Source organism: Ornithodoros turicata, chromosome 3 (genome assembly GCF_037126465.1).
Source record: "Ornithodoros turicata isolate Travis chromosome 3, ASM3712646v1, whole genome shotgun sequence".
Lineage (NCBI taxonomy): Eukaryota > Metazoa > Arthropoda > Arachnida > Ixodida > Argasidae > Ornithodoros > Ornithodoros turicata.
The window spans coordinates 52,624,008-52,689,681 of record NC_088203.1 but is presented as its reverse complement, the minus strand read 5'-3'; the positions used below and the strand labels follow the sequence as shown (position 1 = coordinate 52,689,681).

At 46.2% G+C, this 65,674-nt stretch overlaps 1 protein-coding gene across 1 annotated transcript; it reads right to left on the bottom strand.

The window, feature by feature from the left end:
• Positions 1-13,465: 13,465 nt before the first annotated feature.
• Positions 13,466-23,228, bottom strand: LOC135387674 (BEN domain-containing protein 5-like). Its single transcript, XM_064616778.1, has 8 exons — positions 22,935-23,228; positions 22,500-22,585; positions 21,661-21,871; positions 20,706-21,058; positions 18,672-18,894; positions 14,539-14,735; positions 14,352-14,474; positions 13,466-14,074 (listed from the first exon to the last, which is right to left on the bottom strand). Exons 1-8 carry the CDS (start codon positions 23,116-23,118, stop codon positions 13,466-13,468), a joined length of 1,986 nt encoding a protein of 661 aa, XP_064472848.1. The 5' UTR covers positions 23,119-23,228.
• Positions 23,229-65,674: the final 42,446 nt, after the last annotated feature.

Genomic DNA, 65,674 nt, shown 5'->3' with positions numbered 1-65,674 from the left:
TGCGGTTCCCACGCTTCGCTTCTGTAGTGTCCTTCCAAATCTCACAAGGTCAGTTTTGTTACTGTACCTCGGTTGTTTCCGCCGCAGAGGGACGCGGTGGGGCCACACTAATGAAAACGACCTTCCACAAGAGTGTCGTCCACACTGCAGTCCGTCTCTGGTTGCGAATACACGTTTCCCTTTTTTTTTTAACGCCGCATACATAGCACCATCAGAATTCCCCGTTCGTCAGTGGTATTCAGAATCACAAACTGTTCTGCCGATTGACATCACCGAAACACGGAACACAGGAGGACGGACGGACGCCGTGCCGACCGATGCGAGCTATTTCGAAACTATGCTGAAACTGCTGAAACGGCCGCCGGGACGCTGCACACACATGCGCGCGTACAAAATGCGATTTCAAATCGTTGTCGACCAATCGGAGCGCGCACGCAGCCTGGGCCAATGAGCTTGCAACGTTGTAGATTGGCGCAGTGGTACATACTCTACAGCCGCATCCTCGGTTACCTGAGGAGGACTGGTGTAACTGTACGGACCGCACTTCGGTTCCCCGTTACGTCACCGGTGTTGCACAATGGCAAGTAATGCCGCGAGCTCGCGCTGTGGCTGCCGCCACTGCCGAAATCTGCCGATCACGCGAAAGCTGCTGTCGTGGAGATTTCCACTCCCGATGAACGCATACGCGGGATCCTACGGCGCATGCTCCTGGCGGGATTCCTCGGCTCGGCGACACGTCACGATGACGTGTTGCTGAGCCGGCCGTGGTCGCGTCAAGTTGCCCGTTGTGTCTCCGCTCGGCAGCTCGCCACGGCGCGGCGCTAGCTGTCCTCCCTTCGCCGCTCCGTTTAAATTCGCTCCCGAGAAATCCGCTCGCGCGACGAAAGTAAAATTTCGGTTGTAGACTCAGAAAAATGTCTTCTTTCGAACGAAACGAAGAAAAAAATCGTTTCATAGTCCCTTTAATGTCTAGGGGAGTTCCTCTATCCTTCCTCCAGCATAGCTAAGGCTACACCACCTAGATGTCTCACCTTAGACATCCAACGTCTTACCCTAGCCCAACTTTAGACCTTTTATATACCAGACTGAGGGGGCCTCCTGCCATGTACTAGCTCTTAGTTAGCCACAATGTCTAGGATGATACCTTCGTTAGCCTTTACTTAGTCCACACCTAAAAGCTTCTCTGTATGTGTGTACTGTTTCAGGAATGTGTGCTGTGCATGTGAAAGTGACATGCAGTAGCTCACACATGGAGCACATTTTGACAAAACTTTATTTTAATGGCAATAAAAAAATGGCTAGGAAGCAAGCGAGCTGGTGAAGATGATGCATAATGTAAAACCCCGAGACTAGGGAACACGAAGGGACAGGGGAAGTCTGTCCCTTCGTGTTCCCTAGTCTCGGGGTTTTACACCATGCGTTTATTTTAAGTAAAGCTATTAAAACACTTCAGAAGTGACCAGCGTATGCACTTACGTTCGCGCAGCATTGCGACAAGACAATAATGGCACAGGCGCTTATCAAGGGCTAGACAATGACGAAGATAGTAATGTCCATAACATCACAACACGCATTGCTAAACATCTAGAAATAATATGAAATATTAAACTTCAGTTACTCATGTTGCCTGATGAGGCTGACTGTAAGTCCTCAAACACAAAATATCAAGTTGAAATAACTTAGGAACAAATTTCAATAGATACTGAGCGCCCCAAAAAAAAAAAAGCTGTCGAATGTACTACCCTTTGGTAGAATGCCTGCATGTAATGTTTTCCAGGTGACATACAGAAAGCAATTAACTAGATAGTAATGCTATGATGTTCATAACACCACAGTCCAATATTTGTCAGTTGAATCTTGTTATGCTCAGCTGACAAATGTGGCTAATGTAAATTAACCCTATGAAAAAACCGACACCAAGCAATCCTTATGGGTTATCCATTCACCTGCTCGCATACCTTCCAACCTGACGAAAGGCAGACACTTGAGGCGCTATCGTTGTTCGGTCAACCGGAAGACGCATCGTTTTCTTTATAAAGAACTGAGGGGGGCGTAGGACCTTTGGTTCATTTGGCGTAAAATGACCCTGATCTAAACATCAGTGTGCAATTTGCTACCTAAATGCGCTGTGACGTTGGAACAGCAATGTCCAAATTCGTTCCTTTTCACTGCGCATCTTGCGCATTCTTCAACTTGGTAGCAGTATCAAAACAGCCTCAAATCACAACTGTTATTTACATGGCTTTCAGAAGCGTGAGCATTCATCATCGAGATGGGGAACGCTTACAAGGAACCACACGACACAGTAACCAGTAACAACACACACTTGATTCAGCACTTACATGTCTTTGAAAGCGTATCGTTGATCATCAACAGACACGCCGTAATCAACAATGCTTAAACTCGTGGTGCATGTATCCGCAATGTCCGACCAACGAATAACGACGACTAAACATTTTACTTCAAGCAGTCATCTCTTCGGCGATGGTGTTCTTATGTCTTTTCGTAGATTTGGGGACTCGTGATTTCCCGTCCAGTTTGCCCTTTTGAAACAACGTCGGGGAGAACGAGTTTCATTACCAGCTCGCGTCGACTCCATCCATTGCCTGCCGCTTCGTACGGACCTAACCTGCGTTGCAAGAAAGACAATTTCAAAATATATTGCTAGAACTGCATGGCAGGGTGAGGGAGTCATCAAAATATGTAACATGCCGTTTGCAGAGGGAGCGGTTAGTAGCAGTCTCACCGCATTGCATCTTGAGATCTCCGTATCAGCGCTCACAATGCTTGCAAGAAGAGATCAAAGCAGAAAAAAGAACGGGAATGCCTGTCACTCACAAAAGTATATACGATACGTCGTCTACATACCTGAAAAACGGCTCAAATCCTGTAGACGAATCCGGGAATAGCGTCTCATTCCGAACTAGCATCCAACACAACCGCAAACTTCGACGTTCCACAACCGACAGATTAAACCGCCGGCGACTGGCCTGAAACGCTTACTCGTACATGCAGTACAGTGTTGCACAGAATGCAAAAACAATAGCTAGAAGTAAGAGCTGCAGTATGGAGTTACAACAGCCCCTGTACCACGAAGGAATTGCTCACAAACATTTGAAATCACGCGAACTTTTTTCAACGTGGACGAGGTGGCTCTCAGCGCGAAAACCGCGACTACCGACTTGCAAATTCAAAAGCAGAGGGTCACGTGGTGCAGAAGTCACGTGGCGCTGGCGCTGGTCGAAAGAGAAGAGGAGAGGGTAAACCTGAGAGGAGAGGCACGTAGTCAGAGAGTTTGCTGGTTGTGTGCGGCTAATTTGAAAGGCATCCTTGACTTGATGTTTGTAATTTCATCTGCAGTGCAGCTACACTATTATTTCATTGACCAACTTCAGATGCTACTAGTGCATCGAAAGATGTGGATGTGCTCGTGTAACACGCAGCAAATGTTTGTGTGTTTTCTCTTCTTTCAATTACCTCCTCCTCCTTCAGATAACTGGATGGTTTCTGGAGCTATGTGGTCTCCATGGTGGACACCTGCAGCTCCATTTCTTTTAAACATCTGTGTGATTGCGAAGACATGGCTTGGACGTGCGACGCTCTGACATGAGCGTTACGGTTTCCTTTGGTCTCTCATGTGTGCTTTGGGCTCACTGTTTATATTCAAAAGAACGGGAGAGCACAAGAACGGCTCACAAGCTAATTATGTTACGTATTGCTACAAATAATCTCTTTCGTCTCCACTTCTGCTGCAGATACTTCGCTTTGTGTGAAAATATTTTTTTGCACATGCTTATGCAATGCTACCTGAACCACGTGCTTTCTTTAAAAAAGGTAATGTTTCTTCTACAATTATGTGTCGCATGTCTGAGCTCCATGATGGAGCTGGTTTTCCTGAGATCCCATGCGCGGGGGGCAGAGGGCTGCAAAAATCGAGCTCATACACAGCTCTGGTCGAGCTTGTCTGCTAACTCCATCATCCGTGGGATATCAGTGCAGTAGCTAGAAGACAGAAGTAGCCAGACAGAGTAGAACAAGTTCAACGTTAATTCCAAATATGAAATAGTGCCCGCATACGAAAGTATCTGAAAGTTCTTCTAAGGCTCTGGAACAATTCACCATCCTAACGCTTTGCAGCAGACGCCCTGCAACGATTTCTGACAGACACAGGCTGGTTTCTAGGCTTTGACTGCGTCTCGGCGTTGACCGTCTCTCTTTGACTGTGACTACTCCAGTGACCACGTATTTCAGTGTGCACTGCCTGCATCCAGAGACGGCGAGCAAAATTACGGGCCCCGGGGATGGGTCACGCACGGGACCCCCTCCTCACGATACCGTCGTGATAACACAGTTCAGTACGTCTGTGTATGATTACAACAGGCCTTTGTGTGCGGGACCAGTGATTTTCCCAGCACTCTCCACACACCCCTAATACCCCCCCCCCAGGAATTGCTCATGAGACACCCCCCCAGGGGAGTGTCATTCTGCCTGCCCTGTCGAGTATTCAAATCAAGCCTCGATATTTGCGATGCCTACTGGTTTTGAACGCTGTGCGTAAAGCATAAAATAAGTACTAGCGGTTTAACGTGGTTACACCGGATCATCGTGCTAGAGTACGGTGCACTCGGTGGATAACGTTGCTAAATGTGTGGTAACTGTACTTGTGAACGAGATATACATGAACGAGACCGAGTGTTTTGCTCTCGCACTATAATATTGATTTCATGAATGGTTCTATGAATCGAATACTCTGCTGAGAACGTTCGGAATTGCTTCCTCCGCATGTTGACGCTCTGATGAAGATATCCATCGAAGAACCACAGATTCCGCGACAGCAGGTGACGCCTGATGGCAGCACCGACAAGTACCACAAGTTAATAGATAAAGCTTTTGAAAAATGGGTCCGGAAACCAAGGAGGCTATGAAGGGGAAACTTACCGCTTCATATGATGAGAACTGCTCTGCGTCATGTGTGCGTGTGTTTTTTGCGTTTCTCGTGACCTGTCCTCGTTTTCTGTTTTTAATGTCGCACGACATTTTTACCAGAAATGAAGATGCTCACAACCCTGAACTACCTAGGTGGTATTTTGAGAGCAGCAAAAAAATGATCAGCGTGTCGTGAGATGCATGGTATGCGGGGGTGCATTGTCTTGTAGGAGGAGGACTCCTTTGGTGATGAGGCCCGGCCGTTTTTGCTTCAGTACCTTATGCACATCCCTGAGAACCTGTCAGTAATATGGACTATTGATGGTTGTGTAGAGGAGGTGTTGTTCCTCTAGATGTGTCCCGACCGGCGATGATGGTATACCAAGGAGAGACGATGACGGTGGCCTATCTCCATGGCCGCGCCGGTGGAACTGAGAAGCGGGTCCTCCAGGCGCGTGTCCATCCTCGTCGTTGTCCACCGGCCACTACATCCCTCCCCCCTCAGACGCGGAGCTGTGATAAAGCAGATGATGTCCACGACTTCTCTGTAGGAGGGCAGCGTGGGCGACCGTGGTTAGCATGCACGGTTGAACAGAATGACGGCACGGCACACAGCGGCGAAGCATCACAGCTGATGAGGCAGGCATCACGATCCGTTAGTTCGAGAGGAGCGGGGAAGAGAGTGAGGCGCTGGGAGGCGTTGCTGCTGGGGTGCCGCTACCGGCACGGGAGCCAAAGCTCAGAGTCCCAGGAGAGGGTGAGGCTGTGCGAGCCGTTGAGAGATGTCGAGACGCCGGCTAAAGCATGCCGTGGCGTCGGCTGCCGCGACCGGCAGGTGAGCGCGAAGCTCCGGTGTCGCGGCCGGCAGTGAAGGAACGCCGGGGTGCGGTGAACCTGCTGAAGCGATGGTTAATGAAGCTGTGATGCGCGTGTGTACCGGTTGGTAGTGCTTTGTAGGAGAGGTCGCTATACAGCAGTCCGCTTGTCGAGCTCAGGAAGCCATTCGGGAATGAACAGATGATGCTGAATGCAAGGCACGGAGGAGAGTCGTGGCAGCGGGTCTGGACAGTTGAGGTTGAGGGTACGTGGATAGCATCAGGCTCAATCGGTTGCCGTGTCAGAGCTACCGTAGCGGTCGGATAGGTTGTAGTAGAGGGCCTTCCAGGCTGCGCGGCAGCGTGCAATCGGTGCTGGACTTACGGGAAGGTTGCCAAATTTGGGATGGTAAAGGGGCCTAATTGCGCCGAACATGGTGTTCATTGTTCGGGTCACCAAATGTAGAGGAGGTGTTGTTGTTCTATATGAGTCCCGACCGGCGATGATGGTATACCACGGAGAGGCGATGACGGTGGCCATCTGCATGGCCGCGGCGGTGGAACTGAGAAGCGGGTGCTACAGGCGCGTGTCCATCCTCGTCGTTGTCCACCGGCCGCTACAGTTGTACCACTGGGCAGAAAATCAACATGGACAACGCCAGCCTTGTCCCAGAAAACCGTGGCCATGACCTATACCCGCAGACGGGGTGCTTCGGAATTTCTTGGGAGCTGGCGAGCCCGGATGCTTACACTATTTTGATGCGCGTTTAGACTCAAGAGTGAAATGGTGCACCCACGTTTCATCGCACGTGATGATCAAGATCACGGAACGACCGTCCTTCAGTGTCGAAACGGTACCTTAGCTCTTGGGATATTTCCAGTCTTCTCTGTCGGTAAGACACGGAGAGCTGCCTCGTGACCCAACGGGCACTAACTTTCCGAAACTGGAGGTGTTCGTGAATGATAGTGTTCAACGTTCCCACAGAAAGGTCCGTCTTTCGAGCCAATTCGAGACATGTTATCCGTCGGTCCTTGAGGATTCTGCACTCCACTGGATGCACTCCAGTTGGATGTTCTCAGGAACCCTGTCACTGGGCTCTGTGCCGCCCGGCCGAGATCGTCCTGCACTGATGTACGGCCGTCTCGGAACCGTTTCCACCACTCAAACGCTTTGCTGCCGCTAAGTGTATCGTGGCCATACTGAGCCTGAAGTCTTCTGTGAGTTTCAGATGACTTTACGCCTTCATTCACGAGAAACTTCATGACAATTCGCTGTTCGATGTGCGCGCTCACCTCGTTGTCGGCCATCTTTCTAGCATGTGGGTCATTCTACGCCAAATGATCCAAAGGTCCTGCTCGACTCCCCGCACTCCTGAACCAAAAAATTATCGTGGATAATCTATGGTATCTATAGACATTTCCCAAAGTTTTATTGGGAAATATAGCCCCTGTCATTTTACGCGGGGTCAAAGTTTTCGGTAAGCACGAAAACCATAGTTCGTTTGAAATAATCGGGCGGACGCATCGCTCACGTTACACGCATAATTATGGTTATGAAAGCGACTACTGGGTTCGGAAAATGTGCTGAAGAAGCAATTTTTGGGGAGCTTTCAACTTGTAGTGCCCTATAACGCCCCGGCTATCGGCGCTTTTTCTTGCGACTTTGCGATTTTTTAAATATACTTTACGCAATAGCTGGAATTCTTGAAAAGTTTGTGGTCGTCCCAGAGGACCCATTTCACAAGCCAACTGGTTTTCGAAGCCTTCAATGCAGTAGTTTTTGCCATAGTACACCTTAAACCTGCCGATTTCGCAAAGTTTGACGTTTTTACGGCCAATTTTGAAAAGGAACCGGTCGTCATAGTGACGACCGTGATCAACTGTATATATTGTGCCCTATATCCCCACTCTCCATGAGTTGTTGTAGCAGCACCATTTAACTACTGGAATTTTGCTGGTCACATAATTTGCTTTCTGTTCTAATCCTGACTATATTCACGCCTTGGAAGAATGAAGTAGCCTACGTGAATATATTTAATATATCAAATTGTGGGTAACAATGTCTAAACGGAAATACCCTAGCTCAATTGTTTTGTGTTTTCCTGCACTTGGCTTATTGTGGCATACCAGCCGTTAATGCGTCGCACATTTGAGCACTCTAAACGTGTGGTGCTACAAGATGCTCACGGAGGCTCTCAGCCTTCAACCCTACACGACCTCGCGTCTTTGAATGTTCACGGTTTGGTGGCGGGTATCTGTCCAGTTCTATGATGATTGTGGAGCATGATACAGGAGGTCCCTGTCTTCCCATTTCCTTCTTCTGTTGGCCGAACATCCTTTTGTGGGAGATGAGCGTACAAGGATAACAGCACTCTGCAGTATGCTCCTCTGCCGCATGCTGACATGGTCTCTTGTTGATGGTAAGAGGGACATCAAAGTTTCTTCATCAGTGCAGCAGTAAACGAGGTTCTTCAGTTTGTCAAGTTCTGCTACAACTTTGCTTTTCGGGTGACCAATACCACCAGTTTGCTTGCGTGGCAGCTCGGCAGGTACAGTGTTATCTAGGATGTCGTCATAATCATCAGCAGGCGCACTTTGCTCCCTCATTACTTGCAAGTCAGATGTAGTTTCTTGGCAGGCTCATAACGACATCAACACACTGTTACGGTAGCTCGGTAGCTCTGAGCGAGGGCACCAAAGCTGCAATCATCAACCTTTAAGAAAGAGCACAGATGTGTTTGCAAGGCATGTGGTGTCTCATAAAGTCTGCAAACGTGGGATACAAAAGTTGACTCTGTACAATTTCTCTGCATCCTCTAGTGACTTGACATTGAAAAGTCCATTCCCAATGTCTCGAATGTCCTCACCAGCAAAGCATTCAGCTACTCGTACGAGTCGCTGCATTATGTGCTTTGTGGTGCTCTGTGGCCCGTTGTGCAAAAATTTTGGTACATACGTACGTGTGGTAAACCCTATAATCTTCAGACACACTGAGCAGCTTCCTCATACAGTCTGTCTTTCTCTCCAAGAAAAACTGCAGTAGAAGTACGTGCAGTAGTCCCTCCAAGCGTCTCTCCTACAGTGTTTGTTGAGGTAGTGCTCCTTCAGTTGTCTATTCTGCATCTCTGTTCCGCTATTTGTTGTAGTTGAGAGGTTCATACGGGGCAGGACACCCATTTTTCTTTCTCAGGGAGCCACGTTTGAGTGATCTACTGTTGCAGTTTTGGATTTTTGATCCTGTGTGGTGAAGATTCCAGTCCTAGGGGCCTTTCTGTGTCCTGCTGCCCTGTCTGCGCTAGTGCAACTTGGCGATGTATGCCTAGGACAACATTCTTGTGTGTGACTCCGTTCTCCTACCTTCTTGCACATCGTTCCCAGGCATCCTTGCGGTGGAAATCAGAGAGGGTGAGTAGTCTACCATCCATATTGGGGTCGAAGGCCGGGCAGCACTTCTTGGACAGATTAAGGGCCTCTGCAATGCGCTCTTCACTTTCAAACTGTACAGCAAACGTGCCACTAATGACATATCCTGTTGGTGTCTTTGCCATGAGAAAAAAAAAGTGGCAGTGCATAGTCTGATGTTTTGTTTGTGGCGTCCATGCACACCACCATGTCAGTAAATTGGTCCATTATTGTTTTCATGAATGAGGATTGATAACAGAACAAGGGAGGTTCTTCACATTCTGTCATTACTTCCAAAGTTTGGTCATCGGGCGTGTCATGGTGAGCAGAGCCTCTGTCTGAGTTTGTTCTTGGGGCTTAGACATAAGTCGCGCAAGTGTCGTTCTTTGAACTTTATGAGAATCGGCGGCGCAGTGTCGTTATCTCTGTCTGGGAGCCTATGCGCTGCAGTGTAATCTGATTTGGTTATTGATGGCACTTGTGATTTGGACGCGAGTTCGTTCAGTACAAGCACAAGGTCCTCCGCTGAAACAGCTGGGACACCACGAATATCGACGCTATCCATGCGACTATACTACTCTAGCGCATTTACTTGAAGGGAGAGCGCTTTCTTTGTGAGACGAAAGGAGACAAATCATGCGCAATATATATTGATGACCCTACCCCAACATGCCATTACATATGAATTATTCAAATTTGACGAATTTGAAAGCAGCGGATGCAAAGAAGACAGCAGCAAGTGATGTGAAACACCTTTTTTTATATCTATATTGGTGTACCATTTCATACATTTAGTTCTGGATTATAAAACCAAGACAACAAAATAAACATATGCAAGGAGTACAGAAAGAAAACTAAGGAAAGGAGCAATGGTGAGGTCATTATTTTTTGTTATGGAATGTCGAGAAGCACGTGGCACAAAGTGGCACTTGGCACACCTTACAAATGTAGGGTGTTCTGACTTTTGTTTTCGTTGAACACCACCTACACCGTCGCTTCCCAGATGCTTTCACAGGGTGATGCTCATTGCCGAGGTGCCTTACTTCCTCAGGGACTCCCACCATCTTCTGCCCAGACTGGTGTCCTTGTTTTTTGTGCAGAAACGTGGGAGTGTCCCGCTTTGCTTTGTAGCCACCGTCTCCAATCAGCTCTCGCCCCAGTAGCAACCGAGACCACATGTGCAGATTTGGTGTGTAGTGGCTGTACCGGATGAATGCATTTACAAGTGCAGCGCCCAGGAGATAATAAAATAGTCTGTGCCACCACTTTTTTCATCTGCGGTCTGACATGTATGAGTATCGTTTTTGGTCAAAGCGATCCACACACCCCATGTACTTGTTGTAGTCGCAGACCACACTTGGGCATGTGACTCCCACCTTTGTACCACTGCTGAGCGTGCGCGTCACTTCGACAACATCTGATGGGTCATGAAAATTGGACATCATTGTGACGGTTCGATTGTCTCGCCACTGGTACACTGATAATTGTCTCCTCTCTTGAGCTTCTGGTCCTGTTTGACATCAGTGGGGATGTCCTTTCGATTTGTTCTGAGCGTGCCCGCTGGAAGAATGAACCTAATTGACAATTCCTTTATCACTTTGTTGTTGTAAAGAAATTGTCAAAATACACATCAGTACCCTTTTGTAGTTTTTCACATAGTGAGAGTGCCACATGCTCTCCAAGGGTACGGCCAGGTTCCCTTCGGATGATTTGCCTTCGTACACCTGAAACTGGCAAATATATCCTGTCGCAGAGTCTGCCCTGCACCACACGTTGAATCCTCCCTTTATTGGCTTCAAGGTGGAGCTTCCTTTGAAGCGAACCGTACTTTCGGCTATTGCTTGGTGGTTGGAGGGGTTGTAGTGCTCTTGAAATTTATTATTGAGAGCATTTAACTGAGACCTCACTTTTGCGAGCTTTCTACGCTCCAGCTTTTCATTGTCACGAAGATGAAGATAGTTTACTATGGCCTGAAATCTCTTGTAAGTGATGACATTGAATATTTCCTGAACATTGAAAAAATTGCCACTGCTTCAGTAAAGATACAGGTGGTGTTGCGGTTTTATGCGGAAGTATGCCTAAGTAGGCTTTCAGTTCGTCTGTTGTAGTATCACGCCAGTTCTTTCGGACAGTCTGTTTTGCATAGCTGTTGGCTTCAACGGCGATCATTTCAAATACTTCATAGTGGAAGTGTAATTCAAATGCTCTAGAGGGTTTAGAGGAGGGACCAACTTCACAGAGAACTCTTGATCGCGACGAACACGGTTTACAGGAAGCGGAGGAGTAGTCGTCCTTATGTCCTTATGATGGGCGCCCATCAGTACCCCCGTCGTCAATGATGACCCTATTAGAAAAAAATCATAAGATGTTTGACCGTACAGAGGGGGTTTGGGCTCTGGATGTTTGACCGTACCGTGGCCATACACTGTACGGAGTCCGTAGACCACAGATAATCCGTAGGAATACCTGTGATCTGCGGACTCCGTATGTTGTATGGCATCCGCAGACCATAGGTGATGCGGACTCCACTTGCTGTGCGGAGTCGCTATGCCATGGCGTATGGGGGAAGCGGCGAACCAGCAGAGAGCTGGGGCAGTGTCCCGGACGGGAAGTTTACGTATGTCCTAGAAGTAGTAAATTCCAATCATCCGGGGTCTTGGAGAGTGCATGGATTGAAAGTAGCGAAAGGTCCGCACTACGTCCTGCTGTAACACGGACCAGAAGTGTGCAAAGCTTGTAGGTCAAGGAGGTCAGAGACAAGGAAGCATTGGGTCCCAGGGTGCCTAAGTACGCGGTCCAGGCTCACGTCCCACAACGGGGTTGATCGCGATTTTGGAGGTGAAGAATTGGAAATCCCTTGAAGGAGGTGACAAGTAAGTGGATGTTCCCCCAAGTTTGAGTTCTGGAGAGGTGGAACAGACAGAGATGGCCGATCGATAGCACCCGATAGTCCGATAGGAAAGCCCGTGTAGGTGAAGCCAACCTATGAAGTTAAGAAAGTCTGCCAAAGCGGAGTGAAGTGTTTGAAATTGCTGTTCAAGGCACCAGAGAGACCATTTGCGCCAGCACGAACTATAAACCGCTCTTCTTCCTTGATCGCCATGCTGCCTTGATGAGATTGGCAGAGTGAGATGAAATTGACTGCGAAGCTTCTGGTCGCTGGACACTTTCCAGGCTGCTAGATGGAGTCCACCGCTCAAAATTAAGGAGTGACCAAGCTGGGCATTGTTGAGTAGAAGATATGAACGGTGAGGGATCAGCCTGGGCAAGTATACGAGGGCATACAGTAGAACTGGGTACCAGGTTTGGGCTGGTCATACTGGTGCAATCAAAACTAGGGACGAGATGGTTTGTTGGAGTTTCTGGAGGCATTTCTCTACCAGGCAAAAGGGAGGAAATGCGTAGTTGATGCCTGCACTCCAGTCCTTCGTGAAAGCCCACCCATGGGAAAGTGGATCTGGTCTCTAACTCAAGAAATGTGGAATCTGGAAGTTGGAAGTTCGTAAAGGCTGCAAAGTGGTCTGTCTGGAAGGAACTCGACAGATAATCAAACCTTTTGAACTGACTGGGGTCTAGTTTCCAACAGCTGCTGCCGAGATCTACTCTTGATGCCCAATCTGCATGCATGTTCGATTTCCCTGCGATGTGGTCTGTCTTCACTGTCAACCCCCTTTGGAATCACAAAGACAACAGCTGGCGAGCTAGAGTTGAAAGAGTAATCGAGCGATCACTGCCCGATTTGTTGATTGCCACTACAGCCGCCATGTTGTCCAGCTGAAGCAGTACACTGCTCTTGAACTCCAGTGGCTCCTGGAGTTCAAGAGACTATTACCAGCATGCAACGCTACTCTGTGCAGTTGCTGCAGAGCTCTGTAATGTAGTGGAGCTGGGAAAATTGCCAAAACAGTGGAGCTGAGCTTGTCGAGAATTTGAGGTAGTTCCTATAACTGTATCCATGGTCTGCTGAGAAGGGATCGGATATGGCCCAGAATTTGCATTCTTTTCTCTGGGGGTAGCTGAAGATGCATGGTCCGGGTGTTGATTATAAAGCCCAGAAACTTCAAGGATTGGCAGGGAACAGTCTGAGACTTCTGTGTAGCTATGTGAAAACCCAGGGTCTCCAACATGTGAGTCACTTGCCCAGTTTGTAGAGATAGCATTTGCACATCCTAATGCATTAGAAGTATATCGTCTGGGTATATCACCAAACGGAAGCCCTGGGAACGAAAAGAGGCCACAATGGTCTTGATGAGTTTGGTGAAGACCCGTGGCGCTGATGCAAGACCACAGGGAAGGACCTACCATCGAAATCGCTGGTCTGGTCATTCGAAGCAGAGAAAATCCCTGTGCTCTGGATGAATGGGAACCGAGAGACATGCCTCCTGTAGGTCTATGCGTGTCAGAAATTCCTTGTCGAGAATCAAGGATCGCACTGTGTGCCACCCTTCCATTTTGAAGTGTTCGGAACGGAGGAACACATTTAGGGGCCGAAGGTTGAGGACGGGCCTGAAACCTCCGTCCTTTTTGGGTACTAGGAACAGGGAGGAGATGAATTGTGACATGGACGGTTTGGTACGAGTGATGGCTCCCTTGGCGAGCAAGGAACTGATTTCCAGGTTGACAAGGGCTCTCTGAGCTGTTGAAAGTGTAGGGGGGCGAGGTTGACTGGATTGAAAAGGAGTCTTCAGAAGATCGAGGATATAACCCCGATCCAGGGGTCCGGTCCGATGATCCAGGGGTCGCCGTTGAGGCTTGCCTCTGTCTCCTGCCGTACTGTGAGGCCTCTTGGTGGGTGCTGTTGCGTTGGCCCCTTGTGCCGGGCGTTTGGAGGCCTCAATGGCAGTTGTCGAGTGACCTTCAAACTTGTGTTTTGGCCTGGAGCCTGGAGGTGAAGGCACCCCCGAAGAGCTTTCCAGCCTCTTCACCCGACTCTGGCAGGTTGTCCACCAGGGCTTTCAAAGTCGGCGGGAAGCTATCCAAGGCTGCCTCCCGCCGTCGGTCAAGGCTTGTGCGTTTGTCTGGGCCAGCAGAGAAAATGACGCTCCAGGAGCCTGGCTACGTCTGCCTTGGAAGGTGCTGCCTGGATGGATTCTGCCAGCAGTGCAGCCAGAGGTCGCACTACTGACAGAATTCCCCCTATCAGAAATTCACCTTTCAGGCTTGAGGTGTTATTTGACCCCTCAGGCTGAAAGGACCTCTCAGCCTTACAGGACCTCTCAGGCTGACAGGACCTCTCAGGCTAACAGGACCTCTCAGGCTAACAGGACCCTTCAGGCTGAGGGGTGCTTGAAACCCCTCAGGGTGAGGGGAGTTCTCTGTGGTACTGGTCTGCTGTAACGGCACGAGTTGGAGCCAGCAAAATGTGTTGTGTAAGATTTGTGCTGTGCTGACATACGCTACCACCACCAAAATGGCCTTGACTGTTCCCTAAGAGGAATGCTACCACATGTAATACGAACCACATTGAAATATATTTTTTCCTTAAATCTGTGCACTTTTCACTTAGATATTTTCTAATTGATTGTGCCCTCTTGATGGCTTCATCTTCTGGGACAGGGCTCTCTCCTTCCCTGAGGCGCAGAATGAAGAAATCTGAAAAATGAAAAAAATGAAATTACCAATCATTAGTATCAAAGGAACAATAGCTCTGGTTACAGGGGATTATAACTAGTGTTTCCAGTTTTCGGCACTTATAATAAAGAAACTCTGGGGGTGTTTATCGGCATTTATGATGTTTGGAGAAATTCAAATCAAAGACATAGACTAGAAAGTAAATGCCTGAATTGGGCATTTATAATAATTTCCCGGTTCATATGTAGTTTTCACCCACTTGGGTAATTCCATTTTAAATCGACCAATGTCCGCCGATGACATTTTTAGATTTCAGTGAAAAAAATATTTGTTGGAAACGACCTTAAGCGAAGACGAAAGCAGGTTCCCGGAGCTTCCTATAATCAACCAGTCCAGAGATGGAGAGGGTGTAAGGTGGCGCCGTCTTCGCGACGTGATTTTTTCTCGCGACTTTGCAGCCTTACTGATGCTATTTCATTCGTGTCACAGCCCTCATCGAGAGCACACGTAATGTCTGGGCACTCTAGTATACTTGTACGGAGTGAAAACAGTGTCACTTTAAAGGGTTGCTGAAGAAAAAATGGCAAAGTCAGAAGATGTGACAAAAATTGCACATCTTTTAACGCTCATAGATCCTGGACGGCAGGTCAGTTATCCGTAAATGAAATACGCTTTTCATATGCAATCTTTCCCCTATCGTTCAGTATATGGAAAACCATTCTAACCCGTTTCGTTGCTGACGAAAGAGATGTCAGTGAAGTTAGGCGAGAGCTGAAAATTGACGATGTTTGGTATGGCATACCCCATCCGTTGCAATACTTATTCCAATAATTTTGCGGTCACTGAAAGGCCAACGTCAAAAAGCCAGCTGCAAAAATATATTGCACTATTTTAGTAGGGTGTACACAGCGAATTTGTTTCTGTGTCCATATCTCGCCGTTGCAGCCTTGCACTCACAGGGCCATTTCACAGGGCCTTCGGTCTCGCTAATGTTGCACTGATTCCCGCCGCTGGCACTTTTTGTGGACATGTCCACGTCTGCATTCATATTTACTTGCAAACGTTTCAGATGCCGTTGCGAGGCGCACAGATGACATCTGTCTATTATGCCGCTGCGACTGAGAGTGGAGTACTGACTGACAATTTGTAGCTGAGTATAGGCAACAACTGAGTATAAGAAACAGTTTTGTTAATACTGCACAGGGTGTGTGCTAAAAAAAATGTTGTACTTGGAAGTGCTACCAAGTGGCTCATTGCTGGAGGTGCCATCTTTATTGCAGCCGCATGAAGTAGTAACAAAAAACTGTCATTAGCTTAACTTACATTACATTAACTTACATAAAGCATTAACCTACATTACATTATCATATGCAGCCCCTGAGCCCTTATATTATTTGGTGAATTAGACAGGATTTGGTCAATAGGAGGAAGGTTGCACCAAGCCAGACCAGGCGAACACTTGTCGGTAGAATGCACCCCTCATTATTTTTTTAATTAATATATGTCACAAATAGATGTCATGATAATTTCCATCGCAGAAAGGCATGGTACCTATGCAATGTAGGGTGACAGTTTTTGTTACTTCTTTTTGCGGCTGTAATGAAGACCACACCTCCAGCAATCAGCTACTGGTAGCACTTCCCAGAACAGAATTTAATAAAAAAAATTAACACCTTGTGCGGTATTGACAAAAGTTGTTGCCATACTCGGCTACTCCTGTCAGTACTCCACTCTCAGTTTTTGCGGAATAATAAGCAGACGCCACCTGTTGGTCTCGCAACGGCATATAAAATGGTTGCTCGTAATTAAAAATGCCGACGTGGACATGTCCACCAACAAGTGCCTGCAGCGGGAATCAATGCAACATCAGGTAGACCGAAGGCAAGTGCAATTCAAAACGCGAGATGGCGTGTCACTCGAAAGTGGAGTCTGAGTGCAAGGCCACAACGGCGAAACCTGGGCACAGAGAAAAATTCTCTGTGTTCAGCCTACTAAAATAATGCAACATATTTTTGCAGCTGGATTTAGGGGATACGTTGGCCTTTATGTAACCGCAAAATTATTGGAATAAGTATTGCAGCAGCTGAGGTATGCCATACCAAACAAGGCAATTTTCTGCTCTCACCTAACTTTACTAACATCTCTTTCGGCAACGAAACAAGTTAGAATGATCCATGACGAAAACCCGAGACTGGGAAAAAGACGAAAAACAGACGACACAACACAAAGTCTCAAACACAGCTAAAGTTTAATGGACAACCGCACACTTTTAACACATCAGGTGGGGGAGGAGGGACAGTGCAAAAGGCTCGCCAAAGCAGGGCCGAAGGTCACAGACGCTTTGCTGACACAGTTCCCAGCCCCCAAAATTGACAACGTTTCTCTCAAAAGCCTCCGACTGAGGTCGGACTCCCTGGCCTTGACAAAGGTCTCTTCCCATGTGTAAAAAATGAGGACCAGTCGTCGGAATTGGCAAAGCATCTCAAAGTTTGCTTTAATTGTTCTCCCACATGGGAAGAGACCTTTGTCAAGGCCAGGGAGTCCGACCTCAGTCGGAGGCTTTTGAGAGAAACGTTGTCAATTTTGGGGGCTGGGAACTGTGTCAGCAAAGCGTCTGTGACCTTCGGCCCTGCTTTGGCGAGCCTTTTGCACTGTCCCTCCTCCCCCACCTGATGTGTTAAAAGTGTGCGGTTGTCCATTAAACTTTAGCTGTGTTTGAGACTTTGTGTTGTGTCGTCTGTTTTTCGTCTTTTTCCCAGTCTCGGGTTTTCGTCATGGATCTTAGCCACCAGCTCGCTTGCTTTTTAACCATTTTATAAGTTAGAATGGTTTCCTATATACTGAACGATAGAGGAAAGATTGCACATCAAAAGCATACTTCATTTACGGACATATGACCTGCCGACGACGAGCTATGAGCTCTAAAAATTGTACAATTTTTGTCACATTTGCAAAAGTGACACTATTTTCACTCCGTACAGGTATACTAGAGTGCCCAGACTTTACATGTGTTACCTATGAGGGCTGTGACGCGAATGGAATGGCATCAGTAAGGCTGCAAAGTTGCGAGAAAATATCACGTTGCGAAGAAGGCGCCACCTTACCCCCTCTCCATCTGTGGACTGGTTGATCGTAGGAAGCTCAGGGTACCTGCTTTCGTCTTCATTTAAGGTCGTTTACAACATATATTTTTTTCACTGAAATCAAAAAAATGTCATCGGCGGACCTTGGTCGATTTAAAATGAAATTATCCCCCACTTCAGACATCAAATTTCACTAACTTTGACGTGAAATACATCGCCAGGGCACAGAAATACAACACCCTGGAGTGCTCAAGGGCCAGAATTACGAAACTTCAGTGTGGAGTGCATCATGGGCTATTGTTACAAGACGAGACGGAGACATGCTTGAAAGGGAAAGTGGGCATTCCTACAGCAAACTTCAAGGGTGGTGCACAGACGTGCTATGTACAACCGAGATTATGCTGCATGTGCGTAATGGTATACTGTTGCTTTCTCAACCTACTAAGCTCAGAAACAGAACCATAGCTGGCAGCAGATACAGTAAAACATCATTAAAGCATACGTCGTGGGGACCTAAAAAGCAATGCACTAAGCCGCAGTGCACCTTAACAGGGCCAACCAATACGCATGGGAGGTATATTGCGAAATCATCATTACTGCGTTTAAAGCAGAACTACTGTTTAAGAAGGTACGGTTTGACAAGGTTTCACTGTATAGTGCTCCTTTAACACCATGGCACACCATTAAGAAAAATGCTGTGCAACATCAATCAAAGTAACCAGCAAGTCAAACTTGCTTTAAAGAGTAGGAAGAGAGTTGCCTCAGGACAGGCAGCTTCTGTCCTGAGGCAACTCTCTTCCTACATCTCTACCGGTTCGCTGGATTTCTACCCATCTACGATTGCTTTAAAGAGTGTACCATGTCCACAACTCACCTCGTAATGCACAGACTTTTTCTGGGCTTAAGCCAGGGTATGCAGCTGTTTCGCCAAGCTTTTTGGCCTTGTTGGACAGGGTGCCTGTCACGCTTCTCGTCTTCAGGACGTCCACACCCCACACAATGGTAGCTGCTTCTTTCACAAAACGGCTGTCAACCTTCTGGTTGTACAGCCGCTCGTACTTTGCCTTGGGGATTCTCACCCTCCTTCCAATGTCAACCTGCAGAATAGAAGTCACTGTAACTGCCTTTACACAAAACAATAATGCAGCATGAATGAATTACAGGATGCCCACCTAACTGAGACAAACTCAAGAAACATTATATATATATTATATTATTATTATATTATATTATATATATTATTATATATTACATAGATTATACAGTTGCCGACCAGTAATTCGGACTTTCAGGAGCAGCAAAATTGGCAAAATTTTCTTGCAGTCCATATCATTAATCAAGGGTCAAAATTTGCTTGGAAAGCATTTGTTAATGTTTGTTGTTGGGAATAATTTAAGGGGAGCAAAAAAATCTTTTGTTTGAAGTCCGAAAACAAGAACAAATGTTGCAATGAACTCCTGCCAGTAGTGCGCTACCCGAGTACGCACTTCAGTATCAGCTGACTTGCAGCATGCGTTTGGAATCATGTGCTGTCACGTTTACAGCAGCGACCAGGTGAGGATGGCCAGAACTTCCCTTTCAGTGGAAGTTCCAGTCACGTGGGTTCTCCCGCATCTGATCCCTTCTAAATCTTCCGATAATAACCCAATCGAATGCGAACTGTTGATTTGTTGCCTTCTGCACATGACACGCTCCACGTTTGACAATTTCCTGGCCAGGGAACGGAAAATTGCAAAATAGATAAATAAATAAACAGCTCGGACTAAAATTGGTAAAGTATTGGAGCGCTTACGTGCTCAGCTTGTGCTTGTATTTTTTGCATGAAAATACAACAAACAACTTTACTGAGCACCCATGTCTCTGCCAATACATCGTGGGCTACCGCGGTACGGCACAAGTCACTAACACTATCCACAAATGGCACTATTGTTGTTCGTTTAAATTCCATGAATTAAGTTCCATGCGTATGTGCTGCACTGCTTGTCACTTCACCATTTTACATTCGCACGTCAACACACAACACCAGTGCCGTACACCAACAAGGCTGGTAAGTCGATACGGTATTTCCCGTAGCACAACTGTTGGTCTTGCAGGCGGAGATATAAGTCTAATCTGCTCATCAGAGGTGCGGTTGCAGATGAAGTAACTTTTAGCAAGTTGAGAACACGCCTCGGTGTTCCAAAAGAGTGCGTTCGCAGCATCAAAGCATCCAAATGTCCATATCCTAACAGACACAGCATAAACAGTCATGAAGGATGGTTTGTGTGAGCAGTGACTTGAGCCACGTCTTAAAGGGGCACCAGTATTGAGCGTGTTTGGTGCAACGCAGTAAAACCGGAACCAAACTCACGGGAGCGTGTAATGGGTTCAGTGTTGAGCGTCGTCAGTGCAACCGGGGATAAATGAAACATCTGGCTGTATATTACGTTACAATAAAATGCCATCTCGTTTCGAGGAGAAATCTCGTTTCGCGGGACCTGATTCATGAGTTCTCACGTGGAATCGCGTTTAATCTTAGAAGGTGACACCCTAAATATATCCACATGGGTGACAACCGCATATGTTTTTTTCCCCATGGGAACCTGTGATCATTGAGCAACACTACAGTGAGAGTTGAGCTGGTATGACCCAATTTGCAAAAATAAATGGAAAAGCATTTCTACACACACACAAGGCCAATGTAGGTGCTAACATCAAGATGGGCACTTATAGGCACTAACAAATTAGATACTACATCTACTTCTTAACCTCTAATTCGTGCTCATGTACCCATTAGGCACTAGGTGTGCACAGGTTCCAATATAACATGCACCACAACTGAACATAAGTTTCATTATAAAACAAGTGATGCATCACTTGCAGCCAAAAGGAAGAATGGTAGCCAAACTCAGAAGGCCAGGTACCTTACCATTTCACCTTCCTCTGGCCGGTCATGATTAGGACTGGGCAAAGTCTGATCTTCTGCCTGCAATGACACTGCAGGTTCCTGCATCTCGCTGCATGGCTGTGGACACACGCCAAGTCCAGGAGTCGACATGTCTCCAAGTGCCTCGTCCACACCTCTGGGCTCCGGCTGCTGCTGCCCCAAAGGTGTGGGTGGCTGACTGATAGGCACGCAGTCCAAAAGGTCCAATTGCTGCCACTGGGTCGCAGGCACAGCCTGAAAAGTTGTACAGGAAGGGACGGTAGCATCCCCACCACCAACAGAAAAAACTGTTTGCAGCTGATGCTGGACTGGGGCTGAGCTCTTGCAGTGGCAATCTAGAGAGAGAAAAAAAAAGGAAACACATAAGGCACAACATGTTTTATACTTTGTGTATTCACAAAGTAGTGAAAACTGATTTTTCTAGCCTGCATCATACTTCATACGCCTTGTGAGAACGTACATATCAGCCCTATCTCTCTTCACTCCTTCCATCAATCTCAAGTAATCGACTGTACTTTCTACTTTACACCACCCACCTTTACCAGCCACCAGCAAAATATAGTGTGCAATAGATGCTAATAATAAGCACTTGCTACAACGACTTGAGGTTCACTGTGATGGATAATATAAAGACAGCTAAAAATCCCAAGCTTTCCTACAGATTTGTATGTACTATAGTGCTCTGGAGAGCTATTCCGATAGTCAAGTGAATCGTAGATATGCCTGAATTTCCCCGATCTTCATTCTTATTGTGCCAAGTTACAATGAATATAGCCCAAATACACACCGTGATAACAAAAACAGTTGAAATAAAATGGCAAAAATGACTGTGTTGCCATGTATCAAACGTGAAATAATGTGCTTGTGCAATAAATTGGAGGCGGCAGCAGAACCCATCACACAGGAATGTCAATATGGGCACTAAAAACAGTTTCACCTGCTTTCAGAACTTTCACGAGAAGAGCTTGCTGGTACTGATCATTCAGCTCACGGCATTTCTGCAGTTCCTCTTTTGTGCGTTTCAGCTCATCGCAGACATTTCCATACAACTGGTGGGGCACCATCCGCTCAGATTCTTCCACGTCTGCAATCATATCAATTTGCCTCTGGCGCTTGGCCTCCTGGAGAATAGCTTTCTCCCTGTTCTTCTAAAAAGACGAAAAAGAAGACACCTCTTCATTATAACAATTTCAGTTGCCATAAAGCAATTGGAAGGGACATAGGGTTTGTCTGCGCACAGAGTCATCTCAGAAAAAATCCAAAAGGAATATGCCACGAGTGTCAAAGTATGTTGCGTGAACGACCACAGATCATTGCGTCGGTGCTAACCGTGCATTATAGCACGCGGCGGCTTGCTCATCTTCATCGGTCCATTGTGCAACTACGGGAAAAGCGCGTTCAACACCGTGTCTTGCAAATTGGGACACCCCAGCAAGCAAAAATTACTGATCTTCCCTTCGCCATTTTGCTGATAATTCCCAGATTTTTCCAGTCCTGTTAAAATTTCTTGTTTTCCACGTTAGTAGACACCCTGGATCACACATTTGCATTAAAGTCTGGGATGTTTTGCACGTTAGCATAGCTGCCGCATTTGCTTAATCTAATCTGCAGCTTGTTCTAGCATGGCAGAAAAACACAATAAAAATACTGTCAATTATTTTGTCCGCTTGTTTGCCTACCCGCTGTGTCTCGACAGTACTGGAATGGTACAGGCACCAGTGAAGTTCTAACTAATTCATAAATACGTTAAAAAGCAACAAAATGAATATGTCTTACCTTAGCCTTGCAATGACTTGAGGGATGGGTGGCAGTTTTGCTCCCGGTGGGCCTTTGCCGTTTTCTGCTGTTACCAGTGAGACCCTCTACAGTGGTTGGGCAAACAAAGTATACTTAAGGATAAGTGAGAAAACTGCAAATAAGAATCCACATCTACTCCCTGATGAAATTAAGCAAACCTTTGGGCTGCTTGCAAACTTTGAGAACGTTCTCATTCTAAATACCTTTTAGAGTTTTTCGCACGTGCGACGAGCGTGCGCAATGCCTCGTCAAAGCTATTGAGCATGAGACCGTGCTCAAAGTTTCTCCTTTTTCTTTTTTTTCTGCAAACGGCCCACACAGTCGCGCAATGCAGCGTGCAAACCAGCAAGTAGCATTACCGCTCTACGCAGTTTTTGTATGTTATTACTTTTCATATCAAAACTCACTACTTACCACTGAGCTTGATAATCTGAGCTTCATAAAAGCCACCTTCCGTGCTTTCGTCACCGGTCCAAAACACATCATATGATATATCCGAGTTGAAGTCCTGGTCATCAATGGGCTCGAAGTTTTCTATGTGTGACGCAGGTACAACCGATTTCGTATTGTCTATGCGGTACTTAATGAGGGCGTACATCCTACGCGATCTAACATGCACCACAGGGAAGCGTGTCCAGGACGACTACACCAGTTCAGAAGCACTCTAACACACGCAAACACTCAATATGGTGCCCTGCAAACACGAGATTTCACCGTGGATGGATGGATGGATGTTTGGGGGCACCCCTGGTGGGCCTCTTTGGAACGAGGGTCCAGCGTCAACGCGCGGACATGCCTATACTAATAAGCTGTATACACTCCAGTCACTCTTCCGTAAGCACTCCTAGTTCACTGCTCCTCCAAAAGTCACTGTCTGAGTCAGAGTTTAATTTCTGGTTCAGTCCGATCCGAAATGCCGGCGAAGGCGGCGCCACCGACCGCACCGCTCCCGCACAGCGCGTCATCGACGGCATCACCTCCGTCCGCTGCCGCGTTTCGCGTTTCCTCCTGGGTGCTCGATGGTTTCTCGCGGGTAGTTTGTGATCCATGCTCCGTGCGATTGTCATTCCCCGATACTGCCTGGGGCCCTCGTCTGTGGTATAGATCTCTCGTTCTGACGCTCCAGATCCGCAGACGTCGCTTTGCTGCTTGCACCTCCGTTCCTACATTTTTGTCCGTAAAGCTTCTAAGAGGGTGCATGTTCTTGGTGCGCCCAAGGCTGCACATTCCAACACAACATGGGCTATTGTCTCCGTTTCTCCATTCCCGCAGATGGCACATTCCTGGCTGCACCCCTCATACTTGCTCCTAAGCTGGCCCGTGCGGAGTACGCCACTTCGAGCATCAAACAGTAGCCCGCTCTCCCGTGAGTTGTCGTAAAGGTCCACAGCGCTTTCAATTTCCATCTTCCCCTCCCTATATGCTTCCAGTGCAGGCTTCTGGGCCATTCTCTTCCTCCATTCTTCGTTTTCAATAAAGTTGATGTGTTGTCGAATTTCCATTTTGCTCTGCCTAGTTGAGTTGGGGTCCAAGAGTATTACAGGTGTCCTAAATTTTTCCGATAATTTTTTGGTCCTGTATTTCCATTTGGTAGGGAGACTCATCAAGTGTGTGCATTTGTAGAGCAGTTTTGGCCATCGGTGATCTTCCATTTCAACCAATCTGCACTCGTACGATATTTTGCTTACTGCCTCCCTTGCTTCGAATGATGATAATCCAAGGTCTCCCAGTACTGCCTCATTCGGAGTTGTTTTGTGGCCCCTGAGTGCCATCCGTCCTACTTGTCGTTGCTTCCTTTCCAGGTATTCCCTTGTTGCTGCTGAGAGGCATATCACTCCATTTGCGTAGGTCAGCCCAGGGACTACCACCATTTTCCATAATTCGCGCACCACAAGAGTGTAATTAAAGCTCCATTGTGCCACTTGGTTTAAATATCCAATAGCTTTCTGGCCTTTGGTTCTTAGGCGCTTTTCGTATTTCCCAAACCCAGGCTGTGAGGCCTCAATATCTACGCCGAAGTATACGTAGGAGTCTTCACTCGGTATGGCTGATCCTTGGATGTAGAAACTTGAGTCAGGTCCTTTTTTGTTAAGGCTCAAGATTGCAGACTTGCCAGTATTGAACTGCAGCCCTCTCTCTGTTGCAAAATCACCACAGAGGTTCAGCATTTTCTGTAGGTCATCAGCATGCTCCGAGATCAGCAGGATGTCATCTGCGTAGAATAGGCCTGGAATCCTTAGGTCGTGTTGTGTTCTATTGTCCCAGTATTTTAAGCAAAGTCCAAGTTGAGTATTTGTTAGTCTATCAGCTAGTTCAGCGATGTAAGTGTTGAAGAGTATGGGGGACATCGGGCATCCTTGCCGCACCCCTTTTCTTATTTGGACTGGTGCCGTTGTCTTCCCTTTCCATTTTCCAATTGATGTGGCCCCCTCATATAGTGCTTGGATTATTCCTAGGATATTGTTTTTGACGTTGTACCTTCGAAGAACCTCCCAGAGCTTGTCATGCCGCACTGAGTCGTATGCTTTTCGGATATCCAAAAACCCCAGGTGTAACTGTTCTTTTTCCTTTTGCTTGATGTCCAAAATTTGTGTCAGTATGTACAGGTTGTCCTCAATTCTGCGCTCCCTCCTGAACCCATTTTGCACTTCTCCAAAGATACTGTGTTCTTCCAATTGTTCTTCAAGTCTGTTACCTAGGATTCTTGCAAAAGTTCTGTAAACTGCCGAGGTTACGGATATTGGGCGGTAGTTACCAAAGTCCCTTTCATCTCCCTTTTCTTTGTAGATGGTAATCCGCGATTCCTTCCAATGTTGTGGTACGTTTTTCGTGTTTAATACAGTGTTGAACAGTCTTCTTAAGCAGTCTCTACCTTTAGGACCCAAGGCTTTCAGTACTCGTGGGGTTATGCCATCTGGGCCTGCACTGCTGGATGCGTCAGGTTGCTGGATTGCCTTGTTCAATTTGTAGCGGGCCGTGGACAACGACGAAGATGGCCACGCGCCTGGAGCACCCGCCTCAGTTCCACCGGCGCGGCCATGGAGATAGGCCACCGTCATCGCCTCTCCGTGGCATACCATCATCGCCGGTAGGGGCTCATGTAGAGGAATACCATCGTCCTCTACATTTGGTGACCCGAACGATGAACATCAAGTTCGGAGCAATTCGGCCCTTCTCCATCCCAAATTTTTGACAAAATCGACTAGCACAACCAAGGCAAGCTATCCCTGGAAGCCACCACCATTACCCGACCACACGCCGACCGCATCCGTCCCGCTTCTGTCCATGCTACCGATCCGACCGACCACGCAACGTCCAGACTCATCATCCCATGCGCCCACCGACCCGCTCCACGGCTTCCAGGGACCGACCTGCGCTGTCCACGGCCCCCGGCACACTCACCACCCTCTTCAGTTCTACATCTCAACTCGCACCCACTGCCGGCCGCGACACCTGAGCAACATGCTCGCCTGCCGGTTTCGGCAGTCGCGGCAGCCGACGCCACGGCACGCATCAGCCGGCGTCTCGGCAGTCCTCACGGCTACGCAGCCTCACCTGGCGTCACTTCCTGGGACCCTACGAGCTCTCGCTCCCGTGCCGGTTGCGGCACCCCAGGCCAGGACTCCAACGCCAGATCACGACTTCGACGTCGTCAACGTTCATCTCTGGCAAGCCTCATCTCGGCCCCCACTCATCAACCTCTGCCTGCAACGTGTGCTATGCCGCCCGTGGACATGTCCAGCAGTGCGCGTCATCCACGGTCACTCTTGCTCTCTGCCTCCGGTATAGACGTGATTCTTGGATCTTTCTTATCGCCGCTCCGCGTCTGAGGGGGAGCACTGTAGCGGGCCGTGGACAACGACGAAGATGGCCACGCGCCTGGAGCACCCGCCTTAGTTCCACCGGCGCGGCCATGGAGATAGGCCACCGTCATCGCCTCTCCGTGGCATACCATCATCGCCGGTCGGGGCTCATGTAGAGGAATACCATCGTCCTCTACAAATTCATGTTCCGTAATTTCTTCCTCCTCTAGATTGGTGGAGACAGGTGCTGGGGATGGTGCATCATCACCCGATGGTACATCTGCCATTTGCTGGATCATCCATTCCTGAAGGAGCTCAACTTCCTTTTGGGGACCTATGCTTTCTTGTGGCTGGCTGCTTGGTCTGGCTTTCTTCGTTAGTGATTTGATGTATTTCGAGAACTTGGTGGGTGCTTTTCTACCAGCCGTCTTCAAGGAGTTGATAAGGAGGGAATTCACCTGTTTAATTTTCGTTTGCACCATTTCTGCTGCCTCTTGTTTGCAGCTACGGTATCTTTGCCACGTTTGTTCAATAAGATCCTTTGCCGCTCTACTTGCCACAGTACTCCTATGTTCAGCAAGGGCCTTCTTCCTTTTTTGTATACTGGACTTCACCTCTGCATCCCACCAGCTCTTCAGTTTCTTGGCTCCCGTAGGGACTATGTTGATTTGTGCTTGTGTTTCTCTTGTGAGGAGGGCTTCCCATTCTTCGTAGGTTACTGTTCCTAACTGCTCCTGTTCCATTTGTATTGTAATTGGCTCTTCCTGTTCTGGTTTTAGCTCACTTGGTTGTTTTGGCTGTTGTCTGGGTGTTCCTTTCCTTCTGAAAGTTATTGCAACTCTGTTGTGGTCGCTCCCTATGCTCCATAGGCCTGCTTCATCTACGTGAATGTCCTTTATCTTTGCTGCTAGCTTGGGTGTGAATAGGCAGTAGTCAATGCAGGACCTGCTTCCCCTGGCACTACATGTGTACTTGCCCCTGCAGTCACTGGTTAGATTACCAATGACAAGGTTGTTGGTTTCTGCGACGCTCCTCAGTCCTGTTCCTTCGTAGCTGTCGTACCCGTCTAATTCTTCTATATGCGCATTGAAATCACCAATTATCATAACTTCCCCTTTTTCTGTCATGTTTGCCACATCTTGATATAGGCATTCGAAGGTCTCGTTGTTTTGGGCTTGGGAGTCTTTGCCAGTCCAAAGGTAGACTAACGCCAGGCTCACTGTGGTTTTTCCAATTAGCCCTTGTATCCACAGGTGCTCCTTACCTTTCGAATGCACATTCGAATTCGTATGAGGATGCCACCCATGGTTGCCACGTTTGAAGCAAGGGATGCCACTAATGCACCCTTTATAGCAGCGATGCGGCGTACTTGCAGGGAAGTACAATAAAAGAGCAAAGAAAAGCCATTGCGTGCATAAAAATATATAGTCATCATACGGTAACCGTAACTTTACGAATTATCGATGCCCATCATGTCACTCTTTTTGCTGGAGCATAATTATTTTCATTTGGCAACGTTACACTTTATTTCAGTGTAATGAGTGCATCAGCGCATCTTGGTCATACCAGTCATACCGAGGCGTCAAATACAAACACCAGCTGCTACAAGAACCAAAATTAGTCAAAATGTCGAGGGACAGTAGAGCAGACAGTACTACATTTCCTGGTCCTGCATCACCGATATCGACATCATTCTTGTTGTATTTTGTTTTGTTTGTTTGTTTGCTTTACGTGCAGTGGGTGTGTGTATCTTCCTTGATGCGATGATACAAAACGTTTTGTAACGTTTGTACCCTTTGTTTGTTGGCTATGATGTCATCGGAACACCGAAGAAGAAGAAAACGATACCTTGAACCAGGCGCAGAGTACAAAATCCCGAAGCAAACAATCTCGTGGCAGAAAAAAAAATGCCAGGCGTAGCGCTGCAGCGGTCGGTGATCAACCTTTGGGCGAAAACAGTAACCACAGTAACCGTGAAAGTGGGAATGCTGCATCCATAGAAACTGTTGGTGACACGGACACTGACCGTCTACTGCTAAGCGATGAAGTCATCACTGGTGCCTTCGAAGCATTAACACAAACTGTTGGTGAGTCTACTAATGATCATTTACTGCTAAGCGACGAGGACATCACTGATGCCGACGAACCAGTAGAGATAACAGAAACCGTTGGTGACTCGGACAGCGACCGTTCACCGTTGAGCGACGAAGGCATCACTGATGCGAGCGAAATATTGGAAGGATCGCCATCCGAAGACGTTGAAAGTTCGTATGCCTCGGATTGCCAGCAGCCAGACATTGGAGAAAGCATTGATGATGACCTGGCACAACTTCAGGAGGATTACGGTACAAGCACTTTGCCGGGACAGCAGACAACACGGGCCCAAGCGCTTTTGCTGATCCTAGCCTACGTCGTCTCTGCCGGCCTTTCTTGGGAACAAGTGGACGGGCTTCTGAAGCTGATAAATACCCTGTTCGGTGACGTAGTTATGCCGCCGTCAAAGTACTTGTTCCGAAAAATTTGGAAGCGTGCCCACTATGCTGCTGTTAATTTCCACTTCTTTTGTCACAAGTGCCATGAATGAGCGGAGTTTACCATTGCTATGAAATTCTAGCCCGCCATACCATTGCTGAGTGGCGAAAAGCAAAAAGACCACGCGGAACCCGCTTCCTCGTCGTTTTCCTTTTCATTGGCGACCGGATCGTGAACTGCGCGTGTGGCAGCAGCGAACTGTCTTCGTTCCTAACCGCGGTTAATTCTTGTAACCGCGGTTAGGCATAATCTCGGTTAAGGCTGCCCGTGTGACAAGGACCGCGCTATACGCGCTGTCAGGCCTGAAAGGCCATGCCAATACCTGTCACGGCAGCCTAAGAGGTCACCTCAAACCTCTTATGGGACCTTGAAGGGTTCTCTCAGACCTCTCACGACAGCCTAAGAGGCGACTTTGGACCTCTCACGGAGTCCTGAAGGGTCCTCTAGAGACCTCTCAGGGAAGATTGAAAGGTCTCTCAGACCTCTTACAGCTGCGTAAGAGGTCCCCTCAGACCTCTCACGGAAGCCTGAAAGGTCCGTCAGGCCTCTCAGAAAATCCTGAAAGGCCTTTCAGAGAGATTTTTACTAGGGGGCCCACCTGAAGAAATTGGAAATTGCGGTTCCTAGCCATGTTGATTCGTAGGGACCGGCGCACGCCAAAATCCTTGATCTCCGTGTCAAATGTGGGAGCCTGAAGGGAGGCGATCTCCAGCTCTGGAAATGCGTCCTTGGCCGCCTTAGATCGTTCAAGACGACCGTCCTCCCTCCAGAGCTCTTCCACAAAGTTGATGACGGCTGGTGGATATCTCCGCACTGGAGGTCGCGTGAGAGCCTGTAGGAACGCGAACCCAGGTTCATCTGTGGACCCCTTGGCAGGGTTTGCTGCATCCTCGTCCAAGGAGTAGGAATGCAGAAATGTTGGAAATGTCCACATGCATGGACTTGACAGTCCCATCTATGGTCTTCACGGTCCCCTCAAGGGCAGTCAGCCGGGAAGGGATAGGCTCTGCCATGCGACTTCGACTATCACAGGCGACGACCCCGTGCGGGACTGCCTTGGTCATTACCACCTGGCCCACGGGGTCCCTCGCTCCATAATGTGTGGGGGATCAGCCTGCACGCTCTCTCACATAATTGATGACTCGGGCGGGCAAGAACACTCCACCTGACACTGCAGTGACCCTTCCACTGCTCCAGCATGATCGTACCGCTCCAACCTGCGCAAATATCACCTCATGACCCAAGAGCATCGGTGTCGTCGTCTTTGACTTGTCAAGGCATGACAAATATTTCGTTGTAGCCATAAATTCCAAGAGAGAAAATTTCCCTGGACAGTATCAAGCCCGCCTTTAGAGAAGGAGAACTCTCATGTACATCACGGCCTCGTCCTTCAGACACACAATCGATCCCGATCCCCGAGTGCACTGGACAACATAAGCATTTACCTTCTTTTTGATTACCTTGCAGTCTAATGACCCATGTTCTAAATAGGTTAACTTTAGTTTTTACGACGGCATTTCAGTGTAGCCACAGCAACACATTATAGACGTTCTATTAACTCTACCTTATACCTACGGGAAACTTTAGAAGCGCGAACTTCTTCCCCTTCTGCCCTAACCAGCTCGGATGCGACGTTGTCGGCGAGTGGCTACTCAAGAATCTTTCGTGTCGCAGCTCGCACATCTGTTTCTCCGAACTGAGCTTACCCTTTGGCATGAAAGCAGAAGGTCACGTTAGCGAGGTCAAAGACTCATAATAACATACCACAACATTATCTAATCAAAGTTCAATGAGGAGCTGCATCAGGATGAAAGCCGCCAAATTTTGGACAGATATGGCTTCTGGAAAAGGCTGTCGTATTGAAGACTCTCGCCCTTAGGTAGTTAACATCTCACGACCCGTTCGCTATTTCCCAACGTTCAGTTTGACTTCTGCACACATGATAATCAGCCAGCTGGCAAGATTTCAAGCTCTGACTCTCCTCTTCAAGTGGCAGGAGATTTTTTAGTTCCGTGTTAGCACCTCAAAGCAATAGTGGCTGTAAGGCAACGGTAAAATAGTGGACGTATGTAAGAAGACAGGAGGAAGGAAGGGACAGTATGCGTTCTGGACCGACATCGGGGGAACTGTGCCGATAACTCAGACCGCACAGCCGGTGCCGGGATTCGAACCCGTGTCACCTCTCAGTTTTGGTGTCGTATGTGATTATCCTAACTTTGATGCTACGCGCGCTGGTAGTGCCAGGAGAATGCTCCTTCTAGTTTTGATTGATAGACGAAGTTCACCTATACCAGCATGCTTCCAAATCTTCACTTAGTGAGGAGTGAAACTCTTTCAAGGCATCAGACGTGGTGTATGGACTCGACACCACATGAGGTAGTGTTGATTAGCCGCTCTTTTGAAAGGTGTTGAAGAGCTCACTTTGGTTCCTGCTGTGTGAGACATATTATGTGCAGGAGCCGCAAGACTTGCCAATGAAAATCTGTTGGTATGTGGAGCATTCAGTCACAGCGAAGCACCCTAATCGATCCAATGGCTATAGCACGTAAATTACTTACTTTATACAGGCACATTAAAATGACAAATTCATGAAGTGTACCTCAAAAAAAAAAAAAAAAAGAAATGCATGTACTAAAAGTGTCCGCAGAGAAACGGCCTTTCTGGGGCTGCACGAAACTCTTCACGTTTTGAAAATACGTGCACACAGACCCAGACACATGTGTTTGCGCCATAGGTTCACTCACTGGCCCCATCCGGCACATGTTACATTCCTGTCCCTCACAGGCTGCTAAATGAAAACCAAATGCATCGCAATACTTAAGGTTTTTCCGTTCATTTTAATTCATTGCTGACTCAGTTTAATCCAAACGCTACCCAGTTTAATCCAGTGGTCAACCAAATTATTCCAATTACCAACCAATTTAATCTAAGCAGCAATATTCATGAGGCAGTGTGTCAAACTGAAATTTGCATTAATGTTTGTGACATTCTTATTATGACTACAAATTCGATTACTATTGCTACATGCAATATTCTACACAATATTCAACAGTGTTCATGACCACTGCTTGGCTGTACGACACTGGATACTCAGCATTGGGCGATTACAGCTGATTTGAACAGTGCCAAGCGATGATTCTTCACTACTGCTTGTCATTATGACATTTCATGACTCTTGCATAATGAGTTGCAAGTCGACTTTGCCCGACTACAGTTGGTTCAAAGTGTTTTGTGATGAGCCATGCCCACTGCGCGTGATTATGACATTTCAGTGATTTCCATCGCGTGGCGCCGAGGACACGCCACGCTCTCACCGGCTTCACACCTAGGACTGTCACACCGCCGAACGCCCCCTGGTCTCTGCCTGTGCCACCCACCTTCACACGTCTTCCTGACCTCCAGGTCCGCAGAGCTCAGGTTCCCCCTCAAGTCCTTCGAGCCCGTTTATATGCTCTCGTATAGACGCGGTGTTTTCCACCTCCGCCGCTTACACCGATGGCGCATCTCGAAATGGCAAGTCCGCGTCAACATTTGTCATCCCCGACGAAGGCGTAGTTCAAGGACGTCACCTTTGGCATTGTACATCATCCACAGCTACGGAACTCTCCGCCATACTTTTCTTTTTGCAGCACATCGTTCCATCCCCCCCCCCCCCGGAATTGGGTGGTCTTTACTGACTCTGCATCTGCGCTGCAAGCAATTGAAAATTTTGGCATCCGAGACTCATCCGCACCGTTGGTTATGGATGTGTTAGCCGCTTACAAACTTGTCTACGAAGCAGGACATAGGCTCACCCTCCAATGGGTTCCCGACCATTGCGGTGTCGAAGGCAATGAACTGGCGAACAGCGCCGCCGAAGCAGCTCTCTCGTCTCGGACACGGACGCGTATTACACTGCTGAGAGGCGATCGGCGGTCCATACTTCGAAGCGTTATGACTCCTATGGCTACCCGACAACGGACCGCCGACATACTATCCCCCGCCATGCTGAGCAGAGTTGACCCAGCGCTCGCTTTCCGCATGCCAGCACATATCTCTCGTCAAGACGCCGCTTAGTTCATCGAATGCGCCTCGACGTGGTCTTCGCCGCACAGTGGCGCTACCGCTTGAGAAAAGTTAACTCTCCCCACTGCTGTCACTGCGGTGCTGTTGAAGATCTCAAGCACATTCTTCTCCATTGCCCACACTACCACCCTTCCCGCTCCGTACTCTCCGCCTCCCTCAACGAGCTAGACTCCCGTCCCCTCTCCCTCACAAAATTGCTTGGCGCCTGGCCGCATCCAGCTCACCAACGCTCTCTCCTCAAGGCTCTCTTCGCCTTTTTGGACGCCACAGGACTTCGATCCTCATTGTAACGGGACCCATTCCTTCATTCTCTGCTTCACCTCCAGCAATGGAGCAGAGTATCGCTCCCGGCGATGAAACTCCCCACCGATCATCCTGAAATAAAGTTGTTGTTGTTATAACATTTCACGACGGTTTTGCATACACGGGTCATAACTCGACCTTGCGGGACTACAGCTGGTTCAAACAGTGTGTTCTGATGATTCGCGACTACTGGGCGTCATTATGACGTTTCATGACTATTTTTGCTTTACGGCTCATAACTCGACTATGCGCGGCTACAGCTGGTTCAAAGTGTCTTGCGACGATTCATGCCCACCGCGCGTCATTATAGCATTTCGTGACTATTTCCCATTACGGGTCATAACTCGACTTTGCGGGACTACAGCTGGTTCAAACAGTGTTTTGCGATGATCCATGACTATTGCTTGCCATTACATTTTCGATATACTGGTAATAGTAACTCAACATTGCGCGATTACAGCTGGCTTGAACAGTGTCAGACGATGATTAGTGACTATATATACTCCTTGTCATTTGACATTTCATGACTCTTTTGCATAACGGGTTGCAACTCGTCTTTGCGCGACTACAGCTGGTTCAAGGTGTTTTGTGATGATTCATGCCCACTGCGCGTCATTATGACATTTGACGACTATCTTGCATACACGGGTCATAGCTCGACTTTCCGGGACTACAGCTGGTTCAAACAGTGTCTTGCGAGGATTCATGACCACTGCGCGTCATTATGATGTTTCATGACTATTTGTGCTTTACGGCTAATAACTCGACTATGCACGACTACAGCCGTCTCAAGCAGTATCTTGCGATGATTCATGACTACTACGGGTCATAACTCGACTTGGAGCTCCTACAACTACTTCAAACGGTGTCTAGCAATGATTTATGACCACTGCTTGTTATTATGATATTTCATGAGTATTTTGCATATACGGGTCATAACTGGACTTTGCGCGACTACAGCTGGTGCAGACGGCGTCATGCAACGATTTATATTTTTTGGCTTCTCCTCCAACCTCCCTCTATTCATGACAGGTGACTAGGTTACCTAGGCACATGTTTGTAACTCCGTACGGTCCCATTCGCTGCTAGCGTGTTACTCCGAGAAAGGAATGCGCCGGATCGTGTTCTGTAAACATTTGTCCAGCACTGACCGTGTGTTATACTGTAATCAAGTTGATACGAAATTGACTCTAAGTGCAGCCACGTCATTGTCAACTTAATTAAATCAGATACAAATAATGGAAACTACAGAAAATATGACAATACCGCTAATTATTGTTGAAGTGACGTTATAGGAATGAGCACAACAAAAGCGGCCGCGTTAGACTTTTGCTAGACTCAGTTCCTACATGTCACCACCTTGGAGAGCTTGCTCAATATGGCGGAAGTGATTTCTGTCTTATGACGAACGACCCTCGCAGTGGATCCACTCCATGTCGTGCTGCGCTGCGTCGAGCAAAATAGCGCTGCGGTGCTCATGGATCGTTATGCCATTCGAGTGTCCTAATATTTCGTCTCCTTTCTCCGTCTGAAAGGCACGAACTTCACACTTAAATTTGGAGGGCATCTCGATAGGATAGAAAAAAACGGGGAAGGGGCTATACGGTGGCGCAGATTTAATCGTGTGTCCCTCATAGAGCGTTGCTTGAACTGCTCGCTTGTGCGCTGGGGCATTATCCATTCTCAGTGGTCCTCTTTGGCCTGCTCTGAGATCGCAGGGGAGAGCAACACCCCCTCAAGAAATTCATTACAGGTGAGGTATGTTTCCCTTTCCAATGTACTCCAGTACTGGAGGCCATTTCCCGACATGCATACCACTACGTTGATGTTGGGGCCTCTGGTACTTGAGGTCTTCCTAAAGGCTTCAGTGCCCTTTTTTTCTGTGGCTGTTCCAGATATTGAAATTGGTTTCATATACGTAATAATATGCATAATACGCAATGTTTGTGGTCCTGCCGACTGCAGCCACAGTGCATAATTCCTTCGCACTGGCTCGATGTCTTCCTTGTTGCAGTCAGCACGCTGTAAAGTCAGCTGCTTCAAACTGTAGCAGTTCCCATCTAGCAAGCGGTCCATCGTCGACAAGCTAATTTGGATATTTGCACACGCTCGGTGAGCGTGCACTTCAGTTGAGTTAGGGTATAGCCGGGATGAGCGTCAACCAACGAGGTTACTATTTGGACAATGTCCGTGCTAATCTTTTTGAAGACCCTCCTCTTTGCTTGGGTACGTCTCTGTTGGTACGCACAATAGGGCGTGCAGTTTTGATGTTTACCCCCGAGGTGGCGGACAGTGAAACGAGATCGCCACCGCGCCTGTGGCAATCCAGCAAGCGATCTCTATCTTGTTGCGATAATCTTGCATACCGTCACGGAGGTTCGCCGGGTTCTTTTAATGGACGCCCTCCCTGGTCGCTACCGCTCGCGTTCCACTTGATTTTCTCTCCTTAAACCGTCTGAGCTTTCCGCGAGTTCCATTTTAGAAGATTTGCGAAGAAAATACTTAGTTGCAGCCGGGTTTCTTTCATGCCGTGTCGTCTGCTACACCGTTGTCTGCTGAGTTCAGTGGCGTTTTGACGCTACGTCCAAAGCCGACAAAAGAGCAGCAGACGACACAGCGTGAAAGAGACATGGCTGCGACGGACGCACACATTCGATAAAATGGAGGGCTCACCTAGTGCAATACCTAGTATACGGTCTCTTGGCCGTACTGATAATGAATAATGCTCCTCTGCACGAGCAAGCGCATCAGGCTGTGACGGACACTGGGTGAAATTTCTCCCACTGTATAGCACCTTTTTCAATCATATAGAAGAAATGTTATCCAAAATTTAAGCTTGCTTTCCTGAGGGAAAAAGGGGACCGAGGTGTCAGGATGCCCAAGCAGCCTAACGACACGGAAGCACCACCGTGCTATTTTGCTCGACGGAGCGCAGCACACATTGGAGCGCGTCAACCCCATGGATTGTGCGTCGTATGAGAGAAATCACTTCAGCTATATTGACCAAGCTCTCCAAGGCACTGCCGTGCGGGAATTAAGCAAAAGTGTAGGGAGTCTGCTGCTTTTGTTCTCTTCGTTTCTAAAACATCACCTCAACAAAATTTAGCGCTGTTGTCATATTTTCTGTAGTTTCAGCTGTTGGTACCTCATTTAGGAAAGTTGGCAATGACTTGGCTGCACTCACAGACTGAGTTGTCACTGCGCCACAAAGCTCCGAATCATCATCATCATCAACTTACAGACTGAACGCTTTATCAACTTGAGTATGTACACTAAAGGTATAATGGCCAACTGAAATTTAGTGAGAAACATATAGACCTACTGAAATTTAGTGAGATGAATAAAGACAGGTAGAAAGGGAAGTCATACTTATAAGTCGTTGCATTACGCTGTTTGAACCAGCTGTAGTCGTGCAAAGTCGAGTTATGACCAGTATATGCAAAATAGTTATGAAATGTCATAATGACAAGGAGTAGTCAAGAATCATCGTCTGACAGAGTTTGAACCAGGTGTAGTCGCCAGTAACTCGGAAATTTTCAAGAAATGTCATAATGACAAACAAGCACTAGCCATGAATACTTTGTGTAATGGATATTGCAATACCAATAGCAGAAGGGATGTCATAATGTCCGTGGGTGGTCATAAAATACCACATGGTGTTGTTTGAAGCAATCATAGTCAGATAACATCGATTCACCGCAATATCATGAAAATTGCCCTGGAATATCATAATGACCGTCGACGGTCATGAAACACTGTATGACACTATTTGAAGCAGCGGTAGTCCCATAAAGTCGATTCATATCACATGTCATGAAAATAGTAATTAAAAGTCATAACGACCATAGGTAGTCATAGAACACTGTCACTGTTTGAAGCAGCATTAGTCCCTTAAAATCAATTCGTGGCACATAATATAAAAATATAATGGAATGTCATAATGACCATCCGTAGTCATTAAACACTGTATGACACTGTTTGAAGCAGCAGTAGTCCCATAATATGAATTCATGGCGCATATAATGAATAGCCATGGAATTGACACTATTTGAGGCAGCGGTAGTCCCATAAAGTCGATTCATATCACATGTCATGAAAATAGTAATTAAAAGTCATAACGACCATAGGTAGTCATAGAACACTGTCACTGTTTGAAGCAGCGTTAGTCCCTTAAAATCAATTCATGGCACATAATATAAAAATATAATGGAATGTCATAATGACCATCCGTAGTCATTAAACACTGTATGACACTGTTTGAAGCAGCAGTAGTCCCATAATATGAATTCATGGCGCATATAATGGATAGCCATGGAATGAATCAGCGTTAAGAAAACCGCACGACACTGCAAAAACCAAGGGTTGTTGGATCAGCAGTCATGGACTCACGATACATTGATGTGTTCATGTAAGTCTCAGACATGATAATTTCGTTGACGAAAGACATTTGGAATACATTTACACGTGTTGCCTGGGTTAAATTGGCTACTGCTTGGATTAATTTGGTTTACAACGGGATTAACTTCAGTGACAAATTAATTTAAATGAGCAGGAAACCTGTAGATAAGGGAAGAGTGGATGCACATGTCGCTTGATTCTTCACGCGATTTCCCGAAGGTGAGATCAAGGGCCCTCTGCCAAAACATCTGAAAGTAAATGCACGTTCCAACTTAGTGTATTGGCATCAAAATGGAAGACTGACCACAGGGGCCGTCTCCCTGTAGTATCTCGAACAGACTTCAAACACATTCTGAATACCAAGTCTGGCCAGGGTTCGCCGAATGGACCCAGTTTAAAAAAACCCACCCGGTTTTTTTTGGGTCCACCCGGGCTGAAAAACCCAATAAAGCCCACACGCGGGTGAAATACAGAAACGAAGGGGAAAAAAAAAGACAAGAAGGAAAACGTTTCATCTCCCTTCGCGTATCGAGAAATATGAGGGAAAGGAAAACTCTAAGTATTATTTATTTGCATAGAATGAAAGCTCTGAAGAGCTGACGCAGCAGATACCCCTACTTTGTGGTACAAGCATAAAACCGATACACGTGGGAGCGGCCTGCTTCTCTGCCACAGTTACTCTCTCTGAGTTACAAAAGACGATATCAAAATGTCAAACACAACACAAACGCCACATGGTTCGCGGTACTTTAGGTAGATTTCAGGTACCGATGCACCTGAACGAGTTTCTTGACTTTTTCAGTGCCAAGGCGATTTCTGAGCTTAGACCACACAAGTCCAAATGATGAGAATATTCTTTCCAGTGGCGCTGTACTCGCTGGCGCGCTATGAAGCTACTCGAAAAAGCTACACAAGCCCTCCGGAAGATTCCCACACTTATCCGTCTTCTGTGCCATGATATGCCACCACTTGGACGCAGTGAAGCTATTCACCACTGACTCGTGGAACATCACTTTCGGGTACATGTCTTCGTCCTTAATCTTCAGAGCCATTATGGCAGGGAGATACTGAGGATAATTTTCAAGGATCCAGGCTTCTGCAGCATCCTCTTGACTTTCATCAAGTCGGCGGCCTTGTAACTTTGGGTCGGTCATATTGGCAAGGAAGTGGAAAGGTTCCATGGCCTGGTGGAACCTTTTTTGAAAAGCACCCCTGTACTCTTCTAGCTCTTTTGCTTCAGTCACGTCGTACCAAGCTTCAACAGCTTCACCAACCCTGTTGGAAATTCCTACTTGACTCCATATGGCATTATGACACCAGGTCCTACATGATGAAGGAACCTACATACAAATAGGATCCTGTTTAATTGTGGGTCCTACATGCAAATGCGATCCTACATATAAACAGGATCCTATTTGGTTGTGGGACCTACATGCAAATGCGATCCTACATATAAACAGGATCCTATTTGATTGCGGGACCTACGTTGGGTCCTACATGCAAATAGGTTCCTACATATACGCTAAAATGGCGGAATACCAAGTCCCTCGTGGTGATCCCGTATAATTTGTGCACCCTATTGTGCTGTGTATATCAGGAAATAACAAATCATGCAGCTTCTTTCTTTTTTTATTGATATCGTTCATCATCCCTCTGACATGTCTGTTGAACAATCACACTCTTGCCTGATGTACAGCGTCTTCAACACCTTTACAGATCATGCTAGATGATAGCTCTAAGATATATTTCTTGGAGGCACCTGAAACAATAAAGCGAATTAGGAAGCTAGATTTAACAAGGGATAATACATTATATGTCACATAAAATGTGCCAAAACCCGTGCATAGGTTAACCAGACTTCCCACATATGCTGTTACTTGAGGTCCAAAGACAATTGTTTTGTTTGTTAGCAGCAAGATCAATTAACTATGACAACTGGGGCTACAGCAAGGGTGTCAGTAAGGCATTACCTGAACAGGGTGAAAACAATGCACGTTGAGTTATAATATCCGCGATTATTTACATTCTGTGCATATTTCTTCCACACTCGGGGAAAATATGCATGACCCAAGCTGAGTTATTATGAATTAATAACCAAAAAAAGAAGATCTGTATCTTTAGAGCACCGGTACCCTGTAGCAGGGCCGCTGAAGCATCACACATGATATCAACCTGATGTTAAGTGATGAGTGATAAGTAAGAACACACGATAACAGATGGAGGATAAGGCAATAGATAACAATAGGGTAATAATCGCACTGAGCGGATAAAGTTATAGGAACCCACACGCTAGGAAGAATACAAAGCAAAAGGTGCACGAAACATGGCATCACATGCACACAACTAACCTTCAATTCACGAAATCCAACAGCTTTCGGTCTTCTAAGGTACACACACACACAAACAGGTCCAGATACCACTAGTAAGGCATGAGATACAGTCACAGCACTGCGGGGCACCAAAACCATCAAAACTACAACGAAAGACGCTTCCCGAACGAGAGCTCTCTGGACATGCGTCCGAACGCTTCTAAGATTTCCCTTCCAAATGAGCTGGAGGAATTCCAAGGTCCAAGGGCGCCGCCTGGCTGTAACGGCTCTCCTCCATGCTCTCCTCGCGCTACCGCGCTACATCCACAAAGCAGAAAGTCGCGCGTACGGGCGACCAGTGCCATTGGAAAGAGGACGTTTTTCCTGTCAAAATAAGTCTTCAATCACATTTCTACGCCAACAAACAACCGACATCGAAAAAAATGCCCCAGCCCCATGTATAACGAGCCGCTGTTGCCATGTTGTCCTCACTCCAGAATGGAGAGAGATAGAAAGATCCCGCAAGTTTCTAGCCGTTCGGTGTTCGGAGTGCACGAATCCGTTAATAGGTGATTCAGATCTCCCACAGGGTTCAAACCTAAAAACAGGGACAAAGGTTGCAGAAGGAGAGTCAGCCTAAGGAATTTCGGGAATAACGCCATAACCTGTAGTAAATAGACGGGAGGTGCGAATTGAAAAGTTGTAGAGCAAAGAACGAAGAACACGCATCCAAAATTTCCAGTAAATTGGACGTTAGGTAAGCGAGATTACGGCACTAAAGGAACGGCACCCACGGAAGCGTCTCCGAGTGGCGTCAGCCAGACTTGCTGGCGCCAGCGCCATGACCCTGCAACTCCAAAGCCCATATCTGGGGAACGGAGAGTCGCGCGCTTACGGGATTAAAGCGGTTGGAAAGAGAACGCCAAGAGCTTCAAAACTATGTCAAACACGACTCTGTAGGTGCAAACGGTGGAAACGGTTTTAGGAAAAAAACAGCCGGCAGTCCCATGTATTGGGAGGAGTGTAAACACGGAAACCGGTAGCTCGAGAACCAGAAGACTTTGACAGCTGTAGTAAATTTTGCCACGTTCACCGAGTTGAGGCGAGTACACTCCAGAAAGATGAAAACTGTCCGACGCGGGCTTCCTTCCGAAAAGGGGCCTCAAAGTTTAGAAAAACAGAGTTACGAACGCGTCTCTGCCCATAACCCCCGAACCGCTAAAGACCGACCCATGGTTCCATTTGGCCGATCGTAGAGCGACTCAAGTCCTACTAGGACGGAAATTCTGGCGTCGACCTAACTAGCGGGGCGGATGTCACGGAGCTCCGAATGTATCGGAAGTGCAGACGGAGGCCTGGAATTTCCAAGTATCTCGACTACTTTTAGGATTTCCTGCGAGCTGTGAGCGTGCACGTGAAGGCGAAGGATTGGGGAATCTGTCACAACAAACCGCGTCCTGATAGAACCGGTTTAGTCCTAGATATTAGACCGAGAACCCCACCGACACCGCAATGTCGCTCGATGGGGTTCAACCGCCACCTCGACCGGCTGCGCACTGCTGTCGAAGTTTGTGCTTAAATAGCACTCAAAGGAATGCACGCATCATTGTATGCTTGATGTTTCGTCGACTAGTAATGGGCATACTCTATGCATGTTCCATAAATGAATGCAACCTGTCCATTCAGTTGTTTTCAACCTAAAAATATATATTCATTTGCAGTGGTTCTAATAGAATTCGCATTTGATAACCTGCCGTATATGTGCGCATTGGCAAACATGATTGAATATGACTAGTTCGTTCTGGGCCCCAGTTTTGAAATAATGTTTGTTGCTGTGTTAATATATCACTTCCATATCTCAAAATAATTCCCCACGTCCTCCCCACATGAAATCAAACAGGTCACGTACGATCTCCCATAGCTCCTTTTTGATGCCTTGTAGGATCCTACAAGTCTGCTACGTAGCCGGATATAGGCAATGTAGTGTCCTACAACTCTCCTATATTGCCGAATATGGGACAAGTAGGACACCACAACTCTCCTACATAGCCTAATACGAGACATGTAGGATCCTATGACGCACCTATATGTGAATGAATATAGGACATATAGGATCCCACAATTTTCTCACATGATACAAAATAGGACATAAAGGATCCTACATCAATTTGTATAGCATAAATAGGATCGCATACAACCTATTTGGCTTTTTTTCAACAGGGAAGAGTGGTGGTCTCCTTCTGCAGCTTATCGAGAGCTGCTTTGACTTGTGTTAGCTGCTTTAATAACATTGTCGCTTCTCTATACGTCACTTTGTCAAGAATGTTCGCAACGGTTTTGTCGATGTCCTCTTCCGAACGTACTGCAATGTATATGTGGTAGTTTGACACAAAGGTACGAACGCACTCAGCGTGAGAACCCCATCGCGTATCGTTCGGAAGCAGAGTGACTAGTCCGTTTCTCTCTTTCAGCCAACCATGAGCCTGATGAACGTTGCGAAAGTACTTGTGAACAGCAACAATGTCTGCAAGCGAGTTTTTCGGGCTCACCTCTTTCTCAACCAGGCTCATGTAATGCGCAGAACATCCATACGTCAGAAACATCCATACGTCAGAAGGTACGGGTGTCGCGTTTTGAGAATCTCCTTCATCTTCTTCATCTTATTTTCATTGTCAGTCACTAAAGCAAATACGTCAGAGTTCAGTTTCTCTTTACAGAAGGCAAGGGCATCTTCAGCGATCCTTACGCAAAATTCTGCTGTCTTCTTTTCGGATCCGGCCTCCTTGGCATCAAGCAGGAAAGACCTCGAGCCGGTGTGCACACACGTTGCAATGACAGCATCGTTCCGCACACTTGACCACCCATCGAGCATTATTGTCAAAGTTCCACTGCCCACTTGTGACCTAAGTTCTTGCTGAGCTTCCTCAGACGCACGATCCAGTAGATGACTGCCAATGGCTTTAGAATTTGGCCCTGTATACTCTGGGCGAAGCGCCGTCTACATTTCACGATACTGTATGCTTTCTGCAGCATTAAAAGCAATGTTATTCGCGAAGAAAAACTTAGCGATCTTCGCATCCAGGGCATCCACCTGAGACGCAGTAGTTTTTACCGCGAAATCGGCGATAGAAGATTGTCGTTTTCGTTTCTGGCCTTTCACAGTCGAAGGTTGCTTGTCCTCGGCCACGAGTTGTTGGACAACATCGACGTTGCTCGTAGATGGCACCACCAAACTGCTATCAGTCACACCAGCTTGTTGCGCCAGTTTGTCCTCATCAGTAGCACTGCGCGCAGCACGAGCCCGCGATGCACATTTGTCGAGGTGGACTCTGATTCGCTCTATTTTAGCACTTACTTCACAGTTGCAGTATATGCACACAACCCTTGACCCACGATCACCGCAGCGCTTCACTTCTGCCCACTCAGCAGCTGCCTTTCGCCCAGTATCATTCGGCATGTTGCACAACAATCGCGAGATGTCATACGACTGCACAGAACGCGCAGCAACCCGACGCAACGTGGTCAGTGAGAGGTGACCGTCCAATGTTTTCCGACGCTATGGTGAAACTCGCTGTCTCCGGGATTTGCCTCTTCGTTGCTATGCAAGCGTGCGCTTTATAGCGTGCAGTCGTTCCATAACCTACATTGATGGTATTTTTTTTTCTAATCGTTGTCGAGGGGACGACTGCTTCGGAGGTTACTTTACCGTAAATTCTATTTCAAACAAACAATTATTTCTTCCAGAAACATGAAAAATAGGTGGAGAACGGCTGTTGCGTGTCATATGCAGCTGTTCGAAAAAATAAAATAAAATCCCAGCACCCGAAAAACCCACCCGAAAAAACCCACTGGGGCGGGCTTTTTTTAAAAAAAACGGGTTTTTCCGAACCCTGACTCTGGCCCAGCGACTAAGGCTGTTCAGAGGCACAAAATTACGTCACAAAAACACACATCACCTTAGAAAGTCCACGTTAGAAAGTCTTCTAACGTCGCCAACTTCAAGTTTCTGAGCATGACGTGTGACAATACTGTGAAGGCACTGGCTGCATCACCTTGTTCCTAAAGAAAAAGCAACGCTTTATCAAGGTTGCCTCGCGTGGACGTTTTGGATATCATCTCGGGCGTCTCATCTGTACCATCCATATCACCATCCTCCTCGGCATCGTTCCATTGCACCTGGGCTATAATCAGGGTTGTTTGGATTTAATCCACATGGATTTTATCCGGTGGATTTTTTTAAATTTTATCCACAGAATTTAATCCGGATTTTTTAGAGATTTTGTCCAGATGCAACGTGAAAGACAATCTTAATGCAACGTCACACGGAAAACTCCCGCTTTATTGTTTCAAACTTTATTGTAGTGTTGGCTGTTAACAAAAGCCCAGGTTAATTACATTAACTAACAAGTTTTTAACTTGACTTTTTGAGCTTTTCAGATTTAACTTTTTTCCGTTTCCTTTTACTTCTGCCCATTCAGGAAGAGGCTTTCTTCTGCTTCCTGAAGGCATGTTAACTGAAGTACTACGGCTAATCCAGGCATGTAGCGTCTCCCTCTATACCCATTCACCCACGCGTGCATGGGACCTCTACCTTTCGGAAAACAATGAAAACTCATTCAATGTTACTGGGACAGGCAGTTTCATAAACCAAAACTATGAGAGGTCACCCGAAATCAGGAAGAACAGCAAAACACATTTGTTTTTACTCTGTGTCACATTTCTAGGCTGGTCTATATTCTCCAAAAATATCCAAAAACATCAGGGTTTTATCCAAAAAAGCCCACTGGAGAGGATCTTTTTAAGAATATCCGGATTTTTTTCAGCCCTGGCTATAATGGAGTTAACTTCCAGTGGAGCATGGGTTGGGGCTTCTTCATCTTCCGCAACGAAGCCTTCAGCTGCGTTGTTTGGTGTCTCTGGATGTAGAGTGCAGATGGCTCTTTGAAGCTGTGCTAGCGTGACATTTTCTGCTGGCTCGTCTTCCACTTCAGGTCGGGGCAAGCACACAAGTCCTGAACGCCGCCAGCACTTCTCAGTGCTGTTTATTTATTTATTTATCGTTGACTTGTTTCCAGGAAGATGCAATGGATCTTAACCTCCACCGCATTTTGAGGCTTTCTTTCCTCAGCGCACTGTATGTGATCCCGCACAAGCTCTCTTCGGTAATGCGCTTTGAAAGCTGGAATTATCCCCCCATCAAGTGGTGCAGGTGGAATGTTGTGTTAGGTGGAAGGTATATAGAGCTGTGTGTAGAGCAGGTTTTGTGGCAGGTTGGTGTTCTTGAACTCAAGACCATCAAGTTTGTGGCACCCAGCATTATCCAACACAATCACTACACTTCTCTGCTGCTGTCTGAAGAAGTTGTCTAGTTTTCGCATAACATAAGTGAAGATAGAAGATGTCATCCATGCTGTTTTGTTGTCGACTGATCAGACATGGAGAAACATAGAAACAGTCGGCTATGTGCACGCTGAGTAGTGCGCCACGTGTACTGGTGAACTCCAGGTTTTATGTGCGAAAAAGCATGTAGAAGCCATAGTCCGCGAAGAAAATTCCAGCCCATGGTTTACGGGCCTGTCTCAGCTCCCTTGTCGATCAATAGCGCGGTTAAAGTACCCTGCAACCACAAGGTTTGGATTACCCACCATGAAATTATCGAGTCCCCTAAAAAAGTCCTTACGTTCACTGCGGCGGACCAGAGCGCAGACATGTAGAAGATACTCGAAAAACGTATTTGAAATAGGATGCTAAATACTGCGATCGTAAAGTAATTAAAATACAGTTTAAATACTCTGAAATTTATGTACTTAGACCAGAGTAGTAAATACTTCAAAAAGTTTTTAAGATACATTCAAAATACTAGACTCAGAATTCAACGCAAATATTTAGGTTGTAAAATTAGGCGTAGGCTTTATTCGCTCTTAATAACGACTGCATTTCGAAGTTGCCGTCGGTCATGCTTCCTCGTTTCCTCTGAAAAACGTTTCCTGCAACGCTGAACAGGCGTTCCACTGATGCACATGGTGCTACGGCCGCATTGTACTTTAGGAAAAGTTCACACAGGCAGTTCACACATATTCCCCGAAAGGATAAAAGTAATAGGAGTATTGAGTAGCAAATACAAAAAAAGGTATTTTAAATAGAGTACAAAATACCTTTCTGTAATAGTACTGAGTAAGATGCTTAAATTCCAACATAAGTATTTAAGATACAGTATTTGGAGTACGATACTCCTAATACCTCCATGTCCTGCAGGGCGTACACGTTCACTATGGATTGTACCCGCTAGGCCCAACTCAACTGAAATAACGCGACCATCACAATCGCTACCAAACCACTTAACCACGCCGTGACAAGATAAAAAAAATTACAATGCCAGCCCCTGACAAACGAGGTGAGCCATGTGTAAAAAGTCTCTAACCTGATGGTTCGTCTCTCAATTCCTGACAGCTTTTGCTGAAAGAATGAGTTTCTTGCAACAAAAGAATATCGGATTACTGATATTGCGGATTAAAAGATAGCGGATTACTGAAATTGCAGCGGTGCGTCGGCCAAGCGCGCGCTGCCGACACACGATCTGAAATGGTCAGTAAAGGCGCAGATATATAGTCCAACGTTTTTGGCGTCGCAGTCAGCGACAGCCGAAGTCAGACACGCCAAGCAAAGCGATCCAAGAAATATGCGCGATACAAAATATCTTAATGAGTTTCTAAAGAAAAGTCAATGAGTTTTGACATCACACTCATCAGAATTTCTGATGACTTTTTTTAACGAGATTCTGATGTATTTCTGTTTAAAATTGGCCACCGCGTTTCTGATTAGTATCTGATGAGTACATTTCTGTTGAGTTTCTGACGTGTTTCTTGACAGTTTCTGTTGAATTGATGATGTGTTTCTGTTGAAAATTGAGCACCGAATTTCTGGTAGGTATCTGATGTGCAAGTAGAGATTTTGACGTGTTTATGCAGTATTATATACACTACGCAATCACAAAAATATACCACCACAGAACATTTATTTGAGCTCTCTTGACACCATCGAGGACAAACTGTTCTTCAGCTGAATAACGCTGGTGTCGAACTTGCTACACAGTCTGTAAAACGACAAAAAATTTAAAATTCATCAGTACCATAGTACAAAAACTTACTGCAACACATCACAGGCAAGGACTCTAATATAATAGACCAAGGGTATCACAAACACATGACACGCATGTGGCCCACCGTGACCTATATTTTGGCCACCAAATATAATGAAGCCACTTTCTCAAAAGAAATTAAGAAACTGACAATCAATAATGTCAGCTAGCTGTTTCCCTGATATTCCTATTTCTCCATGACTTGCAAACCCGAGACAAGGTAGAGGACAACAAACACAAACACGGTTTGTGTTTGTTTGTTATCGTCCTCTACCTTGTCTCGGGTTTTCGAGGATCGTCACCACCAGCTCGCTTGCTACCTAACTTGCCTTTCGTTATCATTTTCGTTCCTATTTCTATTTTGAAGTTGAAACTGTGAGCAAAGGCAACAATACAGTGCGTAAATTGGTGACAATATCAGTGCTCTTGAACACTGCCATAATTGCTTGTAAAGCACTACATATTTTTCTCAAATCATTTTTCAGTACCTGGTCTGAAAAGGTAGCATGCAGAACCATCAGTAAAATCACGATTTCAGCATACACAGCACGTGTGAACAACAATATTGGAAATGGCCAGCTGCCCTTGCAATCTTGCAGCAGGTGGAAATTTTACACACTCTTGTTCACAACGAGTTATGATTTCAGACAAATGTGTTGCGTGGAATACCCCAATCCACCATTAACACCTACCTGTTAGTGCACTGACCCCTGCTGGATTCATAGCTTCTTTCACATAACTTTCATGACTTTCAGAGCAATTTATTCACATTTGAACAATTACGTAAGTTCTTAAACGCAGAACAGTTTCTGTAACCTTTGCAGTACAATCTGCCTAAAATTCCTTTTTCGACAAGAGCACCTACACCGATGTTCACCACTACAGCGAATAAATAAGTAAAAAAAAGGATCAGCATACACATTTGCATTACAACTTCAGGTTATTCCCATTTAGTCGCGACACTAACTTCTCCACATTTACTCTGCCCGTAAAGATTCGAAATTTTGAAATTTTGAACCACAAATATGATCTATGTTACTGAAATAACTTATGCACTTCAACATAAAATCTGTTCGAATACTCATTCCACACTGGCAAGGATGAGCAGACATCAAGTCGATGGCCGTCGAACATAATCGAACTAAGGGAGTTATGTGGTGCTGCACAAACACTGTCTATGGTTGCTTCAACTTTAGTCAAACATGAAGTGAAAAATGCTCCATATATTAGATCCCCTATACTCTGATTTACATTTTTAAAAAAACCTACAGCAGTAAAATTGCAATATCTGTAAAGGGGTCGGACGTGTAGACGCCGGTGGAGCTATATTTCGTGTGGAAACTGTTGACAACACATCTTGAAGTGTGTGCTTTATTGACGATAACGCCATTACCCGAAGTTTCTCAACTGTCTCGCAGAGCCGAAACATGGAAATGCTCCTTATCACAAAATAAAAGCTCAAGCAACATTACGTTAGTGTATAGCTAATAATTTCTAGACTAATATGATCACAGTACCCACAGAGCTGCTGCAGCTTCTTTCAGCTGCTTCCTTGAACAGATGCCATTTGTAAAGCGCAGTATGGCAGCATGAAATTGGCCAGCGATAAAGACAATGTGTTTGATGACGTTGAGATCCCCATGTGATAGTGGTACAGCCTTACTTTCTCAAAGCATGCATTGTTGATGAACAGTGTCAGTAAAGCAGAGTCTAACCAAACCCAAGTATATATCATTACTGCTATTTCCAAAATGAGACACATTACCTTTTAAGCCTCGGCTGTTGCCACCCCCTTAGACGACTTGAGGCTCTTCGTAATTTTCGTGGCTTCCGCAACATACCAATGCAAAACGTACAAGTGGTGCAAAACGTACCTTTCGTCTTTTCCAAAGCTGCTCAGCGGGCTTTTCGTGGCTTTCGTTTCTTTTAACGCTTCCTCCGTGTCGCCTCGTGCACCCTGTTTAGCGTATCTCGCATGACTTCGTTCCGTAACTTTTTCCTCACGTGTGGTACGTTACACACAAAACGGGAAGTTATGGCTCAATTCAGGTACACAAACTTGCTTCCAGCAGTATGAACACTTACCATAGTCGAGCAGTTCGATTATAGCCAGCGGTTCCTTCCTTCCAAATGACACAAGTAACCTGCGCAGGACGCGTAAAACCCAGTGATTTCCCCAGAAATTCTCTGCTGGGGGGGTGCCGAGCTTTCAAGGGGGGAGGGGGTTATGCTTGGTGAAGATTCCACTTACGGAATTTTTCTTAGACACTGAAAGAATCGTGGCACAATGGTGACATATCTCCACAGCTTACCCGTTTTCTTTGTACATGTTTTTACGTTAGACACAATACAGTAGAATACAGATTCATTATGAACGGCATTTCAACATTAAGATCCATAATCACACGACCGACAAAGAAAAAAGACTAGCACCTTGTCTCACGAAGCTCAATGAATACCTAGCAACCAACTGTGAAACCTTAGACTAAAAAAGCAGAATACCTTGCTTGATTGAGTTAGGCGCAAATGGTTCTTGATTATCCACACAGAGTTTGCGTGCCCGCACGCATTTTTGCTCGTATATGCGCGCTCGTATATATATATATATATATATATATATATATATACGAAATATATATATATATATATATATATATATATATATATTGCTCGTATATGCATTTAACAGTCACTTTCAAATGATTCTTTACAAATGCATGGTATGATCATCTGCATGACTGTAGTCCTATAAAGCCCAAGTCTGACAGTACAGGATGTAATTCGCTGCGCAACACTCACTACCAGAACGTGTTGAGCTGGGTTGGGTCACCTTAGAAATTTCAGGGGGGGTGTTGCAAAAATGCAGGGAGGGTGTATACTCCCCCCCCTGGGGAGGTGTAGAGAAATCCCTGGTAAAATCAATAAATTATAGCAAAAAAACGAAGCGTAGAAACACACGTGCAACGACGGCAGACCTACTAGACGGGAACACAGGCCGAGGATACAGTGGCATTTTCCGACATAGCGAGGGGGCGCTACAAGACATCTTTTATAATCCATATAATATAAGCATCTTATTGTTGCCATTAATGTAATAATAATTATTATTATTATTATAATTAAACATGTCGTAGCCAAAAAAAATGTATAAATGATTATGCACTTTAATTATCAGTAAATACGTTGGATGTCTAAATGTGCGTAAGACGAAGAGAACTAACTATCCGTGCTGTGCGAATTTCGTGATCTTTTACCCGACTACTTTCCCTCTCAGCATTTTTACCTATTTTTCATACACCGAAATATCCTTCAAAGCTTTAAAATAAAAAGTGTATGCTTGGACATCTGAAGCCCGCTAATTAATAGCAAAGTCGCTATTGTGTGTTGTTTCTTCTAATGTGTTCTGCATGTTGCTGGTAAAATGCCAAAAATGAGAAGATACAAGCAGTGTCATTATAATGGTGTTTGTACTGTACAGATTCGAACAAAACACAGACTACAAGCTCGAGTAACAACTAAAGATTTGTTGTGAACACTGACACACAAGCCGTGCGAGAGTGGCAGAAGTGTTAGCGAATCCGACAAAGATGAGGATATTTTCGAACTTCCATGTTCGACGGAGGAGCGAAGACTTACTTTCCCGCGATTTTTCTACTCCTCACGAGACTTGTGACTTAGTCGGCTGTAGTATATTGTCGGATTACTCGAGGGGTCAGTGCCAGCCGGAGCACTGTGGAGGCCTTTTTTTCTTTTTTGACAGCAGGCAGTGAATTCTGCATCAAACAAGGGTTGCTATCTGCTAGATCCAAATGCGTATGGCGCGCGCAGCTCGTGTACTCAGCTAAGCACGGAAGACAAAGACGTCTTGCAGCTATACCCCGTACGTGAGCGCAGCTTCTTTCTTATAGACTGTTCTTGTAAGTTTTAGTAGCACAGTAGCACTAGCCAAGGTCAGACCAGGAGACTGGCTTTATCTCCTTCTCTCTTATTTATTTATTACTATTATTATTTATTTTATTTTATTTATTTATTTTATTTGTTATTTTTGAAGGGGGATGAGGGGCGGTTTCTTTGTCAGAGTAGTGGGAGAGGGGACAGAGGAAAATCCCATGTATAAAACTACGTTATCGCCCCTCCCCCTCCTGGTATCTGCGGCTGGTTTGAGACATGGTAAATGTCACCGCACTGCACCGTTATTAGCATAAAAACATATCAGCGGTCAGTTCTAGCATATATGTCTTGAACAGCACGGGTGGTATGTCCTGATGATTTCATACATTAAAAACTCTGCAGAAAAAATATGGAAATTTTTCATGAGAAAAATTAATGTCAAAACTCAATGGAGTTCCTGATAGGAACGTAATGTGGAATCACATTACACGTTGAGTTTCTGATGCGTTTCTGTTGACTCATTACAAACTCGTCAAGATCATACAAGAAACTCAATATGGTCATATCGTTGTTTGAGCTTCTGTCGCTCCGCTTGAACGTCCTCTTTTGACGCCCAAATGACATGCACTGATTCCATGTTGTGATGGACCCATGCGAAGAGGTCCTACTGCGTTAAAATCTGCTGATCACATGGTCGTTGAGGGCTGGCCTTTGATGCAAGCCTTTTGACCGTCCCTCCTACGCAGTCACAAGGCCCCTTTCCGTGAGAAGTTGCGAAAAAATTCCACGCAGCGTTTATGCCGAAATCCACAGCTGCGAAGTTTTTCTTGTTTTTGTATTGGGACGCTGACGCATCACTGAAATAGCTGAAATAGTTTATTTTCCTAATTTCTGGAAGATGCTTCTTGATGTATGATGCGACGTGCCCCTGGAAGCAGTGAACTGCGGCGTTATCGCGCACTGGGCAATCAGATATCACCACAAATGCCTTATGGTTGAGCTGAACGGTTGAATCCGCGCTGTTGTAGTAAAGAACCATTGGATGCACAGCTTCAGAAGCACTCGCTCCGTCCATCGTGCACAGACTGATCTACGAACGCGGCGCTGAATATTTGTACTCGACGCGTCGCGTCCAGCCTTAGCGAAGCCTAGTCGAGCCTAGTCAAATATCCCTCCTGATCTGCGCACTGTGGGGTACGCGTGTTGATTTTCGCCCTGGAACAAGAAAACCAGACAGTTTGTGCGACTTGGTAATAGCATGCATCTTCACAAAGTACTCGGACCCGGGCTGGGCCCAAAATTCGAACTGTGCAGTGCTCCAATCTGTATCGTGAGGCAACAGAGCATTTTATTGCTGATGATCCGCTGTGTGGTGGTGAGAAGCGTATTGAAAGAACACGAAGGCTAACTGCCAAGTATTTGAAAATAAAAAAAAGCGTTAAAGGGGCCAGGAGCCCAATATCCTCCAGTGCTCCTATTTCCAGGAAGGGTGTCTCCTGACTTTCATAGTTGGTCCGTAATAGTGGAACTTTGTTTGGTATGGCGCTAAAATATCCTGAATTTGCAAGGTGATTTTGTGTAAGTGCCTTAAGTGTAAGTAAGTAAGTGTTTGCAAGTGAACACTTTGAAAGCCACTTTCAACTTTGACAATGCCACTACACTGGCACATGAACACAGATGGGGAGTAAGAATATTTCTTGTGTCATGGCACATACATCGTGAAGAGAATTCCTGGAACAACCACAAGGGATCACAGTCAGATTACCCTAAGGACACGCACGCAGTGTTCTCTTTTGCTAATGATGACGTCCGTATTGACATCGAAACATTCAAAACCTTTGTTACTCTTTGTTATGTAAGCCAGTATTCTCCTTCTATTAAACATGGCTCCTGGCTTCTGGTCTATTTTCATGTCTAAATAGCAAATACAGCTCACACAAATTTATGATCTGGTTACATAGTGTTTCTCTTGGAAAGGAACCGTTTCTGACCAGCACGTTAAGAACCTTGTGGTCTGCAATCAACGTCACCAAATGATAAAACCACATTTGGCTATAAATGATACCTGAGCTGTACTTTTCAAAGCTGTACAACAGGGCCACATGAACAGAAAGTTCTAATGGAAATTTGTACGGGCTTACATCTACAATATACAGTACATATATTACAAACAAATGGCCTCACCTAGTACTCACGACATTAAAGGGGTTGTGACACTTGGTCGCGAGTTACCCTGCAATTTTTTTTTCAAGCAATTACCTGTAGAATAGTATTTTCATTTCAGTACTCTAATGTACAATGTGTGCATGAGGTAATGAACCATATCTACCATATCTATCACAGTGCCACAACTCGTTGTGCAAATAAACTTACAAATGAAAGCAACTTGAATGATGACAGTCTCACATACATTTCACCTAGTCACACAATTATTTGTTCCTGTTCACTGTGGAGCTATAAAATGTTAACAGTGCTGGAAGCATTGTTACTTTCCATAGGTGGTCATTAAATTCAATTCTTTGTACAAAGGGGCTGAAACTCCCACTGTCTACCACAATGTCGCACCACAGAAGTCCAGTCAAAGCCAGCTGGCCTTGTATCTGGTAGTATTATTTATGTTTACTTCAATTTTTCGTCATTTAGAAAGGGCGCATTATTGGAAGCAAGGGCATCTGCGGTTTGCATATCATTATCTTTAGCTTTTGCCAGTGTTTTGACCTCTAGAAGCTCACAGCCATTAAAATCTGTGTCATAAACGAGACCATCAGGGGAGGCACCTATGTCTGGCACTCCAGGATTCACACACAGTCCTACTGGGAAAATTTTGACATTTCTTTCTGTCTTGTATCTCAGTATGGCTGGTTTTTCATTCTCTTCTCCAATCCTCATAAATCTTGTGCTGTGGGACTGCTTGCAAAATATTCTGTCGATGAACTTCTAGCCTGAATGCTTTCCTTCTGATGACATCACCAAAGTTAGAAGCTGTCAACCTGGTAGACCTTTCTTTCATCCAGAGTTCCACATAGCCTTGGCCACGTGTAAGTCTCTCAAGCTCCTGTGCGTCCCTTAGGTCAATGCTGTGAACTGGCATATATGCGACTCTGCACACTGTTTCCACAGCTCTTGTGTGGGCAAGCTGATGGGGTTTTGTTCCATGGGTTGTGAAGTGTTTGATGTGATATTGCATTTTTCTCACAGGTTGATAGTTGGCCTCTTGCAATATTCGGGCGTGCATCTGGGATTCTGTACTGCTTGCAGCTATATTATTTACGAGCATCCTAACTAGCCGCCTCCAATTTTGCCATTTCCATGAACACAAAGTGAAACAACATAATCCTTTCGCAGTGTGAACGACGCTTCCACGGCGGCCTTCTGTGGGGTGGTGCTGTAGCACATTTCGAACTTTTTCAGCCTTGAACATTGCATATCCTTGCATGTAATGTTTTGTCGCACCCACGGAGTTCTGGTAGTCCACGATGGACTTTTCGTAAAACTCCTGTGGCAGAACCTTCCTTCTTCCGAACTTGCTTCTTCCGAACTTCTTCCAACATCCGTTTATTATAGGCAGTTGCTCCGAGCCATCCTACTCGTTCCACAACGTTCAGAACAAAAAAAAAAAAGTTATTTCATTCCCCGTGCGCTTTCGAGCGAGCTTGCGTCTTCCTCTTCGTCTTTCGTCACGACAGCAACCGATGCAAGACAAAACAAAACCCCAACACATTCCAAGTCAATTCTCAACAACTCCTTTGGAAAGCTCACCATTGAATCTCCATGAGACAGGACTTGTATTCGTATTCGAAACCTCGGTTACAAATTTGTCGAGGAACAATTGCATGTTTGGGTTCGTCCTCCCCAACCATGTACATGCCGCCTAACATGACATTTCGGAAGCGGTGCATCGGACCAGCTCATTCACAATAAACTGTATCGGGCATACCGACGTCTTTGAGCTTTTGAAGATGGGGCTACTATCATTATTTGTTGTTTATGTGAGGTCTGTAGCTGCGAGGACATGTTTCTGCCGGAACTCCTCACAGAGCCTTCCATCTTTTATGTCTGCAACTGCACTGTCGGCACGATCTCTACTTTGTTGTCTCATTGCATTGTACACCTTGTCCGCATTCTTCGGAAGTAGATGAAGTGATCTGTTTACGAATGTCAAGAACGTAGAAGAACGAACCATCCCTCTGAAGCTGTGCAGAGAGGTTCTTTTGCCACACAATGCACAACAGTGCTGTCTGAGTCCGTCGAGTACTGCAGCACAAGTGCTACAGTAGTTGAACTGTTTGGCAAGAGATTTTGCTTTTGCTGACCAAAGCTTCCGCAAAAGGTATTTAGCCTTCGGAATGGCATCAATGAAGACAAACAGAGCATTGATTAATTTAAGGAGGTCATCCGTTGCCGTCAATGAAAGGTTGTGCCTGACAATGAACGACATGAGGATCACAACGGCCTCACTCTTTACGGTTGTAGTGTTTGGTAATGTTTCGCTCCCAAACTCACTGAAAAAAGCGGAATCCGGACCTGCCCGCAGTGATCGGGACCACTTTGGCTTTCTCTTTTTCGAAAGAGGCCGCGTGGCGGCTGCACTAGCCTCTGCGGCGGCGTTATCACACTCATCGTCATACTCTTCTGTGTCGGAATTTCGGCTATACTGGTATACATCGTCAGTATCAGCTGTGTCCTCAATGTCGGACCCGTTGGCGATTGCAGCAAACAGCTGATCAGCTGTCCGCAGCGGCACGGAGCGTGACAAACGCCTGTTTACCGACCTGGTCCCACCGTAAAATGTCATTGAATTCATTGAGGCTGCCGTGAATGAAAAGAAAATAGCGTTTGAATTATCAAATAGAAATAAAATTGTGTAGAATACATGACAAGTGAATTCGTGCATCTGTTACCACGTAGGCCTCTGCCATCTTTTATCGCACTATTTTCTTTCCTGAACAAAAGGTGGCGCGACCGAAAAACGGGCCCAGTGAAAGAGGAAGTGTTGAAGAATGTTTCCAACTCGGTTTCACGGAGCTGGGCGTCGAAATGGCATTTGGAGGAGAAAATATTTTGAGTGGTGTCAGGGCCGAAAGGGCAGACAAAGCGCTGGAGGAGGTGAATCCTACACCCACACAGCGAAAATACACCCACTGCATTGCAGATTAGTCATTAGTCTAACGTGCATAAGTAACACGAAACAAATACATAATACATTACCGGCAAGGTCCAAGCTGGTCGAGCAGGTTGTAAGGTGTCACGTAAATAAGAGGCACGGCACTGCTTTCACGCTGTCCCCGCTGTCACGGCAAAGCAGCTTTTACGTCGTCAAACAAATAGCGAATACAACAACAAACGTCACGCACGATATGGTGCAATATCTTGCCGATTAAACTCAACGCGTTATAGTTGACACAAGTTGAACACGAGAAACCACGAGCAAGAAGCAGGCGCTCGGACGATCCTTTGTTCTCTTGCTACATGGTTGTCAGACGCAACGATTTGAAACCAAAATAAGTGACGGCTTGGCGACTTAAATGACTTAAATTTTGCAGCGTGCTCGTTTTTCTGTTATGCGACAAATTTCGTATGAGGACGGGAATAAGCAAAGGTCATGAATGCCTGGAGTTTTGATAATGAAGCAACTGTTGTTTTAATCGATCGACGGTATTAGTTGGGGCTGATAAACTGCCAAATAACAGCTGAGACGCCGACGATTCAAAAATCCAAAAGCTTCGAGATCAGGGCTACCAACTCGGATTGATTGCAACTTGCATATAATTGGTTGTGTAATCGCATGACGCATTACCGGTAATGCGTTACAGCACCGTGGCAGTGAGTAATGAAAATTAATTATATTTTCAAGACTCAAGAGTGCATATAGGGTGTAATGTATAATGCCATAATATTCTTGATGGGTAATGTACCTGAATTAAAACTGGAGCATGAGACACGGATAAAGGAACACACAAGACGTGTTATTGGCAACTTTAAGGATGTAATGACCAGTAAGTGCATACTGTATAAAAACAATGATTTGGTAATGCATTATAAAGAATAATGAGTAACGTAACTAAGTACTTCTTGAAGGAAACTAACAGGCAAAAAATGGGAGAAGTCTAGCAATCGCAGGTGAATAAGATAAGTATTTCAAGAGATCGAAACATTCATTTTACTGAAAAACAAGCTTCCGGACTTAGTCTTCTTAGTCTTCATCAGGTGCGATACATTGATTGTTCGAAAGCTTGTTTTTCAGTAAAATAAATGTTTCAATTTACGACTTGAAGGTTATCAGTACAACTAACACATCCCTAAATTGTAGGACACTAATCCAGTGAGACTATGACATATAACCAAGTATACGTTGGATAACAGTATCTCCACTTTCACTTCCACTTCTCCCAGTAAAACTCCAGTACTGCCAGTAGCCAGTGTACTATGGGTGCCAGTGTCCACGTGGAAACCCAGTATACCCTTACAAAAAAATCTTTCGTGATTCTAAATGTACCCTATAGAAAAAACTCAGTTGGCAATATAGAAATTTTATAGGGATCCACCACAGGATTAATCTAGTATCAAATGCTGTTCCAATGCATATTTGGAGACGGGGTTGAACAGAAGATGAATATAGAGTAGTAGTTCGAGTTTCTATGGGAAATAGTTTGAAATAATATTTCGCCTGTACAGGCTTCCTTTCAAAACCTGGTACCCTCCCAACGGTCCAGGCCCGGGGCCAGGCTCACAATGAACTCAACACCATATGGAACTGCAGATGATCCTCTGCTGCACTGCACAGGTGGTGTATTCATTGTACCCCAAATGTAGAATAATGTGTCCTGCAACGATAAAGTGCTCCATAATGATGACGATTATTTTGTTAAATAAATTAAAACTTGCCTATGCACAGTTTTTGGTAGACACCTATATGCTTATGTTACAACCTGCAAAAGTGTGCGGTCTTGCTTGTCGCCTTTAGTTCTTCTAAATGGAGCTCATCTCGATCAGCACCGAGCGCAGGCTCTTCTTTAAAGTTGTTGCAGAGTCGTCGTACCAGCTGCCCGTGTAATCTATAAAGGAAAAAGTCAGGTCAAAGTCTGACCACACCAAGATACCGTAGAAAAGAAATAGTGCAACTAGAGACTGGCAATCAAAGTTGACACATACTGTCCATGCTCCAGAAATTAAGGCAGTGAGGCAAATAAACGCGTGTAGTTAAACAATCAGTGAGAGAACTCAGAACCGAGTACCAGGGGGCCCTCTACCTTGGGATAGGTTTATGTAGAAAGCTTCATGCTTTGCTGTTTGGAATCTACTGGAACCTATATTTCTTAGCTGAGTGAGTAAATGTCTCCCTATGCCCCAGGGCCTGACCGATTGGAATTACGCAGGTAATCACAGCGTATAGCGATTACTAATGAAGCGAAGTTGCTTACTGAGAACTGCATCTAATCGTGCCCGGTCCAGCGCAGGTTTCGGTGGCGTGTCCTTCTTCACATTGGATCGCGTTCCATAAAGGGAGTGGCCTTTGAGGTCATCCACGTCGGATACGACCCTTGCAAGGTTCCGTACAAATTTGCAACCGTCGTTCGGGAAGGTAGTGTGCAAACGGTCGAGTACTCCCTTGGCGACGACAACTCCGCCGTCAAGATCCACCTGAAACAAAGCAAACACAAAACGGTGAGATTAGGACGCAGCAAACCACGTATCATAAGTCGAGTCCCATATTTCGAGGCACTAAAAACGTTTGTTTCAAGTTCCTATAAAAGGACAGTTGCGGCATGGACAGTTGCATTTTGGAACCTAAAACTGCAAGAATCAGCAGAATAAATGTAGCGCATTGCTTGGTTCCCAGATAAAGACACCTGCCGGATAGATCAAGCAGGCCTTTAAATTTCATCGTTCTCCCTGTTGCCAACGCATGCCATCATGTACAGGCCTGTTCACACAGGAGTATCGTGGGTATGTATGACCTGCTGGTTCACCAGCGCCACGGAACAGATACGCATAGGTTTGAGATATCCTGCAAGGTATATGTAAAAAGGTAGCGATACTCCCATAAGGCCCTGCGTCTTCAAATCTACGCCATCTTTTGACGGTCAGCGCCATCCATCCGTTGTACGGACAACTACAATTGTGACGTCACTCATGACATCCGGTGATGTCACAGTCGACGTCAGTTCACGTGTTCGCGCACTTCCGTTTCCCCTTTCCCTTCCTTCCTCCTTTTCTTCCCTTTCCCCTCACCCCGCACGCGCTTCGTTTTCCTTTACTTCCATCGCGACATCGAACAGTGGTTCGAAGGCCGATGGGTCGCCTGTTTGACCATGGAAGTAGCCTACTGAAGAGAGCAATGAAATACAAGACAGAACACTTCATGTAAGAGTGCACTTTTAACAAGTTTAATGACAAATCACCCATAGTAACATATGATAACTCGTGCGAACATTGAGAGTTTTGTGTGTGGTAACTTGACGTTTACAGGATCCGCAATCAGTAGTATACACAAGGCCATGCACAGCACAAGACATTGTGTGGTGCACTTGTGATCTCATAAGGGTCCTGCTCAAGTTTGGATTACAAGAAAGCGTCCAAAGAAGCTAGTCCATTCCACCACCACACGTCACTGCAACACAAGGTCTACAATCTGTGAGAGTGCACTATGCAATATATGCCACTGTCATGACATGGTACCACAGGCAATGACTCTCAATATACAATCTGTGTATCACCTGTAACTTTCACATGCATATCACAAGTGAACTTAGGACACAACAAGGCAGCACTCGAAATGGCATGGAGGGTTACTTCATCTGGCACATCTGTCATAATGCTGTGTGGGTTGCTTCACCTTTTTAAAAATTATTGAGTAATTCAAGGTAGCAATTCTCAGGCACTGAGGCAGGGCAAAAAGCAGCAGGTCTGTATTGCCCCTTGTACATGGTATATGCACATGACAGTCAACCTGAGACATTCAAAATAACACAATGCAAAGCACAAAATACATACTAAGCACCAAGCCACACTATATTACTCAGTAAAGCAGTCCATACTGCAAACAACGTTTCTAAGCACCCCAGAAGCATTTACGTGCACCGAGTGAAATTATGAAAGAGGTTAAACAAATACGTACAAACAGCAGTCCAACAGTTACAACCTCAGCCTTTCAACTTGCCCTGCTGCCCTCGGATGCACTGTACAGTCCTTTAGCTGTGCATTTTTGCGTCCCCACGGATCAAAACAAACGCACTCGAAGAAAAGGACTGGATAAGTCAGCATACACTGACAGAGAACACAAAGTTGAAATGTTTCGTTTGACCATAACTAAGATTTACCCCAGAGCTTCGACCTGAACCCTTGGGCAGTAAGGAACCTGTCAACATTGCACTCAAAAGCTTCTTCACAGGTGTTAGCAAATGCGGCAATGTTCTTTCAGGCTCTGCACGAGTTCACAGATTGTTCTTGATTGCTGACGTCGCTGTAGATCCTAGATCTTTGTGTAGTTTTTCGTTGCAAGCCTGGAGTGTGTGCAGCTTTTTCCGCAGCTCCTGCAGCTTGCTCCTTGGATGTTGAAATGTTGTCTCGTATTGAATCACATGCTGCGGACGGAGGTATTGCTCACCCGTGCCTATAGGAATGATGACAAAAGGAAGGTTACGGATTGCAGTAACTGTGACAACAAAGCTACTCGATGGGGGTGCATACCTGCAGCTTGGGTTGGCGGCCCTGATGGTACTTGTAGAATATTGTCAACTGCAGGTGCACAGACTCCGCTAGCAGTTGTCCTGAAGGGAGGAGTCGTACGTCACGATGCTCAGTAATCTGCTGCGTGGTAAGACCTCTGCCCCATTACCTGTTGTGCAATGCAAGGTGATGCACTTTTATCTTCAGGTTATGCCACTTTCTTATGTCAGTGTCCCTCTACTATCAGGGTGCTGGTGATGATCCTGAAGGGGTAAGCGTGGTGACCCAGTGCTCCCTGTATCACCTTCTGTCCCTGCAGTTTCACCACAGACAGGCCTGCTGGGCACCAAGATGATGGCATGTTGTCTGCTGTACTCCCCAACGCTTCTGTTTTATGCTATATGGTGTCAACATACGTCTGTACAACAATACACGCATCTGTTTTACTCCTTTTGAGGTCATGCTGATATAATGACAGCAACACAGAAAATATTGCTCATTTCTATGTTTTTGTTGGCCCCATACTTACCAGCACTATATGAAGAGGACTTAAGTGTCGGGACGGCATCCCACCTGAGCCTTCCTGTGTTTAAAAGTGCAGTCTGTGCAAAGGGTTGTGCACAAAGCAACGCGGGGTGTCAAGGAAACAGAACAGCTCTGCAGCTTCACGTCACAAAATTCCAGTCATGCTAGCACCTGTAAAATGGGTCCCATTGTAAGTAGATGATACACAAAAATGTATGCGGGATATTACACAAGAACTGGCCGGTATCCCAAGCATGCATCAGACTGAAACACCAAGCCCCAGAGCTCACTGCAATACCATGTTCAAATGCGCAACCACCAAATGCAATCAGAAGCAACAAGAAAGCAAGCCCAAAGTCATGACCAAGTGCCCACCAGACAAGCGACATAGCTCCAGAATCCATCCAAAAATGGGAAGAAGAAATCATACGACAAGCTCGTGCCTCTATGTGAGGTGCAGTGGCGCGCACTGTTCAATTTAGCGCGCCCAATATCAGAAACAGCAAGGCACGTGTTTAATATTTTGAGTGTTTACCAGCTCAGTTGATGTTGACCAAAGCGGACAGATGTTCACGCAGCAACAGCGCTGAAAATCACACAATACCATTTATGCACCAGCAAACTATCACATGCAGTTGCTTGACAGTTTTTGTTTATTTGTTTGTTTATTGCTCTATAGGCATCATATCATATCCAAAGCTAACCGCTTGAAGTATGCATAAATGAAAATAACCGCAGACACATGTATATACACGTTGTTAAATATAGGAGACCTGAAGAGCGTTGAATCCCTACGTTTATTACCGGTCAGTTCCAAAACTGAGAATGCCCAAAGCTCGTAATCAAAAGTGCGCGCTAGCCGTTCTCGTTCATCGTCTTCCTCTTCATTGAAATATTCCACATCCTCCCGCGGCGAATGACGAGTTCTAAACTTCCAGATGAAATAGGCGTTGAGCAGCAGTCGTGACGAACTTGCCGTTAGTGTGTTTGACGACACATAATCGCACAGTGCCGTCTTGCCCAGGGAACGTCTTCACCACCCTTCCAAAGTTCCACATGTTCCGTGGCAACTTGCTCTCGATGAGGACAACATCGCCCACAGCTAACTTCGTCGTAAAGGATGAGGAAAAGTGATGAGCTGATCGTAGTTGCAATAAATAGTCTCGCTTCCAGCGTTGCCAAAAATCATTCATGACCTTTTCTCGGTATATCAACCGACGCGTAAACTCGTCCTTTCTTGTGGTCGAGCAGTCATTGTTCGATGAGGTGACCGATGGAGGTAGCGCAATACTTCTTTTGCCCAAAAGAAAGTGAGACGGTGTCAGAGCATCAAACTCGTCTGGGTCGTTTCCTACGTAGGTGATGGGACGAGAGTTTAAAACCGACTCTACTTCTGTCATCAACGTTCGCAGCTCTTCGAACTGTAGGCAAGCTTTCCCAAGAACTTTTCGAAGTGTATTCTTCACGGTCCGGATCAACCTCTCCCACCATCCTCCCCACCAGGGAGCTCCAGGGGGGATGTATCTCCATGTGATTTTGTGACGCGTGAAGTACCCGCAGACATCTGAGTCTGTTGTCGCTTTCCATAGAATGCGAAGTTCTTTGTCGGCCTTCTTGAAACTCAGAGCATTGTCGGAATAAACGGTTGTCGGTAGTCCTCTTCTGGAAACGAATCTGCGAAAGCTCATCAGGAACGCTTCAGCGGTTGCCGCCGACGTAACCTCCAGATGAATGGCGCGAGTAGAAGCACACGTGAACAGGACTATGTAGAACTTATCATTACTTTTCTTTCCGTATAGCGGGCCAGCAAAGTCGACGCCGACCACTGTGAAAGGTTGATTCGCTTCTATCCTAAAACTCGGAAGGGAGGCCGTAGGCACAACGACACGGCGAGCTCTGAACCTTGCGCAGATGGTACATTTTCTGATAATTCGCTTCACTGATTGCCGACCCCGCTGAACCCAATATTCTTCTCGGAGTTCCGCGAGAGTGCTCTGAACGCCTCCATGAAGTACTCGAGTATGGGCCTTCTGTACCACCAGAGCCGTAAAATGATGATCGGCCGGCAGGATGATTGGATGCTTCACTTGTTCAGACGTTTGTAGATGTTGAAGGCGTCCTTTGGCTCTAATGATGCCTTGGTTATCCACAAAAAACTGAAGGTCCTTCAACGCGGGAGGCACATGACCACGACCTTCATTGTAAGAATCTTCTTGAACCCTACGAATCCAGTAAACCCTCGCCTCCTGTAGCTCATTAGGAGTCAATGGGCCAGTTTTTCTGTCTTGAGGGTTCAAGCAATTCCTGGCAAACCGCTGGACATAGGCTGTTACTTCTAATAGACGGTCCAACGAACTGTATCTGTTGATGTCGAGAACAGCCTCCACGGGTCCCATTGTCACGTGAAGAGCGTGCAGTCTCATGTGGTTGTGCCGTAGTTCGTAATCTGTTTCGTGGACTAAACCGTTGTCGAGTGGCCACTCTGCAGGATCATTGTTAAGCCATTGGGGACCATTCCACCATAGTTGTGTTTCCACCAAACGTTGTGCTGTGATGCCTCTTGTCAAGAGATCCGCTGGATTATCGCTGCTGATACAATGACTCCACGTTTCAGGACTGCTGAGTGTTCGGATTTCTGCTACTCGGTTTGCCACAAACTGGTTCCAACGAGTAGGTTCATTTTGAATCCAGCAAAGCACAATAGACGAATCCGTCCAAAAATGGCAATCAACAGAACAGTCAAAAAGAGCGGTTCGGACGTAACTGACCAGTCGTGCCGCCACAAGAGCTCCCATCAGTTCGAGCCTTGGAAGGGTCAACTCTTTCAGTGGGGCAACTCTGACCTTTGCTACTAGCAACTGGGGTAGCTCATCTTCTACCTTGACGTAGACTGCTGCGCCGTAGGCGTGAATGCTGGCGTCTGAGAAGGTATACAGACTAAGATGTCTTCTGCTGTCGGTGGTTCGTATGCCGAAGTACCGGCTGACATTGACGAGACGTAGCGTAGGAAGTTCCTTACACCACGATTTCCAGTCCTGTAGTACTCCGTTTGGAAGTCCTGCATCCCACTCGACTCCATCAATCCACAGTTTCTGGAAAAGCCTTTTGACGCGGACGGTAAACGGACTGAGGATCCCCAAGGGGTCGAATATTCTTGACGAAGCCTGTACAACGTAGCGCTTGGTGTCAGCTGTTTCTACAAGAAAAGTGAACAGGGACTTCAGGGCAACTTGTAGCTTATCTTGACCTCTATCCCACGACACGCCTAGAATTTTCTCTTGACTTAACAGGTGAGGTCCCGTTTTCGTGATTTCGGTGTGCTGCTTCTGCCAACCATTCAATAACAACTGCAGATCTTCGTTATTAGTCATCCACTTGCGAAGATTCATTCCAGCTTCTTTCATGATCTGCAGTGCTTCTTGATGCAACGCCCACGCTTCTTCTACTGAATCTGCTCCGGTGACCAGATCATCCACGTAGAATGACTGGGGGGGGGGGGGATATATTTATTAGACGAAAAGGAAAAAAAAAAACGGGGAAAGGGTAGAATGACTGCTTAAGTTTCATCGCAGTTGCTTTGTACTCACCAGCTACGCCGGCAAGGTGATGCTGAATGGTAGCAGACAGGAGCAATGGGCTAGAAGTCGCTCCAAAGGGTACCCTCGTCATCCTCAGCGTTTGAACTGCGTGTGAAACATCACGAATGGCCTCTGGACTTGGTGGCTGCTCGAGCCACAAGTATCGAAATACGTCTCGATCCTCTGGACGAATCTGAACTTGAAGAAATGCCTTTTCGATGTCCGCCGTAAGAGCTATCTTGTAGCTTCGAAAGCGGAGTAGCAATTGCAAGATGTCAGGGTTTAGACAGACTCCTTTATCCAAACATTCATTCAGCGACGGACAACTGGGGCCATGGGATGAAGCATCGAAAACAACTCGAACCTTGGTGGTGACACGATCTTCTCGAATGACAGCTGAATGGGGCATGTAATGTATTGGATTTTGCGTCTCTACTCGCTCATCGACAACTTCGGCATGTCCAAGATTGAAATACTCTCTTATGACGCTGTCATACCGCAACAGAAGACCATCTGTTCTTTGTAGCTTTATCAAGAGCTTCTTGAGTCGTGTCATTGAGACTTCGAAATTATCTTTAAGCAGGTTGGCCGGATCTTGCTTCCATGGTAACGCAACTTCATATCGCTCGTCAATTTTGCGGACAGTCTCCGCGAAGTTCTCCAACACAGGATTCTTCGAGGAAGCTGAAGGCTCTGGGTTGATTCCCATGTTGTCAATCTCCCAAAAGGAACGTAGAGTGGGTTCCCAAGTGACTTCGTCATCTCTCGAAGCCTCGTGTTGTGTGGCGGCGCACACCCTGAGAACGCATGACACCAAAGACGACCTAACCAAGGTCTTCCCTTGAAGTTCCATTCGTACTGAGACACGGGCAGGCCCTTGTACAGTCCAGCCCATGGAGGTGTTCATTGCTACAAGTTTGTCACAATCTTTGCTTCTGACGAC

Bases quoted from the DNA above. Each gene is read 5' to 3' on its own strand.
- LOC135387674 (XM_064616778.1), bottom strand. From the start codon at position 23,118: ATGTACGCCCTCATTAAGTACCGCATAGACAATACGAAATCGGTTGTA. The intron at 21,059-21,660 runs GTGAAACTGTTT...TTCTCTCTCTAG, and splicing joins CGTGAAAGTTCTGAAAGCAG to ATTGCCACTGCAAGAGCTCA. The intron at 14,475-14,538 runs GTATGTCAGCAC...GTGCCGTTACAG, and splicing joins GCCATTTTGGTGGTGGTAGC to CAGACCAGTACCACAGAGAA.